We start from the raw sequence: 56,071 nt of genomic DNA, 5'->3' as shown, positions 1-56,071 counted from the left end.
TAAATGTCAATCAAATTATAAATTATTTTGTTTTAGGATAAAATGCAGATTTTGAAAATTATTTTATTTTAGGATAAAATTGGCTTATCCACGAGTGGTACCCGTCATCCCACTCAAATTAAACGGGACCCTGACAGTAGGGTAAATTACTGTCAACTTTGTGGATCCTGGCTTATCCACGAGTGGTACCTGTCATCCCACTCAAATTAAACAGGGCCCAGACAGTAGGGTAAATTTTCTGCCAAACAGTGAATGCAAATTCACTGCACTGGAGACGCCCTCTATGGGGTGGTGGAGTGCCCACTTAATTGTGGGATGTCTCCCCAGTGTATAATATGATATGATATGATATTTAGGATAAAATGTATTGAAAATTTTCAACCATTTATATCTATAAAAAATATTTAATTAATAAAATTTCCTTTTCATTTTACCTTTTTCCTTTTTCTTTACCTACCTCTTTCTTTTTTCTCTTCTTCTTTCCCAATTCTTTCCTTTTCTTCTATTTTATATTTTAGATTAATATAACACGTTTAAAAAGTTAAATAAAAAAACGGGTAGGTTAGGTTCGTTTGGTGCAAAATTTTTTGGAAGAATGAATGAAAGTCTTACTTATATTTGTATGGGATAAATCATTAATAAAATAATACTATATCATACTGATCTGGCAAATTGTTTTAATTTAATTATATCTTTATTTAAAATTCTATGAACATTGAATCTCATTAGGACTTACACTAAACAATTTAAACTTAAAATCAGCCACCACCCACCCTTAAAGTAATTATTATACTGGAGTTCTCGGGTATAGGCTCTTTTTCTGCCCCACTTTTTTTAATCAGCCTATAGAGGTTTAAGTAACATTTTTCGAAATGTTGCGCCTACAAATACGTGCGGCTAGCCCACAAATGTGTGGAGGGCTTCTCATATTTTTACTTTTACACCCAATTAGTTCCAATTAGATGGAAATGAGGAAAGCCTAGCGTAGCTCTGTTGAACCTTCAACGCTAGAGGATTAAATCGCTTTATATCACGTATCCCGTATCTATTTTAATATTAATATATTTATATTTACATGAGTATAACAATAAATAATATTAAACATATCTTCTTATTAGTCCTTAACCACACTCAATAGCGTCAGACATTACTTTTCCAAAGGGTGGATATTATTCCTTTCAGGCGTGTAACCAAGTAGGAAAAGGTGAAATTTCATCCTCGTAGTTCTCATAAATATTATTTTAAGCTTATAAAATCCCCACCCCCATACTCCTCTCCCACCCCTCTCTCCCCAGAAAATGTAAACAATATACCATTATAAGAAAGAATTTAAAAGAAAAATTAGTAAGAGAAACCGACTACAATTCAAAATTTTTAAAAAAAGGATCTAAATATTCAAAAAATGTGAAAACTAAAAATTATTTTTGTAAAAATGTAATATAGCCATAGAAAATTTTAAAAAAATAGGATTTAAATATAAGTGAAAACTAAAAATATTTTTGCAAAAATCTTATATAGCCATAGCAATATGTGAACCTAAAAATTTCCAATAAAATTTATGGGGATGAAATTTATTTTTATTAAATAAAATATAAATACATCCAAAGTGTTTCCTCATACCCTAACAAAATTATGGACACGTCTTGAATCGACTGCACTAGTCGTGCCCTTAAAGGGTTTTAATGTAAGCACCACTATTATACGATATTGGCTCCTCTACATAGTACAGTTATTAATCTTGCTTTTTCCTTTACCATTTTCTTTCCTTATTCTTTTTTCTTCCAACTTTGTGGCACCAATAATTAAATATCTTGCAGAAGATGTCTGAACTGATCAAGATACAAAAATTTTAAAAGGCTAAATGTAAATGTTTATAAATAATCTCATATAAATATAACTAACATCAAATTAAACCTACCTGAAATATCAAATATTCTTCTCATGCAGCTTTCAATTTCTTGTATCTCATTTACTTTCCATCTAAAAATGAATGCCTATATTCTAGATATAAACCAGAAAACTCTGAATCGTACACGATTCTGTCGTGTACTTATCTTTTATTATTATTTTAGAAAATCGACTCTGTTTTAACTTCTTAATGATTGAACAAATATTGATTTATCAGTCATAAATAATAAAGAAAGAAAAGAATTATGTATAAATCAACAAAATAAACGTTCCAAAGTTCATGAAACACTTTTAAATCTACTAACCATGGAAACTAATGTTAAACATCTATATATACTAAAAATGCACAAATGTTTATTCATCTTTATACGTTCAATCATTTTTTTATGTTTTTTTCTTATATTTTAAATTATATCTGTTTTAGCTTTGCCAATATCTGGTGATATTCCCATTATTGCTGGAAAGTTGCTCCTAATATTGACTTTTCTCTAGTTTCCATGTATTTTTTAAAAAAATATTTTTATTTTGTTTTTATTTTTGGTTTCTGAGTGTGTGATACTGATAACCTTTCATAATGATTGTCCAAATATATATTTATCTCTCTTTAATAATAAACAAAGAAAAAAAATGTCATTTTACCTTATGGAGCAAGCCAAATTGGTTTCTCAAAAAATATTGGTATTTATTTGAGATATATTTAGTATTTTGAATGGTAATAAATATTAGAATAGTTTTTATTCCTCATTGTTAAACTAAATATTTTAGCCTGAAAAATATCGCCCTACGCCCTGAGATTTTACTAGTGGATGTCTAAACTTATTTGTATTAAGCCTAAAAGATTAGTAAAAATATCATCAAAAAAAATAATATAGAACTATAAGTATAAATATTTCTTAAAGACTACAACTTAAAATAATACCTTATTTGCTATATATCTTATATAAATAAAAACCTTTCCACAAATTTAAAAACAAGGCATATTTTTTAGAATTTTAAAGCTTCGAGACTTTTTTTGATTTTTATGAGAAGGGATAAGTGAATATTCTAATTAAAATACCTTTAAAAAAAATAAAAAATTCAAGAGATTAGCTACAAAGGAGGTGGCTAGAGCCAAATCTATGGCATACGATGACATGTACGAAGATCTACATACCAAAGAAGGGCAAAATAAAATATACAGATTAGCCAAACAGCGAGAAAAGAACTCTAGGGATATAAACGGAGCTCCGAAAGTAATCAAAAATAAAGATGGAAAATTGATAATAAAGGAAAAAGAAATAATGAGTAGATGGAGAGAATATTTTCAAGAGCTTCTCAACTTTAATCCGCACATACTGAATCTAGACGAACACTCACCTTGTCAAAACCTTGTACAACCTATAACACAACAAGAAATAATCACATGCCTCAAGCATATGAAAAACAACAAAGCTAGAGGTCCAGACGATATTCCAATAGAAAGCCTTAAAGCATTAGGAGATGATGGAATACATCTCCTCACAAATCTATACAATAAGATACTTGGAAATGAAGAGGTTCCCCAAAAATGGAGGCAGAGCTATCTATCCTATCTTCAAAAATAAAGGGGATCCACATAATTGTCAAAAATAAAGGGGATCCACATAATTGTCAAAATTACTGGGGCATAAAACTAATGTCACACTGTCTAAAACTATACGAAAAAATAATAGAAAAAAGATTAAGAGATATAATCGAAATAGGAGAGACTCAGTTTGGCTTTATTCCTGGAAGATCAACAACCGATGCTATCCACGCAATTAGGCAAATGAGTGAAAAATACAGGGAAAAGAACAAAAAGCTACACATGGTCTTTCTCGATCTAGAAAAGGCCTTTGATAGAATCCCAAGAAAACCTATCTGGTGGGCGCTACGCCACAAAAAAGTTCCCGAAAAATATATAAGAATAATAGAGGATATGTATATGGGACATACAACATTGGTCCGTAGCACAACAGGTACTTCAGCAGGCTTCACAATAGCCGAAGGAGTTCATCAAGGGTCGGCTCTCAGCCCACTTCTCTTCATTACAGTAATAGATGTATTAGAACAGTCTATACCTCAAACAGTCCCGTGGAATATGATATTTGCAGATGATATTGTGATACTTGCCGAATCCAAGGATGAAATGAAAGAAAGGTTAGTGAATTGGATAAATATCCTAGAAACTCACGGATTAAAAGTAAATAGAGAAAAGACGGAGTATATGGTGATAGGAGGAGATGAAACGGAGAGTATTGATATAAATGATTGGCAGATATCCGCAATTGAAAGCTGCAAATATTTGGGCTCCACTATACAAACAAACGGCACAATAGAAAAAGAGATAAAGAATAAGATTAATCAAGGGTGGTTAAAGTGGAGATCTTTATCTGGAGTGCTATTTGACAAAAGAATCCCACACAAATTAAAGGGAAAAATTTACAGTTCCATAGTACAACCAACTATTCTATATAGTTCGGAAACATGGTCAACCAAAGAATCAGACGAGAGAAGTCTACAAACCATGGAGATGAGAATGCTGAAGATGATTGCTGGGGTAACAAGAAAGGATAAAGTGCGCAGTACAAGAATACTAAGTAGTTTAAAGGTAGTGCCCATTAATACTAAGTTAATGGTAAACAGACTTAGGTGGTATGGGCACACAATGAGAAGGCCTATGAACTACATAGGAAATAAAGTTAAGAGTTTGGAAGTGATGGGCAAACGTAAAAGAGGAAGGCCAAAACTTCAATGGGGCCATAAAGTTAGAGCCAATATAAAGAAGTATAAATTAGATAAAAGAGATTTTATTAATAACATAAAGTGGAGATAGATGTTGAAAGAGCTTACCACCAGAAAAGGTGAAAGCTAAAGAGAAAAAAAAAAAATCTTATATTATATAAAATAATGCCAAAAAAATCAATAAAAATTTTGAATCGGTTATAAAAACAGTGGTTAGGTGTATCCCTAATCACAAACCAAAAATAAAATATATAATAACAGCTGTGTAAATATAGCCACATGGTGAAAGTATGCAAATCTGTAAATTAACAATTTTATTTTATTGTAGGAAATTCTATTAGAAACTCTTTTTATCATTTTTATTTATATATGTTGCATTCCATATCAAATCAAAAGATTCAACCCGATCAATAATTATTATATTGAAAATTCTCTTATAAAAACCGAAAATAGCTAGAAAATTATAATTACACTTTTTTATCTTTTAAATTTTTTATACATATAGACCTTATACTTTCTAATATTTGTACAAAATCCTTGGGCCAAGAATTATTACTCATATTAAAGGGTTATTCTAGAGCTATTTAATAAAATTTAATAATGTTTTGATTAATTACTTTTGAGATATTTAAAATTAATTATTGTGTATCTTGAAATTGTCGCGTTTCGAAAGATGGCTTTATCTAAGCTGAATTAAAATTTTATATTTTAGCATCATACAAATTTTTTAAAATTTAAATATAATATAAATAGTGTGGCTATAATCGTTAATAAATATTTATATAGCAATTTTTTCAAAATAAAACTTAAAGTTTAGACATAAAAAAATAGGTCGGTGGACATACTCTCCGGGTCAGACCTAATATATTTTAAAAATTGTTTGTAGAATGATCAAAAACTTAGTTTTGTTCAGTGTAATATAAAACTATAAATAATATAATAGATTCGGGCTGGGGACAAAGAATTTTTATTTCGGTTCCGGCTTTTTGGGATAAATAAATAAAAATTCAGGGCTGCATATATTTTTTTTTGTAAATCTTTCGGGGAAGGTTAGAAAAATTAGGCCCTTTGTATCTCACTAGTAGACATTGTGTCAAATTTAAAACAAAAGTAGAGCTATTTTATTTTAGAAAAAAAATAATTGAAATATATTTATAACTTATTTATATCACATGAATACAGGCGCGTACGCAGCGGGGGGGGAGGCAGGGGGATAAATCCCCCCCCCCCCCAAAGCCAAAAAATGCAGATGCCGGATTATATTTTTCAAAAATATTATTGTTAATATTAATTTATATTTGTTAATATTTATTCTTATCTCAATATATATATATATATTTTATTTATCACATTCATCTACTAAGTTATTTTATCAATCAATTTCGAATTCAAGTTTTCCTTGGCGTAATTTACCTATTATTTTCAAATTTTAGTGGCGAAATATTTATCTAAATTTCTAATAAAATAATAATTATCTCTGAAACTCCTTGTCCAACAGGGAGAAAAAAATTGCAAGCTTGTCCAACGAGATCGAGTCTCCGCCACAGTAACAGCTATTTTGGAGTTAGAAGAGCTAATTATTAATGCTATTACTGAAATATCACAATGGCTTGAAAGAAATATTTCCTCAGAAGCAAGAAAATTATTGGATTCAATACTTATTCCAAATTTTTTTTCTCATTAGAATGTATTATTTAATTATACAACTATTTTATGTAATACTTTTAAAAACATAACATTGACTTGATTAAGAAGATGAGAATAGCGGAGAGCATTTTATTAGAACTCAAGGAAATAGAGCTAGTGTTGTTGAAGAATTTCATATTTTATATGTTATTGTTGAGTCAAAAGCAGAGCTATACGTGTTAAATATTTGTCCCCCTCGACTTGCAGCAAGCAAGCTCATCATCAAAACATTAATATAGGATCAGTAGAAGAGTATTATAAAACAAATGTCCCCTCTCCCAACCTTTTTCATATGGTGATAGAAAAAAATATAAATATTTGTTATATTTTTATCATGAAGATGTTAAAATATCTTATGATGCCTTATTAGCTGAATAACTATGATTAAAAGATTAACTATGGTTGATACAGTCCCAAAAAATGCTATGGATGCTTTTTATTTCAAACACATTTTAGATTATACTCCCAATTATTAAAATGGTTATATATATATTAGCAGCTCTTTAGTAAACTAATGAGAGAACATTCACTTTTTTAAGAAGAATAACAGAGCCTTGCAGACAGAGGTACCATTTGCAGGACCAGGCCAAGATTTTATTTTAAAATTTTTTCCGGCCCGGGTATTTTTTAAAAAAAAATTTCCCGGCCCGGCTGGCTTAGCCCGAATTTTTTAAAATAAATTATATTTATTTTTGATATTTATAGCTAATAATGGCGATTTCAAATATTTGGTTTTAAAATATACAACTCGGCTCGGATATTTTTTCTTAAAAATTTTCAGGCCCAGCCCGGATGTTTTTAAAAAAAAAATTACGAGCCCGGCCCGAGTATATTTAAAAAAATTAAAATACGGTCCGGCTCAAGGGCCGGGCCTGCAAGTCTGTGAAAAACATACCTATGAAATACAACATCTGAAAGTAGATTGAATGATTTGGATCTTTTGAATATTCATAGACATTTAACGCCAAGCAAGGATTGATAATTGAAAAATTAGCTCAAAACATACAAAATACAATTATTCCTAAGAAACTTTTGTGTATTAATTTATATTTACAACATTTAAATTTTTTATACTTTATATATTTTAAAAGCTCAAAAAATTCAAATTTCAATTTTGGGTCATTTAGGTGATTCATATCGTGGGTTATATTCACTTTATATTTTATGATTCACATTTAAATGCCGGTTTATATATATAATTTTTTTAATTCACATTAGTTTAAAATTGTGTATTAGAAAAGTTATTAATCCTAATAAATTTATGCTTAGTATTTTTAATTAAAAATATTATTTCTTAAAAAAATTTATTATCCCCCCCAGACCAAATTCCTGCGTACGCGCCTGCATGAATATCACATGAATATCAATGGGAAATTTATATGATAAACATATTAAATAAATAATGTCATACATTAAATAATCGAATGAATTAGAAAAAAAAATTGACTTTCATTTTTCCTTCCATTAGAATATGAATATTTTTTGTTCCCGGGAATTCGTTTGACTATTAAAAATCTGTTTTCAAGATTGGTTTCCATTTTTAAATATTCTAAGCTACTGACAAATATATAATTAATCCTTGGAATATTAATTCTCGCATTCATTATTTTGCGTTTTTAAAATATTAAGAATAAGACATTGTAACAAAAATAAAGTTGCATCTATGATATTAAAAATTGAACTCAGTGGCGCAGCCAGGATTTATCCATAAGATGGTGGTGGGGGGGGGGGGGGGGGGTTAAAATTCCCTGGCATTTGGCCGGGTCCTAAAGAATATTATATAAAATTAATTTTTCGATAGTTATCTTTATATCGTCTTTGTTAAATTTGGCTGAACAATTGCAATAATTCTAAAATTGGCCAATAAACACTTAAGTAGCCAGCACAAATTAAAAAATATTAATTACAAAATTTTGGCCAAATTTATGATTAATAGGCGACTGAAAGCATTATTTTGAAAATTTTTAGCAATGTTTAGTGTTCAATTGTAAATTTATTCAACATTCGGTATAGAAATGGAAAAAAATTGCCCTCCAAACCTCCCATTTTTTATAACTAAATATATCTTATTCTATGTTAAAAATATTTATTTAATTAAATTTTTACATATAACAAAATTTTACAGAAAATTTCATTCTAGTTTTATTTAATAATTCTTTAATATTAATATAAATAACATCCTTTAATTTAACTATGTATTTATTTTAATGATAATATACAATAAAATAAATTTCAAATTGTAAAATTTTATAAATTATAATAATAAAAATTCATTGTAAATAACTGTATTTAAAAAATATATATTTATTATAGAATATAAGTAATAGAGATCTGCAAAAGTAGGCCCGGCCCGAACCCGGCCCATCCTGAACGGGCTTCGGGCTGGGTCTAATAATTTTTAAGAAAATTCGGGCCGGGCCGGGTCGGACCTTAAATTTTTTTTAAAATATATCTAAATTTATCAATTTTATGTTGAATTCTATATAACATATATCGTTTATTTTGAGTAATTATAAGAATTAATTTCTATATTTAAATAAATTCGGGCCGGGCCGGAAAAATAAAATTTTTTTAAAAAAATTTCGGGTTATGGCTGGACCGGGAAAAACTTTATAAAAAAATTTCAAGCCGGGTCGGGCTTGAAAAATTAGGCCCGATGCAGATCACTAATTTTTGTTGCACATAACGGTATTTAAAAATATATAATTTAACAATTTTAATTAATACAAATTATTATATTATCTAAATATAAATAAATCTTATTGCAAATTCAATACATTTATTAAAAATCGTATAATATAAAAAATATATAAATATTATGAGTAAGAATATTATAATTAAGTTTCGCATATAAAATTTTATGAGTAAACATATTATATTCATATTGCAATTTTATTATTTGAATTTATAAAGAGAGATATACTTTTCTCTGAGATTTGGCTAATTATCTAGAATCAAACTTTTATAGCGAATAATCTCCTTATAAATTATAATAGGGCTAATCCATTAAAACGGTTTTCACCGGTGCTATTTCTTAAATATGTTTTTAACCTTTTCAAAATTGAAAAAAACCTTTCATTATTGTATGTACTAATCGGCAATGTAGCTAAAATAACATAACAATGTTTTAATATTAGCCAGGGAATCTCAAGTGCAATTACATGGAAAAGATCTGCAAAGTATTTTTTGGTTTCAAAGAGCACTTTATTCTGTCAAGATTTTTATACTAAAATTCGAACATCACAAAGTAACTTATCATACGATCCTGATAAGTCATCCGAGTAAAACTGAGATTTTATTAATATCCTCTTGCCATTCAAATGTAAGCAACAATATAGACTCAATCGATAAAAGAAAATAAAAGTTTGCTGTTTATCTTTACCAAATTAAACAATTTTTCTTTTAATTAAAAATTATACAAAATAAATTATAATTTTTATAAATTTGTTTAATAACTGTTTTTCCAAAAATATCTTTCGAGATATGCAGATCATATTTTTTCTCCATCATCGGCTCTACTATGCTAGGAAATATTTACAATATATCTTTATATCCCCCCCCCTCCATGTTATTTAATATTTTAGTTCGAATAATTTGTAAATTAAACCATATGATCATTTAATTCTTATGTTTTTTAAAATATATTTCATTTTGATATCGTACATATTATTTTATTTGCTTTTATAAATAAAATTATTCGCAATATATGAAAAAAATTGTTTTCGGAAATCATGAGGAGGTTCAACCCCAAACTCCCCTCTCCCTACACCACTGCAGTGAACTCAATAACCTCTTCACTCCACATAGAGTTTGGGATTTTAGTTATATATATCGCCAACTTTTTTTAAAATAAATTACTATATATTTGGTACAGTATAGGATTTAAACCATACTACTTCTATTTAAAGTGTAATAACTCTTGGCCGTAGGACGTTGCAGGATTGCTCTAGCCGCTAACTTCTTAGTAATTCCCCTTACATTATCGCAAGGAGTGCAAAAAATATCATTCTGCCTTGATCTGAAAATTATTATAATTATTATAGAGGTTTATAAAGTTTTTTATTATTTTTGTACAAATATTAAGAAGTATGTCAATCTGTAAAAAATTTAAAATAAAAATGAGCAATTTTTATTTTATAGCCTTTTCGGTAATTGGTAATAGACCTATTTAATAATATTTATATTATGATTTTATCATAATTACTTTTTGAGATATTTTAAATTAAATATAGTGTATTTTGGAATTTTGATTATGTACTTAAATACAAATTTTTTAAAAAATCGAAGGGGGTCGGGTTAAAAATCGACTTTTTTGGTTGATTTAATATGGAATGCAACATATACATAATTAATTTAACTCATTCAGTCTATTAATTTTCGAAATACACTCATTATCCACGATAATCCGAATGAGGTTGTCGAAAATTATGAATCGGAGAAATTTTTAAAAATTAAAGAGACACAAGGAAAAGCATCTTAAAGGGTAAACGATTTTAGAAAAGTATTTGAACCATATTTACAGCATTTGTTGATTTTAAATGTAGAGATTAAAATATATAATTATTTCATAATTATCTATATAAGATATCATAATTTATTGAATTATTCAATAATAAAATTATTGTGATGAAGCATAAAATTTCAGGTCTCTAAAATTTGTGAATAATTTGAATCTAAAATATATTAATTAACCTGCTAATTTAAAATTTATGCTCAATATTAGCCATAAATTTATTATCTATAAAAATAATTAGAAGATTTAATATTAAATAAAATAATTACGAAAATTTCCGTATAGAATGTTGAAAATAAAAAGGTTTAAATATTATTAAAAATTTCAATTTAATGACTTTTAACATTATCGGCCACTCATAAATGTCAATATTACTAATTAATAGAAATTATAAAATTCATGTCATTCATAACTGTCCGAATTACTAAAATTTTAATAATTTGTAAGAATATATTATCGTCAATCATAAATGTTAGTATTAATATAAAGAGTCAATTTAAACGTAACCTAAAATATCACAGAACACCGGACCTGATTTTTAAAGTCATATTATTTTTAAGACCATTCCAGGCCGGGATTAGAGCCTGTATGTCTCTGATAATTATATAGAAAGAAATAATTAAAAGACAGCATATTTTTTAATATGCAAATTTTAAAATTGAATAAAGATAGTGTAAATTATTTAATAATATCAAATAAAAAGAAAAGACAATTTATTGTATAAATCACTTTAATAATACAATCCATAAAAATAATTATATAAATATATAGAAGTTGTATGTATAATTAAATTATATATGTACATTAATATTTTTCCCTGCATCAAAGAAGATTCTAGATAGATAGGATTAGCAAATCATTTGAAAATTTGAGCAAGCTCCCTGAAAGCTCTAGTTATATGTTTTTCTTGTGTCGCACTGGTATTAAATAAATTTTATTTTATTTATAAAAAATGTCAAACTAAAAATTCAGAAAATTGATGAAAAATAAGTTATTTTTTGGCTTTAAATTATGTACATTTTTTTACTCAATAATAAAATCGAGGTGAACAAAAATGACTCTTAAGTAGCTATAGGGGAATAAATAAAATGTGTAATGTTCGTTTTAAACGCTATATTATAATTATTAAATAAATTCTCATAAAGTAGGAGTTCATTATACGATTATATAGAGGTTGATATTATAGATGATTATTAGCATAAAGATGGTAAAAATATGGTGGTCATTATAGTTTCATTGTAACCTTTATTTAAATAAATTTTACTTTTATCTGCATAAAAAATTTCAAGAAAACTTCCATCTACATTTATTAAAATTTAATATTTAAATAAAATTATCTATCAAACACTATCACTAAAATTCTAAAAATATTAATTAGCAATTAATGATAAACTTAAGAATGCTCAAGCGAAATTCGTTAAGGCATTGTTCGGACAGGAGAGATGATTCGGGAGAAAGGGAAGCTGATAGTTGAGAAGAATTAAGCAAGTTCTGCCGTTGTTGTTGTATATCGTGAAGGGTGCTGTCAATCCAATATGTAACGTTCTTTCGATTTTGATAAATTTTTATTTTATATCATAATTATAATAAATAAATAAATGATGTCATTCATGAGTAATTATAAAATTGAATTACGTGAAAAAATTTTATAATCAAAACATTATAAGTGGTTTAGGATTATATTGTAATTATAGGGTATTATTATTTAAAGTTATAACTATTAATATTCAAGTTTATATATAAATAAGTCACTTTTGGCAAAAAAATCATAGACTCAAAAAAATTAATATTTTTTGAAATTAAAGATTTGCAAAGTATAAATAATAAACCCTTTTATTGTAGACCATTAATTCGTAAATAACATCAGCAACTTCTGGGTACAATTGAGAAGATAAATTAAAGACTATCGCTTTGATTAGGGAATCGATTATAGTTTGACCTTTTTCATTGAGTAAGGTATCCAAAAATCGTTTCTTTTCATGTTGATTGTCGGAGTTGTCCTGTGTATTCAAATATAACTCTTGTACCTATTATCAGGGCACTTATTTTAAACCCCGAAATAGACAAGTGCTCATCTTAATAAGATTATAAACCCTATATAAATTATAATTAATAATCCCAGTAAGAAACATTAAGCTTGCACATATTAATGCCACAATAATAATACCAATATTTTTTTGGTTTACAATACCAATACAATCTAACATAAAATCAGATATTGCATTGGTCCTTAAAACCAATACCACCCAAGTGTCAATACCAATGGCTGATTAATTAATCCAATAGTAATAATATATTAGTTTAAAAGCAATACCTATATTATATAAAAATTATAAAATATAGATATATTTATTTTTAGATTTATTGTAAATTTTTGGCTCTATTTCGTGGATAACGCTAAAAATAGTTCCTAATGTTTAATTTACCAAGTGATATATTTTTGTTTTTAATTTACTAAAAAATATATTAAAGCAAATAATATCTCGATATCTTATCTATATTTATTATATAAGTTGAGCATCTGTGATAGCAATATTTTAATTCCTATAAAAATACATTCATATCAATTATTTATTTAGAATATCGTGATTGAATTCAAATATGAGAATCAAAATTTGAATGATGCTGACTCTGATAATGTTTCTAATGAACATTGGCAATCATTCATCTTATATCTTTTTTAAAAATGAGGATGATCATTTTAAAACAAAATCAAGAATTTTTATAATAATGATTTTTATTCTTTTCAAGTACAGGGGTAATCATTAAAACTAATACTAATATGAACCAATAAAATATATTTTTTTAAATGTTTCTTCTTTGTAGTAGATTTAACGCTTACCCGGGTAAGCCAGTTTGCCTCTGTCCCCCTTTCTCCATTTGAACAGTCCTGGACATTGCTAGTTTATTTATGTCATCCATTATCACTTTCATCTAGATCGTCTTAAGTTATCTTTGAGGCCTTTATTATTCCTTGTGCTTCTTTACTCAATAATATTTTGTGTTTAGTTCAACATGCGCAAACTACCACAGTTAATTTTTTCTCATGCTCTATTCGTTTCTATTTCAATCATCACTCTCAGTCCTTGCTTGTTTTTTTCTCCTTCATCTCCTTTTTTCCTTAGAGGGGGTCCATATATATAAAAGCTGGGGGCTTCGCCCCCCAGACCCCCTTTAACGAGCCTTCGGCCCTTTTGCCCGATAATATATAATAAATATATTTTTTAAATGCATCAATAATATGTTATTATAATTTAGTAGATTATTCTCAATGACTTTATAATAATACTATCCAGAATAATTTCAATAGTAATATAATTGATATAAAATCACTTTTAAGTCTTTTGACCGCATAATCTAAAAAAAAATTTGCTCTGGGAGGGGTCCAAACCCAAAAACCACCCCCGCAGCTACGCCACTGGCTGTGCCTCTCCCAAAATTTCATAGATTGCCTAAATTCGTAGGCCAGTCAACTCCCACCAAGTCTTCAAACCCCTTAAAAATTTCTATTACCACTCCTTGTTAAGTTCACTGCTTTTTATTTTTTATCTTCAACTCTTCTTAATTTATTCTTTGTCTAACCTGCCAGGACCATCTATCTTTGCACTGTTAACTCCATAAGTCCATTCATTCTCTTTATTCAATAAATTATTTTTATGCTTCAGGATATTCATAATTAATATCAATCATCGTTTTTCCTTCTATATTTTTCAGACTACCTCTGTCTTTTTTAGCCACCTGCTTTGCAATCAGGAAGATATTTCTTCTTTCCATACACTATAATACTTTTATAAACCCTTGCTTTTTATCATCTTGAGCCTTTGCTAATTTCTTGGTATTTAACTTATCCTTGAATATCTCTCCATCATCCTCTTTACTATCATGCCATCTTTTGTAACATCTCCGTTTCTCGTTCACAGCTTTACCTGCCTCTGAATTCCACCATCATGCTTTCTAGTGCCTAGAAGGTTCTCGTAGCTACCAAATTTGTGGAGCCTCATACTCATTTATCATCAATTTCCTATTAAATTTATATCTAGCACTCTCTTCCTTCAAATCTAGCCTAAGAACTTTCTACTAATGATCCTTATGCTTTTAAAGATAAGGTCGCTTATAACTAAACGCTGCTGCCCAATAAACTCCCCTGCCAATCCCGGTAAATTTCATATTTTTCACAATACACCTATTACATTTCCTTCTTAACACCACTGAAATTTTTGCACTACCCGATACTACCCGATTTGTAAATTACCATCTTCTCTGCTTATTTATTAAACAGTGTATTACAAACAATTTATTCCTATATCATCAAAATCTATAATTCTCTTCCTTAAATATAAGAGCATTTTATTGGTATTGTAAGCCACCTACAATATGGACGATTTAGAATAAAAAATGGGGCGTATTATACAACTTTAATAAACCAGCCATCGTATCATCATGCTTATTTAAACCCACCAATAACCAAATTTTGAAAAATAAAAATATATAGAAACTTGAGAATCAGATGAACAAACGCTAATGAAATCGCACAGAAAAAGCATAGAAGCTGAATGAGCCTCTCTGTGATCCAAATAACAAGAGGATATGAAAATTTTGAATACGTGAGGAAAATATTGATTCTTGAGGAAAGGTAAGGTCAGGTATTTAACAAATCTGTTATATGAGTATTTTTTAAAAAAATACATAATTGAATAAAATTATAGAAAATTTTTTTCGAGGAAAGGTTTATAACAAAATTTTATATTTTGTGCAGCATGGTAAAATATGTAATAAAGGTACACCATACATGATGATCATCTCAGTAAGGGGCCCATTTTAGGATAGTTATTAAAAAGAAAATCCTAGATAAAATGATAATTTAAAAATTTCTTTAAATAATTCAAAAAAACTTGAGATATTTGTTTTTCCTAGCCCTAGTTTTCGAAACAAGGTCAAGTAAATATTTCATTTAAAACAATATATACTTTTGACATAGCCTAAAGTAATCTTCGATATTATCCGGAATCTGTTTCAATGCCGATAATATAGTTTCGGGCTGTTCTAGTTTGTTCCAATATTCCATATATTCTTGAGGCAATTGCAAGATTTTTTGAGAAGGAGAGTTATGGGTATTTGAGACGTCCGTCATGAATACTTTGTCACAAATATATGTTATGGTGTGGAGGGTGAAATTCTGGGGAGAAAAATGTTATAATAATATTGATAGGAATAAATAAATTTGAATCTAAAATGATGCCTTTGTTTATAATAAATCAACAATGAAACTTTGATCAGCTTAATAAAATTTAGCAAGATAATTTTAGTGTGAGCCTAGATCTAGGTTAGGTTGATTGAGCGAGAATGGTGAAGATCCTTATTAAAATCAGTAAAAAAAAACAATCCCAGGGGTTGTCATGTCAGAATTTACAGTTATAAAGCTTATACTAAAATTATATATTTTTTTAAATTTCTTCATGGATATAACCTCAAACATTTGAATAAGTCCAGATTTGTAATTTGTATCAGGATAAAATTCTTCCACGATAACGCTTCCCAAATAAAGGTATGAGGAGTGATGTTTGGTTTGGTACAGATTTAAGATCTATATTTTTTTTAAATAAGGAATATATAAAATAAAATATTGTTTAAAAAATGTTATTGTTACAAATTATATAAGAATTGTTATAATTCGAGTAATATATGGATAATGTTCCGAGTCTGCCAAAATCATATTGGAACAGGTTGGCATTTTCTTTTGGGCAGAATTCTTAAATTTCCAATTAAAATAATCATTTACCCCTCCCCTCTCCACATCTTAATAAAAAATTTTAAACAGGCTATAAATCAAATCAAATACATTTATAAAGTTGAGGTGAGGGCTATTAAATTTTAAAAAAAATCAACTGGTTTGTCACGTATAATGTTTTAAATTAACATATATTGTAAAGAATATTAAATTATGTTACTAGCCATTGGCAAAGGAGATAGTGAGTATTATCCTATATAGTGATTAAGTCTCACATTACCTCTATAAAAGTATTTTAAAATAGGGTTTACCGTTCCAACGAGTTGAGGCAGTATAAAGGAACTTCCTTCCCTTCCAACAGCCCTAAATATGTGTTTTATTGTTCGGCAAATTTTTTCGGTTTTGTGCTCGCAATTTTGAAAAGCTAAGAAGAGTTGATTTAGAACTGGCCAGATCTGGATAAAGCAAAAATTAGATACACAATATATTTCTTTTTCTCTTTTTAAATTTAATTTTTTTTTTTAAAAATAAATTTTCACCCTAACAAATAATTATTCAATTAAATAAATTTTAAATGAAATAAGAAAATTTGGCCTATCCTAAATTTTTATCTTTCACAAACGATTTGATACAATCAAGTTCGTGTAGAAGTTGTAACAAAATTTAAAATAATTCCATTATTTTTTTTAAATAATAAGATACTTTGCCTATCATTGGAGTTAGAATGCTAGGTATGGTGGAAGATTTGTAAATTGTAAACGGCCTTTTCAGAAAATTAATTAGAAAATTATTTTTATTTGTGTCTATAAATATAGAATAATACAATGTTTTTGAATCATTTAAAAATTATTATAATATTAGTGAGGTTTCAATAGGGCTAAGACGTGCTCTCATTAGCATGCCTAGCAGCAATTTGTATTAATTTAAGAAAAATGGTAATGATAAATTGAATGGTGTTAGAGGAAAGGTGTGCATTATACTTGAAAAGCGATGATATTTGATCTAGCCAGGGTGAAGGGTCGCAATCACTATCCATGCTTTTAGAGTTGATTTCCTATTATATTTTAATTAATTTATATTATCATTAGATCAATATTTTAGTTAGTATGTAATAAAAACTAAACTGGAAATTAGTGTTGTTAGCTCGATTTTGCTGATTTTAAATTATTATTTACTTTAAAATAATCTTACGCAAGTATCGATATTTTGTTAATCGATTCCCAAACCTTTCTGCCATCTAGGAGCAAAATCTCAAGGTTTGCGTAATATTTATGTCTAAAATATTGGGTTAGCGTTTTGAAATATCGAGCCGTTTAACATTCTAGTAATAATTCCAATACTGGTGGCCAATATGGGCCTTTTGAAGAAGATATTATCAGATGGGGTATAAATACATTTCCATTTTTTATGTTTGTTTTATATTATTCAAAAAAATATTTAATTTTATTTTTTTTAAAATGACTATTAATTTTTAAAATTTAATTATTTTTAAGAATTCATTTAGAAAATAGCATTTTATTTGGTAAATAAATATCAATAAATATATGTACATTATATTCATTAATCACAAATAAATATATGTATATTATATTAATCATGCATATATATTTCTAATCAGGTTTATATAGCTTTTTTCTAAAGAGAATAGAAATAGGTATTATTTATAAATGATATTATATAGGGACCAATTAAAGAAGACAACATACTTGTTTAATTCAATTTATGATATTAATAATAGCTCAATTGATAAAATAAGAGGAGTGTTTGCAATGAGTAACAAAAAAATTAAACCAAGTTTGTCTCATGCCAAATCTTAAAAAATATAGCGGATAATATTTAAAATAAAATGTTTATTAAAAAAGTCATTTACTAACATGGAGTAAGCCTTGTATCAATTTTTCGCAAATCACGCTCAGACACTGCGTTATTGAAGTTTGATCTTTTAGGTATGGCAATATGATGCATATTGCTTTAATAAAGAATGTACAGATATAAATAATGATATTTGAAAAATCAAATTATATTAAGAAAACTTAAGGTGATCAATTAAGGGTTATTTTTAGGCTACTCTAAAAAGGTACCTCGATGTTCAAAGAAGATTGACAAAAATAATCATCCTTAAAAGAGAAAGCCCCTTAGTAGTAAAAATCTTGGTCCGGTCCTAATGGAATCAGTGGACTTAAACCGGAACGGTTGACGAGTAGTTTGTACTAGTTTGGAGCACTCGGGACCACTCAACCTTAGACCTGATGCTATTCAGGTCAATGCTAGACTGCCCTTTCGTTGGCAAGAAGATTAAAGATGACGTTATCACCGTTAATCAATCCATCATAAAAAAGATCATTTATAAAAACCTTTAATTAATTCCTGCCTACAAGCGTGGTTTAGAGAAACGTTTCTAAGCTTGGCAGCTTCATCGTCAATCGAATTTTTAAGGACAAGGTTACTACTCGAGGTGGCATCCAGGGTTCCATTTTGACTTTCCGAAAGGATTAGAAGATTGGGCAAATATTTGGTAATGAGGAGAGATTGGGAACCGGTGTTTTTAGAGGCATGGCCACATATATTGGTCACGGCTCGTAAGCAAGATAATTTCAGGGCATCTTTGGTAGGGGAAACAATCAGTATGGCAAACAGGAAGTTCAGGGAAGAGTCTAGGATTTTAACAAATAAATTTTAATATATGTAAATTGGCAGGAATTAATATTTCAACTTCTTTTTTCAGAAATGGTGGTTGTTTTACTTTTAAAACAAAAAAGATATTTCAAATTTTACTTAAAACTTTGGTAATTACCACTAAAGAGTTGAATATCGTTTATTTATAAACCTAAATAATCGGGACTGTAAGCCAACCATTCGGACATGTCGGAAATTAATTCAACACACGTATTTACGAATGCCGGAGGGTAAATTAAGGCGTAGAGTTTAGGTAAAATGTCGTCTTTTAGGATATCGCAAATTTGTTTAAGTAAATTCTGTATCGAAGTGGACATGCTAATAATTGAAAGGTCTGATTCGCTACTAATTGTATCGATGTTATTTGGAATATGATTCTTTTTCTTCAATCTTAAATGGAAGAGTTACGATTATTTGCGGATTCAGAATTAATATATATACTTCATAACTGCCTGCTGAGTAGCAATTTAAATATAGACCCAGCCCATGCGGCCTTTTTAAAAAGTTAATAAAGAAGAAATCTAAAACTTAAAAAAAAATATTTTTCCTAGCATTAAATTAGAATATCAATTTAAAAATTTGATAATTTTATTCTATTTATTACAAAATATATAAAGAAAATGATTAATTTAAGTTTTTTTATATTTTCTTAAAACTAATTTAATAATTGTTAAATTCAATCAGGCAAAAAGGAAGAATAGGAAGTGTGGAATTTAAAAAGTATACATCTTTTTTAAGTTAAGTGCATCGTTTTTATAAAATGTACAAATCTTTTTGTATAAAATATTTTTCACCGGCTTAATGACCGGTATTTTATTATTCTAGACATTATTGAGGAGGTAGTTAGGAAGATTTCTAAATTATCATTGTGAGGGTATTTATTTTATTATTAAGAATTTGATTTCGAAAGATGTTATTAATTGATAAAATTTATTATTTTTTCATTAAATTTTAAGGTCTATATAAGTTAACACTTAAGAATGTAATTTTCACTTTTTTCATAATCAACTTTTACTAAATAAATTTTAAGGTTTAGTAATGAATTTTAAATTAAAATTACATAAAATTTTGATTATATGTTACAAAAATTATTAAATTAATTGATAGTTATAAAATAAAAAATTTTATAAAAGGAAAGGAATAATACACCAACAATTTTGGGGTACCAACCGGGCCTATATTTTATGATGTTGTCACAGCCGGCCCGGAGCCGGACTGATGCCTGTCACAGTAGATATTGTCGATAAATCGGTTACAAATTGGATCAATCTAAAGCCACCTACCAAGAAAATCAACTGAATTGAAGCGTGCTGGGGCATATTCAGGGATTCACTAAGGAGGGGGGAGATAATTTTAAAAAAATTTAAGAATTATTCTAGGAATAATTTAAGAATATCTTAATTTTCAGAAATTTATTAGGACTAATGACTATAAAATATTGTCAATTTCTAATACACAAATTCAAATATAAATTTATTACAAAATATTAAATGTATACAATAGGTGTATTAATCTTATAAAATAAATGTCTCGAAATAGAACGTTGTAAAAAAATAATTTTAAGGATTTAATATGTGATATGTAAATTAAAATTATATTTTTGAAAAAAAAAATTATTGGAAATATAGATTAAATCACAAAAATATTACTAATTATTGCATGTTTAAACTTACAAATACTCATGGAGAAAATATGGTTTATTAAAAATGGGAAAAATATAATTAATAAGAAACATATTATAAATTTATAATATAAAATTCAATTTAATTTAGGATTGAACTAATTTTTTTAATTATTTCAACAGTTCTTGGTGTCAACTCTTTATGTTTAATATTTTTCCATAGGTAGTACCAATCATTAGTATTGTTAAACGTCTCAATAAAAAGGCCTAACTAAATATTTCACCCAGAAAAATATTACGCGCTGAAGATTTTGCTCATAGAAGGCAAAAAGGTTCAGACATCTATTAGCGAAATCTCGAGGCTAAGACATTTTTTTCCTGACGAAAATATTTAGTCAGCAGTTATTAAAAACCTTTTCAACGAGCAATTTAACAATACTACTTCTCGGGTATGTTTTTATTCTGGTTAAAGAAAATGTTATTTCATTGGTAGAAGTACTAATGGACAGAGATGCCAAAATTATAAATTTTTTTATATATTAGGAAATAGTCTTATGTTTGAAATTATGCAAAGCATCTATAGATTTTTTGGAACATTAACAACCATTCTGCACTTAGCTAGAAATTCATCATTAGATACTTTAACATGCTCAAACATCTGTCAAATATTAATTTTTTCTATCAAGATTTGAAATGATTCTGAAGGATTCCGGTAATATTTACAGATTTGTATTTGCTGACTGATAAAGAATCTTTCATTAGTTTGAGTCATAAAATTTTCCAATAATATTATTTGATTGATTCTATATTAATATTGGAACGATGGGCTTGCCTTACTGCGAGTCGGGGCAGACAAATATTAAATTCATAGAGTTCTGATTTTGATTCAACAGCGAAATATAATTTATTTAATTCATCATCATTTGTCATAATTTCCTTAAGTTCCAATATTATTCTAATGATCTCAATCAAATTTTTTGGAATATTTTACTTCAGTTTTGCAGTGAAATGGACACAAATGATTTGGTGGAAAATTTTTAAATGGCTGATAAATATAACGCTAAGTAAAATTTGAATCGATAATAATTCATAGAATTAATTAGTAGTGTATTTATTTCTGTTGTGAATGTGATAAATAAAAGTAATTTTTTTGAAAAAATATTTTAATCAGCCTCTGAATGTTTTGGCTTTGGGGAGGGGGTGAGATTTGTCTCTTGCTCCCTCCCGCTGCATACCTGACTGGAAGCGTAAATTGATATTCATTGTCATTCCTTGACATTGAGCCATTCTCTAGGCTAAACCTTCCAAGCTGAGGTTGCTGTTTTTGGCTAACATGGTTTAACTATTTTTGTAGTCGATTCAATCTTAAAAGGAGCGATTTCATAACACTACCCCCGCCCCTTACACATTAAAAAAAACACATAAAAATAATTTTAAATATGACTTTATGTTTAAAATATACATTTGCTAACCAGATGGTTTTTAAAATCACGCTCATAAAATTGATTAAAGTGAAATTAAAATAGGCATATGAAATTACTGATAAAAAAAAGACTTAAATAACAGCTAAATTTTTTACTTTGATAATAATTCTTTCATCAGTGCTGATATCAAGAAAAATGCGGCTTCCAAAGTGGGCCAATTATTGACGGAGGCTATGTGGTTAGTAAAAGCGTGATTAAAATTTTGAAGTGGCGATAATTGTTCTCTAATGTAAGTAACCATCTTGATCGCGATAATTATAGATGAAATTTAAAAATATTTATTTTTTCGAAAGTAATATTAACAATTTAAAAATTGACAATTTTTTTATTATGGAATCAACAATTAGAATTTTGACTTAATTCTTAGTTAGTATATTTCTATTTATAAATGAAATTTTTGAAATCCAAAATAGCAAAAGGTACATTATCTTTTTTTAAAATAATTAAATGGGGGAAAAAAACTTGATTAATTATGGAGATTGGGTCAGAGGCAAACGCTAAATCCTGTATCAATTCGTATATCCTAATCCTGTACTCGCCTATATCGTCATGATGATCGGGTATACCATCCTTTTTAATCATGTAAATAAATATTAATATATTTTGTCTTTCGTCTTTCTTTAGGAAAAAAATGAAAGAAAAAAATATTGTTTCCAATTCCATAATTGAACAATGGCACTGATATTCTAAAAAATTTATTTAATGAATAGAAGAAGCAGATGCCAGAAACCTTCATGGGGCTGAACCTAAAATGTAATTTGATATTCAATTTGATTCTTATTTTATGAATTTCGTATTCTTTCAGTATTTAACATTTTACTTGCGTAAATTTTTATATTTTACCATATCTTCAAATCACTTTTTTAAATTGTTGTATTAACATAATTTTTCATTTTGAAAATATTTTGAAGGAATTTCTTCGAATCGAATCAAATTCTGTCTTTATTATTCGTAAGAATACGAACAAGGAATTATACGAATCGAATATGAATAATGTATATATTTGATTCGTATTTTTGAAGGTGTACATGGGAGAGGTCAAAAAAAAAGTAAAATACCATATTATAATTTATTTTACTGAATTAAAAAAAAATTTGATAGACCGGGATTGAATTATACTTTCTTTAGACTATGTTGTTAAATATATATTTAAAAAAATAATCTCAGAAATTACGCGAATCTAACGGGAAAAAAAATACAAGCCATTTTTTAATGTTAAAATATTGGCCTAAATGAATTTTTCTAATTCAAGAATATTTTGAGATTCTTAAAAGTTTTACGAATTGTGAAACTTTAATGATTTTATCATTAAAATTTGGTAATTTGTAAAATTTTTGCGAGAAAAATGTCAAATGAAAATGATCTCATGGTAAATATCAGACAATAGATATTTCTGAATTGTAATATCTACTTAAAGTTTAGAGCAGCAAGTATGATGAAATGGAAAGAAATGGATAGGTTGTATGATCTTAATTAGGCTATGTCCTAAATATAAAAATTACTTCTGAAAAACTTTAAGAATTAAATAACTTTAGTGAGTTTTGAGAGATTGAAACATGTCCCGAATCTTTCATTAAATTTTATTATTAAATCCTCCATTTTAAATGTTCAAAATGTTTGATGCGAATGATTTTTTATGATTGAACGTAGAAAAAGCAAAGATTTTTGGAAGGCAGGTATATGATAATTAGAACTATATATTTTCATTCTAAAAATACTATCCCTTCTTATCCCGATAAATTTAGTCAGACGTTCCATATGCATGTGAAAACATTCAATTATATTCTTACAAATATTAAAGAAAATGTAGTCACCCTAAAAACTCTATAAGCATAAAGAATGGGCAACCCTTCTGTATGAATTTTATATAAAAGATCTTAATATATTTTTAGATATACAACATGGATGAGTTTTAGAAAAATAGCTTTATTTACAAAGGTTGGCAAAATATCTAGCTATAGCCTGATAAAATTTATAATCATATCAGAGATTTGATTAGTTAAATATTAAAATATAAATTTTATTGAAATTAATATTAAAAAACAAACAATATTACAATAAAAATTAAAATAGTCCCATTGATAAAAATGATAGAAGCTACTGGCTCCACATAACCCCATGTTAGTAGGTCCTTAGTGGACGTAGAGGGACTCAAAATCTCTGAACCTTTGGAAAACCCCTAAAAATTCTTGAATTTTTTTAGGTTTTGCTCATAAAAATTACCCAAATTTAAAAATCTAGCTATGCCACTGTCCCTAATGTAGGAGTAAATATATTTTTTTTAATTATTTTTTACGTAGTCGCTATCAAGGGTGATTTTATTGAAGAGATTTTGCAAGAGTTTATTAACGTATGGTTTGAAGAGGGCCAATTTTGCTTCGTCCTTTGTAACACTGGTGTTGTTGTACAGGCATTCGGCAAAATTGTACCAAAAATTAAATGTTATTTCTGATACCTTATGTATATTAAAAAAATATACAATATAAAATTATAGCCTACCTTGCTAGCGGGAAGGGAAGATAGACGAGAATTATAACAAAAAAACCTAAAAATTAAAGTTTTTCAAAAAAAAATATGCAAAATATGGCGCGATTTGGAAACGTTATATAAAGAATCGTGTTCTGCCAAGTAGAGAAAATCAAACGACTTTTCTGTTTTTATATTCCGTATGGAGCGAAACTAAGGCCTCGTGTATAGCTCAAGCGATGCGTATTTATAAAATATATGTTAAATTATATAGCTATGCTATAGTTTCGCGATATTTTGCTATTCTAATTTTGCGACGTGGCACGTCGATGTTCGTTTCATCCCAACTTTTTCTAATATGTAATAAATATCTAAGATATCATTATAAAAAATTATTAGGCCTTTCCGGACTTTTTTTATTAAGAATGAGTTCCTCTTTTGGACGTTATATCTTAGGTAAGATGTGCCTGTATTAAAAAGTTGTTTTCATACGAATAAATTTCAAACCAAGAAGTTAATTTTATTGAACAAAAATGATATCTTATTTATCATGGTTCATTAGAGTTGAAAAATCGTTATTTTTAAAAAAATCCATTTTTTTAATTTAAATTGCGATTTTTTTGAAAAATTATTTCAAATTTTAGTTAAACTATTGACCAAGATTGTAAAATATCTTTTTATAAATTTCAGTCTAATATTATCTGGCAAGTAAAGGACTAATGCTCAAGGGATTGTTTGCTAAAATTAATTAATTTTAAAATTTCTGATTTAAATAAAAATGCAAAATAAAATTTAATTTCTTCAAACTAAAATTAGCCATTGCTATTTCTCAATCGGTTAAGAATTTGCCCAATTTAAAACTCCTTAGAAGAATTTGCAATAGTTTTTCACCATCTTATATGTAATAAAAAAAATAATAAGTAGTAATCAGATTTCTTCCTTTGCTAAACGATATAATCAAGCTTTAACTTCTGCATACTTTTTATCCTACCTTTTAAACCAGAAATATCGTTAAATTTAACAACCAATGAAATGGAAACAGCAATGAAATACGGGTGGCTACTCTATCACACTGACATTTTATCTATCATGGTATAGTTTCAAGCAAGATCAGAGACATTTACTAAAATTATGTTTTGGGATAATCCAGTAAATAAAGTAGACCCAACTGAATGGTGGGTGGCCCAAGGAAATTGAGGAGGTTGTAAATATTCAAAAATAATAAAACTATTTACTGCATCTTCATCATCCGCTTCAGTCGAGAGAGTATTCTCCTCGATTGGAGTTGCTCACTCAAAGCTTAGGAATCGGTTTGGAACAGAAAAGGTAGGAAAATTAGTTTTTTTATTTAAGAAATTAAATTCTAGTAACAATGTGGTGTCGACGATTGTGATTTTTAATATAAGTTTTTTCTTAATTTTATAAATTTTCACTATTGCGATAGGATCACCAGTTATTTTTCTACTATGTCAAAAATTGAAATAGATGAAGTCTAACAAGTGGCGATTACTAGTGCAATTTGGTTATTTAATTTAGATTTTGCTTATCTTAGTCTTATCTTTCACCATTTTACATTTTGATTTATCAATCATTTTAAAAAAAAGGGGTGATTTAAATCGCAATTTAAAACAAATTGATTTAAATCTGCCAACCCTATGGTTCAACTATATATATACATTTGAAAAACATACTACATTAATACAAAATAATACTTAAAGGGTATAGAATAATATTATCAATTTATATAAATTAATCATTAAACATATTATTAACAATAACCAATGAAATAAATAATAATTTTATCCATCAGGCTTCCTAACTTTTTACGATAAATATGGGATATTGAGGTTTATCAATATCTCAACACCTTAAAGACGCAGATAGCACAAAGACGCTAGATACTACGTGAATTGCAAAATGTATTTTAATATTAATAAAATTAGCTAGGTGGTATTCCTTAATTTGAATTGGATTACATGTTATATGAAATAATTTTCTTTAGAAATAAACAACAATATATAGTTAATAAATAATTACTTCGTTGTCAGAATGAGTGACGCAGTTTAGTAACAGATCTACAATTTCTAAAATGCCAAATCCCTATTAATTTTATTATTTAAATAATATTTACATATTAAAATAAAATGGTAATTATTTCTAAGATCGTTATTGAATTATTGATAAAACATTATCTTAATAATACTGGATAACAATAATATAGGTAGTATTGCAAAAATCAGTTCGTAGTCGTCTCGAGTTAAGGAATTTACAACACTAATCATAACAGAGTTGATTACCTCAAAAAAATCAAACGATAATTCAAAAAATAGATATTTAACAATGTAATAAAAAATGACATAAGAAAATACCCATTTCAATCTTTAGTTAACCCTACCACTTTAATTATATTTCACTCACGATATACTCATATTTTATCCTCAATTATAATTACCTAGTTGATAAATAGGTTGGAAAATTCCAGATCCCAGAAGGGATGGAATGATGTAACAACCATTCCGCTTCTCTTTGGGATAGTCCGAAAGTTCCGAACTCATGTTGATATTCCATATTAATTATTTTTAAAAAGCATGTAAATATAATATTTTAACACAAAGATGGTAAGAGATGTGAATATAGCCTAAAGCCAGGGAACATTGGTAGGCTTTTGGGCTTTGGTACAATATTTTTAATACAAATATAGTTTGCTAATATTTGTTATGCTTTTTTTTAAATGGGAAAAATAAAATAATATTTTATTTAAAAAATTGTCGTATGCTTTCTGTGGTATGGTAGTCAACCCTATATAAAGATTAGATAATATAAACTACTTATAACTCAGATTTTCATCTTTCTCCTCAAGGTTATGAAAAATTAACAATATATTTTCTAATTAAAACCTATTTATTTTTTAACAATATCATGGTCATTGATCATTTTTCTTTATTATACTTTAAATATTTTTTATAAAACAAGTGGGATAACAACATGGACCACAGATAATGGTATCTTAAAATTGATTTGAGCCATTATATAATATCAAAATAAAGAAAAAATAGAATATTCGCGCTAACTTTCTGATGTAAAAAAATAATAAAAATTGTACTTATAAATTTTATCTCAAATCGAATTTCTTTAGGCAAAAAAAAATAAATAAGGATTACATAAATTTTAACGTTGGCAAATATTTTTAAATTAACCGATCCTATTATATCCAAAAAAGGCGTACAAATTTATGAAGCTATGTAAATATTGGGTTATATAAAAAAAATTTAAATGAAATGGCAATTTTTTTAATATTAAATTGTAGGTTTATTTCAAATTACTTGCTATAAAATTGGTAAATGGTATATTAGAAATATATTATGTTTTAAAAATTCGAAGGGCTTCAATACTTTCAAAATTTTTTTAATAAAAATGATTATGTTAAATTTTTAAAAATTTTTCAGAAATATATTTGCGACATTTTTAATGATTTTTAAAAAATCCTATTTATTTATTTTCTTTTAAAGTTTCCGAATTTGTAATTTTTTAGAAAAAATCAAATTTTGGACAAGTATGCCGGGAAAAATATTAAATTATAGGATCGGTTAGTAATGAAATAATTATCAGTAGGTGATATGATGTATCTGGTAGACATCTAAAGGGAAACGATGTATTGGTTCACCTCTAATAAAAAATAATGGCATAAATATTTAAACCTCTTTAGGATTGGATATGATGGATGTTAAGCACAGGTTACCCAGCTCCGTGAATAAAGAACAATAATTTATGGCTCTTGATTTGGTACGGTAAGTTTTTTTTAAATAGTGTAAAAGTATTTTAAGTAAAACAATGGAGAATCAATCGTGTTTTTTTTGAGAATTGAACAAGTGAGTTTCTTAGCACGATGTTTGAGTTTTGGAAATAATTCAGACAGGAGTTTCATTTATAAAGATTGGGTGTAAGAGAGAAGGTATCTAGGTATTTAAGGACAGAAGGTTAAATGGTTGCTTTTTAACGCTCTTGGCCAGAGAATTATCTAACGCATAAACCACTAGTGAAAAACTTTAATAAGATTCATGCAATCGGCAAATTAGAGGGCTTTTTTTATAACAAGGGTAATGTATGACATAGGTTTTCAACAGTAAATATAAGTTCAAGTGTGTGATAATTTAATATAAACTTATCGCCATTAATATCGTCATCATGTTGAAAGCACTGAAAGTAGGCACTGGATAAAGGTAAAATTCTGATGATTATGTATTGGCTTACCTCAGGGTACATAGATGGTTCCTATTGAAAAAAGGGATATATAATAATTTTATTAGGTTGTTTACTTAAGTCCCAGCAAAATTTTCATTTGCACATTTTTTTATGGACAAAGCATTAAATAGTGAAATGTTGGTTTGAACTGAACTCAACCCTAGTCAAAAAACTTAGCAGATTAACAAGTCCTAACCCTAATCTATCACTTCTATTGCTTAGTCAAAATAATTTTCAAATCAGGGTTGTGATCCTGTTAAAATTTTAAACCGAGTTTTAAATTTGGGTATCATTCTAAAAAAGATCAGCTCTTTTTCAAATTAAAAAGTGTTGTTGCTTGAGTTAATGGCAAAAATTTATAAAATTAAAACCGAGTAAAAATTTGATGTTAAAATTATTGTTGCAAAAAAAATGTGCATTTAAAATAGCTCGAGATGATATATTTACTTCAATGGCAATTATTGTAGCGACTAAAACATCTGCCGCTTTTTCATGAACTTTAATGTCTGTATCGTTTAATGATTCTAAACTCTATTGCATTAAAAGTATATACATATATTAATTAAATATTTTAAAAATTATATAATATACCAATTTGTCTAAGCAAGCCATAAATGCTTTAGATTGTGTCAAATTGATATCTATGTCAATCATATGAGCTTCAATCCATCTCTCAAGGCATTTAAACACTTTGGTAAATAATTCAGAATCAGTTTGAGGCTGTAAGCAAATTCTGATGGTTATTTCATCCTATGTTCATGCATAAATAAAATCATCATAATATAATTAAATATATCAATTTAATTATATTTTAGATCTTTGAAGATATATCTAAAATCCTTCCATTTATACTGATTTTGAGGTGATTCAGTAATGGATATCAACTTGTACCTTCATCACGTGACTGCTTATGAAAAATTATTAGGAGTACAAGAAAACCAATCTTTACATAATATTTAAATAAGAACTAGAGTCCTACAACAGATTAATGTTAGATATCCTTTATATCTATTTCTTTTTTTTTACCTGATTGAATGGGATTAGATAATTAATTACAAAAAAGTAAGAAAAGTTTCCAAAAAAAAATCAGGTGGGGAACATTATTTTTTATTTGGAAATTTAAATTGTATATGAATAATTCTATCATTCATCAAATAATTTAGAGCTGATATACGTCCCTATTTAGGTTAACTGTCCTGCTAAAAAAAACAAGTCTAAATGTCCCATTAAGTATTTAAAATCCCAAAATGTTAAATGACATCAATTTTAAGAAATTATAAGTTTATTTTTATATATTAAATATTAAATAAATATTCACATTTTATCCAACTTCTGATATATATAATTTTCTGTTAAGAAGTTCAATTTTTTTTTATTACAGATAGATGTTATCAAAATGAATAAATCTTGTAAAGAGCGAATCTACAAGATAGTCATCTGCAAATTTTCTCTTGAGATTTTTCTATTATATTATCCACCAAATTTTATATATGGTAAAATGAATTAGTTGGAGCATATCTTGCTTGGAATGATCAGCCATTTGGATAAAATTAGTGCTGTTAAACGACTTGATTTTTAAAAACAGCTAGCTCAATGTTTTCGTAAAAAAATATTTCGTAAGACTGAAAATTTTGCTCATAAATGGCAGAAAGATTTGAACATCTATTAGCAAAAACTCGAGCCTTGCATAATATTTTGTGGCTAAATATTGGGTTAGTCATATTTAAAAATCGAGCCGTTTAACAACAATAATATAATGTTAAAAAAAACTTGAATTAAGTATTGGTAATCAACTTTTCATTGAGAGACAAAGTTGAAGTATATAAAAAAAAATATCATGGTATTATTTTTCAGAAATGATTTATTCTATCAAAATAATGGTATTTTTCAATTGTGAATGAAAATGATAATAATGGCCATGTGAAGGATCTTACAAATGTGACATTAAGGACAGTAAAAAGTGGAAAAAAGGGATTAGAGGAGAAACTGACTTACTTGGGTAAACCTGGAAAACTACCAATAAATGATAAAGAATATCCTATAATATATATAATTAATATTTTCTTAAGTTGTTAATATTTTTTATAAGTTGTTTGCAATTAGCATAATATTGTATTTTTTGAATAAATTACATATACTGTTCATCATTTATCTAGAGGTAATTTAATACATTTTATTTTAAATTTGTAATAAAAATTAAATATTCAAATCAAATCTAATATTTGATAAATTGAAATACACCATGAGGTAATTTAATATATTTTATTTTAAATTTGTAATAAAAATTAAATATTCAAATCAAATATTTGATAAATTGATATACATAATTATTTGTTATTATAATAGCCTCCAGGTTGAATGTCATATAGTCTAACACTACCTAGTTGATATATTCCTTAATAATAGCTGACTAAGGTGAAAGGGTGGCTGTCTTTCCAGTGACCCAAAACAATCTTATGAAAGTTTCAAAGATATCCAGGGTCATATTTTTTTGTTTATTAGTTATTTTCTCATTCAATAAATTCATTTAGATATCATTATATACCCATGTGAAAATTGAAACATGCAATTATTTTGTCATGAATCTACAGGGAACTAATACTTCTTAAACTAAAATTTTACATAAATATAGTTAATAAAATGAGTTGATAGAATAAATATTATTTTTGGTGTTGTTATTGTTGGAAAAATGTAAATATATTTTAATAGGTAATAAATATAAAAAAATAATATTTATTAAAGAATAATCATAAGTCAATGATCCAAAAGACAGTTTAAAAGGCATTATGTTAAACTAAGAGTAAGATATTTCTTAATCCATTTAAAAAACAGGTCTAGATCTTTAAAAAAAATTTCTTTAACTTTTAGTAGCCCCATTGATGGGCAGGTCTCTATTTAAGCGATATTACATATTATATTAAACTTAATATATTAAGTTATGACTATAATAATTGTCAAAATAATTATTAAATAAATTTAACTAACCAATTTATTCAAAACTGCTTTTGAATAAGCCGATAATTTTTGAGTTATTACAGTTTTCTTATTTGATCCTAACTTCAAGCTCCTACTTTGAAGCTAAATTTAAATTTATTTATATATTAATATAATAGAATTGGTACTTCTTCAACCAAATCAGTTAAAATTTCCAATAACACTTTGTCCCATTTATTATCATTAAGTCTTGATATATGTGTTGGATAGTTTAAAAATTAAATTATTTTACTTCAAAAATAGTGTTGAAAGTGACTCATCAATATTTGGTGCTCTCAATATAAAATCTGCTATAGCAAGGCTCAACTATTTATAAATTTACTTATAATATATATGTATATATAATTAAACTTGATTAATCACTATATTATTTTGATTATGATATTCATAAATATATTGATATAATGAATCTTGTAGTGGCTTTACAAAACAAATAAAGTTTTATATAAAATTAATTAAACTTTATATAATTCTAATGGTAGCTCATTAAAATTGTTTTGTATCTTTTGTTTTAGTGTTTGCGCAGCAAAATAACTTGCCTCAAAAGAATGTTTCAATAACAACAATTTTGTGGCAATATCCCAACCATTAGACTTTTAAAAAATATATTAAAAGTATAAATAAAACATTTACTGAATGTTGCAAGTTTGATAAATATTGAGAAGCCTTTTCTTTGTCTTGCTTTCCGTGATAGAGGGTATTTATAGCATTAAGTATATTTTGTATGTCAAGTTCCATAATTTGCACTAAATTGAATAGATAAAATAATCGACTAAATTATATTTTTATATTAGGCAGTGTAAACAGTTGTGTATTTACAATTTTAATTTAGAACTGTTCGAAAGGAGAAAGCATTAGACTGTGAGACATTAGCGCTTTGAAACACTAACATTAAATAAAAATTCTACTTTAGATATATTTTTAGTAAATTATTAATATAATACAAATATATTAATTGAATATATTTTTTCTTCTTCGTCTATAACGAAAAAGTTACTTCTGTAACAATCTTTATCGAGATATTTATCTCATAAGAAGATATTTACTATTTTTATATAGTAATATCTTTTATTATATTAAAAAAAAATAGATTATGTATATAAAATAATTGGTAAATTATAAAAGAATAAAAAAAAATGATTTGTAAGAAGATTTCAAAATTTTTATTTTTGTTCCTTTTTTAATTCTATCAAATATGCAAATTATTATATAAGGGAATAAATCAAATATTAGACATTTTACTCTAATATTGAAATTTTTTCATTTCAAAATCTTATCCTTTTAATAGTGTTGTTACACGGCTCGATTTTTATAAACCGGTAACCAAATATTTTAGCCAAGAAATATTACAAATGCCTGAAGAATATTCTCATATATTACAGAAATATTTGGATATCTATTAACGATATTTTGAAGCTTGCATTAAATTTTATACTTAAAATATTGGGTTAGCAATTTTTAAAAATCGAGCCGTTTAAGAACACAGGCTTTTAAGCCTATCCTCTTTTGAATGATATGAGAGAATATTGTAGGTAATTTATAAGAAAGTTGATGGTTTGGGTATGATGGATACGACGCATTAAATAAGATCCTACTGATTATTTCCTAAGAACACTGAATTCCATAATTATGTTTTAGACCAATGGGATTTTTTGAAATATTTTATAATCTTTATATTTATCTTATTTTGATATTTCTTTTATTTTTTAAGGCGTTAAACCTTTCTTTTATTTTCATCCATGTATCAACTTAAATGATTTATTTTCTTTGATTTTAGTAACAACTTAAATGATCTATTTTCTTTTATTTATTAAAACATTTAAAAAGATATTAAAATTACCTTTGTTTATAGAGAATATAAATCTTTTTTTATCGGTTAACTTAAATGAAATTTTATGTGATATACAAAAATAAACAGACGCGATTACTTGATCGTTAGAAATGTAACATTTAAAATTATTATTTGTTTGAATTATTTATTTTCAACATATATGATTCGCCATAACTAGATAATTTTGATGCTCATATAATAAATAGATAATATTACAATATGCGAAACTATCCAATATCTACAAATACCGAAAATTCTAACAAGATTTTATATAAAAATATGTTAATTTTTAAATAATCAGACAGAATCCCAATCGTTTTGACAGGAGTTACAAGGGCTTCGTTTCAGTCCGACATTCGGCAGAATTGGGTTAGGGAATTCTGAACGACGATGAAATAAAAGGTGATAAATCAAAATAATTCCTATAATTTATATATATTCATATTACCACGAAATAAGATTAATAATATTTATTGCTAAAGGCAGTACCGACCGAATCTATATTTTACAATTTCTGCCCTGATAGACATTGCTAAATATATATTTTTCAATAAGACCCACTTATTATTTATTATATACTAAACGGATCTCGTGGTCTCAAGTTCGATATCAATATATCATCCTCCAAGAACAAAACCACCAAGTTTATCATAAAAAATTCATGATCCGTGCTAGATTCAAATCCAGAACCAATGGATTGGAAAACGGTGGTCTGTAGGCCACAGGGGCTTTCCGAAAATTAAAATTTTTCATGGTCAAATTTAGCAGTCTCTATTAATGTGAAAAATAAACAAAATACATTCGCGGCGAATTATACAAAATATGCAATAATATTATGTATTTTTATATATCCCCACGGGTATTGGCGCTGCATCCTCTATCATTAACCAAATAAATTAATAGAAAAAGTTATTGAAACATGGAACTGTCTATTAAATGCTAATGACCATAGTTCTAGACAGAATTTTGTTCCTCATAAACTTTATTTGAAATCTATAAGATACTTATATTCTAGGCCTTGGAAATATTACATTTTTTATATAAAAATATTGATTTCTTTTATGTAATGATTTTCTAAATATTTTGAACTATAGTCATTATTAGGTATTAATTTTTCATTTGCTTAAATAATATTTCCGCGGACACGTAAATTTCCGAATGCGGTATATCTTGCCCCCTCCTGGCTACGCCTATGCTAATCAATTTTGGGTAAAGCATAAAGAAACGTATAATATCTTATTCAAGCTATTAAATCCAACATCTTGGGCAACGAAGATATGATACCCCTTGGGGGAAAAGAATTAATTGCCATCATGACTTATAAAATTAATGTGAATGATTTCGGTTGATTCATGCAAGGTCTTTAGTATGTTGTTAAAAGGCTAAGCCGAGTCTATTTAGCTACGACTCGAACCAAGTTTCTTGTCAAAAACGATTATGAGTCGAGTCGAATAGCTCGCTTATACGGCTCAATTATTTTAGTTTTGTATGTAAATTATAATTTTTGATATATATTTTTCTTTACATGTATAAATTGGCTCCAAAAATGGATACAAACCAAACCTTAACCAAACCGTTAACTGCTAAAAACCGGTATTTTTTATCGAACCTAAACCTCTAAAAAAATTCTATCCGAACCTGAACCGAACCGCTAAAATGCCTCTGAACCGGTTAGAGTCTCATAATTTTATGCTTATAAAATAATGTGTAAGTTATTACTATTAGTATATTGGAAAAATTTAAATTATTTTAAAATTATTATCAATCATATTTAATCGATAAACATCAGTCATAATTTTTATAAACTTTAGTATATTGCCATTTTACAACATTTTTTAAATATTTTAAGCTTATAAATTATAATGCATAGAAAAAAATTAAATCTAATATATAAATTATTTACATATAGTATTATAAATGACACATTAAATCTGATATCATACTGGCAATGCCAGCTACCCAAATATGTGAGGAAAGATGTTTTTCAATAATTAAATTTAAATTATCTCCCTATATATATAATTTGAGTGAGAGGAATTTTGAAAATATATTAATAAAAAAATTTTAAGTAATTTTTCATATTAAAATTCATTGATATATTTATAAATTACACATTATTTTATAATGTGCAATTAATAAAAATGAAGGTTTTTATTTTAATTATGAAATAAAAAATAAAATTTTCCTTATACATAATCCTAATGTAGGTTTGAATTAAAAAGTGTTTAAACCGGTTTTTGAGGTTCGAACCGAACCGTTATTTTTATTTTTTGCGAACCGAACCTGAACCTTGAACCGCTATTTTTATCCGAACCTGAAACTGAACCGATATTCGTTTCGGTTTGGATCCCTCGCTCCACATAATTATTTTACTATTCTTTTATTAAAATTATTTATATATATTATTTTTATTTTATTTTTATACTAATCTTAATATTTTTTATTTATATTTAAATATATGAAATTAATTATACCTGATTATGGTAAGAAAATTGATATATTTATTTGATTTTTTTTTAACAATATATATTTTATTTCTTACATTTTTTAGTGATTTTGTCCCCAAAAATTTTAAGCAAAAAAATTGTTGGAGTTTAAAAAGATTTTTAACATATTTTGATCAGAATTTTATTTTTTGAGGAATTTTTTGTGATTTTTATACAATCTTTAGGGCGAAATCTTTGATATTTTTTGTAAAATTATCCCTTTTTCATGTATATTAAATGTGTATTTTTCTATAAAATTTTTTAAAATTTATATTTATATATTATACTTTTTTTATGAATTTTTTTAAGGATAATATTTTAAAGTGACAATTGTTATATTCGTTATTTCTTAAATTTTTTGACGCAAACAGGTATAAATATTTATTATAAACATCAAAAAAATTCAAAAACTTTAAATATCACGATTATAACAATTGTCACTTTTATGGTATATCTTCTTTGAAATTTTAATTTAATCTGTTAAAAATACATATTTTTACAAGTTGCCTGATAAAAAAATCATGTCTATCTAAAAATACCGATTATGACATTTGTCATTTTTCCAAGGAATATCTTTGTTGAATTTATAATTTGTTTATAAAAAGTGAGATTATTTTATTGTTAGCTTTTAACAAAATTAGCAAAAATTTTTGCATCTTATTCTTTATAATAAACAAAAAATACTTTTCACCTATTATTTTTTTTCAGATAAAACTTAATAATGTGCTCAAATATTTTAGAGTAATAATATTTAAAAATTGACCTCCCATTTCCTCTCTCCATCCTATTTTCCCTCAATTAACAAAGATAAACACAGCGTCTACATAGGTGGGGGGAGGGCATTGCTTCCAAATTTTTTGAAGAGAGGGAATAGGCAAATTTATTGGGGGGTTATCAATTACATTTCTAGAAATAGGGCAAAATATATTGTTGTTATGTTTTTTTAAATACTTTTAATATAAACCTAATATAATATTATCAGCAAACTCATATTCATGTTAAATGCATTCATCGTAAATGATGGGCAGGGTTTTAATTTAATTCATATTCTAAAAATAACTCCTTTACATTCACAATTCTATGATAGTTTGTAGTAAGAGTAGTGATAATATGTGTTATTCTAAATATATGAAGAGATTACATTATAATTTAAAATTTGTAAACAAAGATTTATCAAAATAATCTTATTATTTATAAGTTTGATAGAAATTGAAAAATTTCTCAGATATAAAACTTAGATATCTAGATTTAAAATGGGTAGTGAGCAAATTTAAATTTATTTGATTAGTTAATAATTATATACATATAATTATAAATTAAATGCATTACTTCAAATCATAAAATCAATTAATGCCATTAGGATATTTAAACAAATAAATAATATTCCACTCCACGTATGATGAATTCAACAATAAAAAATATAAATGTAAAATCAATATTCCCTTTTCCCCAGTTTTGCATTTAAAGTTAAGAAACGGAGAGAGCTTCCAAAATTTTGGTGGCTAGAGGGTAAGCCGGATGAAAAGATTTCCTCTTTTCTTTAATAATACTCATGGAGTAGTCATTAAAACATGATTGGTGCAAATCTCTAATCATTTCTATAGCCTTTTTGGCAGAGGTTTTGTCATCATCACTAGCTGCTTTATTACTCTTATTTGTAGCACAAATTTCGGAAAGTAATTGAATGGAAATTTTAGGCTTAAGCCATATGCGCCAATATTCTGCGGGACCCGAAAAATTGAGTTTAAGATATGGAGACGATAATAATGAATTGATAATAACGGTAAATTCTTCGCCCTTTCTAGAATCAAAAAATGAAAAGATATGATGTGACAAAGGAATTAGATAATCGAATACACATTTATAATAAGCGAGGGATGAATGCTGCCCGAAACATGTTGAGATCGTATCAATTTTTTTAGCTAAAAACGGGTAAATTGATACAGGGTTTGTTGTAAAATTAGTATTATCACCTATCAGAATCAAAATTTCGCAAGTAAACCATTCGTAAGCGCTTAAAATATCTGGTTTAATTTCTATTTTTACTTCAAAAGTATTCGAAAGATTATCCTCTTGAACCAAACTGGGTCCATTTTCGCCCCAAACCAAAAGACGCTCGTATACATTATCGATTTCGTTATCTAATTTAATGAATTCCACTCCTCTTTTAACTTTATATTCCTTATTTTTATTTTGATAATGGGTAGGCAGGAATATGGAACCAAAGACTGATTGAAAATGTGCAGAATCAGATATCATTTTTCTTTTGCCGTCATCACTCAGGGGCCTAATCAAGCACATTTGATATAAGGCATTGCGTATCGTAGGTAATAAGGTGTGAGTGATAAATAACTTTAAAACTAGGCTGTAAAATGGATTCGCTTTAGATTCGGATTCTTTGGTATGCGCTAATTTGAAATTTAAAAAAATATATAATATAAGGAAGAATTATAGATTATACTTTCAATGACTCTTTCTTTTTTTCTTTCAAAAAAAACTCTTAAAAACACTGACGTCACTTTAAAGGAGAAAAAGAGAGCTCAACATGCCCAAAATATTTTTTATTCAATTAGATAAAAATGTAAACATGCCTAAAAAAATGTTACTGCACGCTTAATCTTAATAAAAGCTAAGGCCCGGTCCTATCGGATTTACCAAGATTGAACAAGACCGATGAATGCTTGCTCAAAAAATGTTTCCGCAATGGGCCTTTTTTTAAATATTGAATTCAATTTTTAGCTTATAAGCTATGTAAAAGAAAAATGTATTGACATTTAAAATATCTTAAACAAATTATAGAATATATCAATGTTACACTAACATGACTGTTTATTTTATTTAAAAAAAAATCATATTTTACCATAATATTCGACTTCTATATCGATATCGCTTTCTTCAAAACTACTGTGTTGAGCATTAGAAATAGTAGGATACTGCGTAGATACAAAGGTATTCAATCCAAAATCAAAATTCCCAAAAAGAGTATTTAAAACGTTTCGTTTGAAGGTTTTCGCAAAATCGATAAATTCTTTCATATATGGAGAAGGAGGGGAGAGTAGAAAAGTAGAGTTCTGAAAGATATTAATTAAATTTGTACATATTATTTTTTTTAATATGTAACGGATAAATAATAAAAAGATCCATATGTCTTACATTGAATAAGTTTAAAGTATTAAAAAAGATGATTATATATAAGATAATTAATGAAAATTTTATAGCCTAAATTTAAATCCTTAAAATATATTTAATCATAACATCTATATTTATCCAAGAAAGTATCAAATATTTTACTTAAAAATATCAGATAATCTATAATAACGGTTGAACACTTTCTAAAACAAACTTATTTCTTTTTTACAATTTCATCGCCCCCCCCCTCCGATTTTACAATAAACAATATAAATGCTCTCAATTTTTTAAAAAAAAAACTGTAGTAACTAATAAATTTAGGGATTTAGTGCGAAGCAAATCTAAAACCCAAAGAAACCTGTTCATAAATCGGTTCGGTTTTGATCTAAAACCTAACTGACATTTGAATTACACTAAATAGATATACTTGCGAATCCGAAGGTGTAGTACTGACAAAATCCTCTCTGTGCATGGTGAGCAATATATCTTCCAGCGTTGTTTCAACCGCGCTAAAATACGGTTTTAGTACTGAATTGATTAGAAGATCGGGTAACTCTTTCACGATTATCCTGAGGCAGTCGAGGTATATGGAAGAAGTTTCTATCGAAGCCTCGTCGCTTATATATATAAAATTGAAAGTTTAACTATATCTCAAATTGAGTTTTAATCGGCCATGTAAATATAATGCAAGGATGTGAACTCTTCGACAAAATAGGGTCCGGGTTCAGAGAAATTTTAAAAAGGGTTAGGACTCAGGGTTTGGAGAGCATAAAGAAATATTGACTCAATATTATTAATAAAATAACATGATTTTTTTTATATTCTACTCCATATAGGCATAATTTACTAGCAAAAACTTAAAATAACTCTTATCTTTACAATCATTTTTATTTTTTATAATATTTAATCCAAAAGGTACTCAAAAAATAAAATTAAACATGCCAAATTACTGACAATTTTTATATTTAAATATTTACATAATGTCATAATAGGCGTTTTTTTAAATTATTGTATAGGTATATATTTTGTTTTTTATGTAAATTGATTATATGTATTTATATCATGCGCAATAATACGGTTTGTTAACCTTAGCGCATTGATAGTTTTTGGATTGTAAGACTAACATGAGTCATGTTATTCGGATTTGTAAGAATTATTTTTTATTTATCGTATTTTCATCTATAAAATAATTTTTCGTATTTTCATCTATAAAATAGGAGGAGTTAGTTTTTTTTTATTTTGAATTAATAACGTTAAATTATTCATGACGGTCTCGGATTTATTCTCAACGGCACAACTGCAATACATAATTGCTTATACTTTAATTAAATATAATTTAAAAAATGAATATCTAGAAATATTGAATTTTATTTTCCTTGCTTGATTCTATGTTTTTATCCATAATATTATACGTTCTAAAATTGAATTTTATTTTCCTGCTTGATTTTATGTTTTATCCATAATATTATACGTTCTAAAATTGATATAAAAATAAGATATGCAACCTATTTCTATTATATTATTAGCATATTAAAAATTACCATTTATAATAAAATTTTAACTATAAAAAGGATGCAAAAAAACTAAAAACTTTTTTAAAAAAGGACGAAAATTGAGATTCAATTAAAAAATCTCTTTTTATTTATTTTTCACGATTTTTTTATAGAATTTATTATTTTAAAAATATTTTAATATTTTTTTTTGATAACTTGTGAAGCTCTCAACTTTTAAAAAGGGTTGAGGTTTGGGTTTTAGTTTAGCAAAAACATGAGGGTTTGGGTTTAGAGTTCGCATCCCTGATATATTGTACCCACCAATTTAAAAATATCGACGGGCTTTCTTATATTATAAAAAGAGATGCCAAATCTTATATAAAAAATGTTTGGCACATTCCTAATTTAAAAGTTATCAAAAAGTGATTCATACTATTTAAAGAAAATATAATTATATTTAAAACACAAATTCTTGACATAACTGATTTAAGATAAAAAAAATTTTTGAATAGTTTATATACTTGATATCTTTCATGAGAGGAACCAATCGAGTTTCTGCAAAATATCTCAAGTGATACAGCAGAACCCCTATATTGGCGTTGTTCTTTTGAATATTGTTAGGTTGAGTCGTTACCTGTTCAAATAATTTGTTTGATAATGCATTAAAATATTAATAAAAGTAGGTTTCCGTAAAATTTTGAAACGGGTTTTCGACGCCATCTAAAACATGCGTAAAAATCAAAATTTTTATTTAAATATTAGTAACATGTTTTAAAATAATAATGTTTTTTTTTAAATTATAAGTTAAAATGTGAATTTTCAGCCCCAAAAAATATATTTATTTTTTAAGAAATATTTAAGCAAGATTTTTAGAAAAGTAATTTAGAATAAAATAGATGACTGAAAAAAAAACAGATCAAAATATCGACAGATTTATTTGTAGTATCAATTCAAAAATTTGTGGGGTGTTAATATGCCCCAATATATCAGTCAGGGGTAAACAAATTTTATTAGCAAAGTATGATTGATTTAAAAATAAAATTATATAAATTTTCAAATTTCTTCACTTTGTAAGCGGCCGAGCTATTATCAATCATTTGTTCGCATTTAACCAATACAAGTCTAATTATAAATAGTTATATATTATACATAACCATGATTATATTAAGAAAATATTATTAAAAACCCTAAAAATCTTCAAAACAAAAATTATAATTTTTTGTATTTTAAAACAGGTTCCTACTCGAATAAAAACATCTTCAGGAGATTGCCTATGTTTAGAATTAATTTGACGGATCACTAATTTTTTAAAAATAATTTTAATCAAGCTAAATTATTAGTGGGTCAAATGTCGGCTTCGGTTCAATGATAATGGTCTCCCAGTCCCAGCCCATAAGAGCGTAGAGTTATCCGACTCATGCAGGATTTCAGGCCAACTGGAAAAGAAGTTTTGAAGCTGAATTAGCCTCAGGTTTCGATGTTATATGCGAATATAGAATGGAATTATAACTTTAAAAAAATACAAATTCTCAAGGTTTTATAAAAAGGAACTCTCTTAATTATGGAAGTGAGTTGGAGGGGGAGGATATTTTTGACTTTTAAACAAAATCAATATTTTTTTTAAACCCAGGCCTTTAATTGTTTTTAAAAAATATATATGAAAAACCTCAATGCTTTATTGATATTCTTAGCTACGTTCAAGCTCAAATTCTGATCGAATCTGACAATGGTGAGTTCGTTTGTCATAACCTTGATTAGATTTTCTACGTCGGATACATTGGGGAAGCAGTGAGTGGCGGAAGAAAATAAGACATTTATTGGGTCAAAGAGGCGAGATAAACACCTGAAACATTATATAAAACAACTCATTTATTTACAATGCTTCAAAAGGATGTATAATTTGAAGATTATTATTAATTTTTGGCTCCAGTTAGTGTTGTTAAACGGCTAATCCAATATTTCAGCCAAAAAATTGTACGAAAACTTGGAAGTTTTGCTCGTAGATGACAGAAAGGTTTGGACATCAATTAACAAAATCGAGGCTTGCATAATATAATTGGTGAAATCGAACTGTTTAACAACACTAGTTCCAGTCATAAGAAGTTAGTTAAATTATTTTCGAACTTAAAATATAAATAAATAATAATAGAGTAGGGTGTTATCAAAAAAACTACCAAATGAATTAAAGCCCTCCGAGTATAAACTGAATTAAGAATTAAATTTCAAAGCCACTCTCCAAAAAATGGTTGAAAGCTCCAAGCTTTTTTTTTAGTAGAGGTACTTAATTATTACTAAAAAAAATTTTATAATGTATTTTTTGTGTGTGGGTAAAAGTTACCCACGGTTAAAAGAATATTGAACACATTTGCAATGTAATACTTTGTAAAAAAAAACCTTTGGGGTACACTTTCTTAGCCTAATCAAATTATATAAAGTCTCTAAACAAATTTAGAAAATTCATGATAAAGTACTCGTTTGTAAACAAAATTTTCTACTGAAGTAGTATCCAATTTTATAAATGACTAATATTTAAAAATTTTTTTGCTAATATTCCTTTCAGGTGATGTTGAACATTAAGAGGTAGAATTTCATCAGGTGTTGTTTCTTGGAGACCATTAAAATTGCAATTTATATTAAAAAATGGTTTATCTAAGAATAAAACCATGCAATAAAAAAGATGATAATATAATTTATAAAAATATGAAAAAATTAAAGGTGACTGAGCATTTTTGACACAAGCAACATGGCGGCTGAGCATTTAAGAAGCGTGATAATTTTTTTAAATGTTAATACTTCCAGATTATGAAAATTCATAAAATTCTGCACTTATATACAACTAACAATATTATCTATAAATTATAAAAAAAAATAATGATATCTAAATTTTTTTTTTTGAAAATTTAAGCATGAAATAAAATATGGGTGACCGAGAATTAGATGCTGAACAGTATATTTTTAGACTTTCGAAATATAAATCTTGCAGCGGAGATAGAATATAGTAGAGAGAATAAAATTATTAGATATCGGTTCGGTGCTTTGAGCAATCGGCTCCAATACTTCAGCTATGACGTTTAACAAAATACAAACGAAGGTATCCGTGTTAAGCAAAACTAGCCGAATAACATTGGATTACCTTTCGATATACAAGTAAAATGATTAGTATCTATTTAAAAAGTGAATCATGTCTTGCTTACTCCAAAATTACAATCGAAAATAAATGTATAAAAAAAACTTAATAAATTTTAATTATTTGTTTTAAAGTCTTGTAGACTCATAAAATCAATTTCTTTTTTAAAATCCAAGCCTAGCCAATTCGGAATTTTAAATTAGGCTTGTACATGTGTCTGCGGGCTTCTACTTTATAAATTAAAATTATATTAATTGTACTTGGATAAATATCCTTTAGAAAAAGCTTCTGACAGGACTTCTTGAAACAAATTAACGATCTTCAGGCGTAAACCATTGTTATTAGCGTTGCATGCTGTGCTATACTTGTTATTACCATTCAAAATTTTTGTAGTCTCGTTATTTCTAGAATTACTATGGTTATAAGTTGTGAGGTACGTGACATCGTCCAATATATCCGGCATATCTTGCTCGGAATCATCCGAATAATTTTGAGAGGAATCACCTTTACATAGATTCGTGATTGGACTTAAATGGGATATTATAGTATATTTTGTTATATCAAATTATTTTTGAGAAACAATTACAGAAAATCTTAGATAATTAAAATATCAATCAACTTTTTTCCTTCTATTATATTAATTTTATTATCTTATTAGATAAAGAACAAAAGGTTGAAACTTTGAATATTCTTTTACTTCAATTTATAAGTTTTTAAACTTTATAATAAAGATATAAACTTGGAATTGAGAATTCTATTCCTAGTGTCGGTCACATATCTAAGCAGTTTAGGATACTCCCATTCGCAAATCTGCTTGAAAAGGGCGAAGGTTTGATGGCTTGGACCAATTTTTCTGCTACCGAAATTGGCGGCCTTCGATTCAATTTCTTCCTTCATTATAGCTTCTAACTTGGTTAGGAATGCTTCTATTAGTTCGTGTTCGTTCACACGCCTTTTCTAGGAAATGTAAATGACAAAATTTTAAAATAAATAATTAATGTATAATATTTCCCAAAATCTAAAGTTAATTTTAACACAAAATATATTATATAAGAAAAGCTAAAAAAAACATGAAACAAAATAAAAGTTTTTGTTAAAAATGAACATTAAAAAGTATTAATAAATAAAGCCATTTTTTATATTATTTTAAAAATAAATATTTTACCCAAGTAAGCAAACCATTAGTTTACATATAAATTTGACCAAAATAATGTAATCTTAGATAAAATAGTGATATGTAGGATAGATATATATTAAAATTTTTTTAAAAAAAAATCAATCCATAAACCTCGTAAAAGTTCTTGAGGTAATAGAGTGTTTCCATGTGTTGTTCGTTATTCTTGGCGCGACTTTTATCCACAAGAACTGATTTTTTCTTAGACAAAACAATTTGCAAATGCGAGGCTTTAAGCAAGGTTTTGTAGAGGATTTCGTTCAAGAGCCTATCCCATCTTAACCAGAATAAGCCCTTAATCTCAGATTGGGATTCTGTTTTACTAAAGTTACCATCTTTGATTTTGCATATTATTTTATATTATTTTGAAATAGAATTCTTTAAAAATTTATATGTTTTAGAAAAATATTTAAAATTTTTTTAGTGGAAGCAAAATTATGATAAATGATTGGTATGGTGCTAAGTGCACTTAAAAATTAATTTGAGGAAGCCTTAATAGACCCACAGCAATAGAGGTCTGTAATGGGTGGAATTTTAACCTATCCATATTATGAGCTTAGAGGCAAGAGTGTCAAAAATTTTAACAATTTGGTGGGTGGAGGGGTAAAACAAAATTTTTAGATTAATGAATATGCAGGTATGTTATTCTTAAAAATCCTGGGCAGGTAGTTCAAAATTTTGTTTATGGGTTAAAAATCTTCCCATTGGACCCATACAATCTAGTCTTCTCAGCATTCTCTAATAAATAATAAAAAGGACAAAATGTTTTATCATCTAACTTTCATTAAATTTTTTGTAATCATTAATGTTATTTTCAGATTGATTCCCTTTCATTCCAAAACATTCTGACAATGCCACCTTAAAATCACCACAAAATATTTTATCCATAATATCTTGTTCTATTAAGGAATGAAACTGTCCCAGCTGGTGATATACTTGTAAAGCAGTACTAGTTTGAACTTGATTCTATGAATTATTTTGAGAAAAAAATTAGCTTCATTTGTGGCTAAAAACTTGATTATCCAGTCCATGCATCAATAAGTCATAAGCCTTTAATATAATTTCTTTCTTATATTTTTCAACTTCAAAAACTTGCAAATTTATATCATCTATCCCAACTAAGTTAGGCGTATTATTAAGCAATAAATCTTTATTATTGTGATTAATTTAATAATTATATAAAAATACCTAGCTCTTTAATGTTATATGCAGCCTTTATAATTTCTTTGGTGTTTTCATTCATTATTTGCTGTAACTTTTTATACAGACTACTATATCTTGAATAAGAACGTAAAAGATCACATGTTGCCTGTATAATCAATATAAATCGCAAATACAACATTTTTGGTTTACTTGGATGTTTGTCAATTGCTTTGTATACAACTGGATGCTTTTATATGGTTCATATATTTTACTTTTAACCCTATAACATTTTAATTATATTATTAAGCTATGATCAAAAACTTATCATTTAGTTCTTTTAATGCATAAACTCTTTGTTTGATTTTTTCAAAATCCTTTTCTATATCATTAATTTTTAAGGCTTGAGATAACAAAACATGATAATGATCCCCTATCTATTAAAGAATTTTAAACAAGAATCTAAAATATTAACCTTTTCATGCAACTTCTTATCAAGTTGATTAATTATTATAGACAAATTTTCAATCTGTTCATTAAAATCACCATTTTTCATAAATATATTAATGTATTTCTGTATGTTAAAATTAGGATCCAAGAGATCCTTATAATCTATAATATAAATTAATAACTCTATAAAAAATATTTACTTTCAAAAATATCAGCCTGCATTTAGTTTTTGAACATGTGTTAATAAGTTAATCCACTATATAAATTTAATTTTACAAATATATTATTTATATTCTATCAAAGGTTAGTTTATGAATCTTATATTAACTATTCATAAAAAAGTTATTATAATTCATGGGGTAAATCATCACTATTTTGGGTTAAGGCTTTCGAGCGCCGGTCATGTTTTCCTTTAAAACAATTAACTGGTAGCCTCAATGCCTAATATATTGAGAAGGAAGGGTTAGGAAAATTTTGCCTTACATATATTTCAGAAGGCAAGTGACAAGCTTCCGGGTAGGTAGAAATTTGTTAAATTAAGTTTCCCTTATAATTTTAAACTAGTTTCTTTTTTATCCCTCTTTTGTTTAGCCCAAGTTTAGCTTTAAATATATATAAATTAAAAATAGTTTTTTTTGCCCAACTTTTTTCGTCTCAGATACAAAAAAAATAATAAAGTTTTTTTTGAAGTCCCTCTTTTGTTTGATTTAATTACACTTATGGTTTTTGTATTTTCTTTTAATCAGGAGTTTTTCATACTTTTGGTTTGGATTACTTAGTAAGGATTCCACTATTATAAATTGCATAGTTAGGTCCCGGATATCATCCTAAATTAGGAGGTATTAGAGTTCCGAAAAGTAGCGGGTGTTGGTTTTATCCCCAATTATGTAAGATAAAACTAACATAACTACTCATCGCAACGTTTTTTTTTCACTTTGCGTCAATTTTATTTTAATTTATAATTGCGCTTTTAATTTTCCCTATAAAAGGGATTGATTTTTATGTTTATCTTAATCTTACATTTTTAGTTTACAAAATTTATTAATTAATTTATAGCGTTTTATATAAATCATTATTTTTACGGTTAAGATGTCGAGTTTTAATCTATTTATAGTTGTAATTAATTGTATTTTATATAAGTCAATTTTAGATTATATTTGTGGTTTAGTGAAATTTATATCGAGTTAATCATGACCCTTACCAGATATTAAGGGTTAGAAGATCCTTCAGATACTCTTCCCGTGAATGATACTACAACCAATATACCGATATCTAAATCCCCGTTATTTCAGAATTAAAATTATTTTTGGGGTAAAAAGTGAATCTAAGAAGGAATGTTGTTCCCTTTCTTTTCCTCATATAGATGCTGGAGAACCCTATATTTATGTTTTATTACGATGTCTAATAGTTCTTGATATCACTTATTATTTAATTTTGTACCCTTCATGGCATTGTATTACAAATTAATCTTGTATTTGAACTTCTATTTTATTTTACTTTAAATTAACTTTTATATTTTCATAATTTGTTTTTTCTATCGGCGTAACTTAAATCATCTTTATTTTAATGATATACGGTGTATTTAAAATTTTCTATTCAAAAGTTACTTTTAATTTATGTTGATTAATTTAATTTTTACTTTTGTCATAAATACTTAATTTTTTTGAAATTAAAGATATATTATTAAATTTAAAATAAATACGACTGGACAATATTATTTCTTTACTCATTTAAATTATACTGATGATATTTATGGAACTATTACCCCAATAAATAGCATGTGGCCAAATTATCATTTAAATGTTAATTATTCTATAATTTTATATCAATAAGACATTTATAAGATTATATATATTAAATTACATTTAAAATTACAAATATATACATATATATATATTTTATTGCATATTCTACATTATGTTATGTTATATTTTATTTGTAAAGTAAACATGTCGCATTATTGATATATAATCAAATTTTTTTAACGATATTAAACTTTGCATGCTTTCTTCACAATATAAGCGTAGAAGATACAATGTATACAAGGAGGATAGACGATGGGATATATACGTGGATTTCCACGACGAGCAAAAGATGCGATTTTAAAGGTGATTACATAGTAGCGTAGTTATATGGGACACATAGGCCAGGGGGTAGGCAAGGGGAATCCCCCCCCCTTCAGAAATATATCACTTTTCGTGAATATCATTTTAAGCTAATAGAAAATATCCCCCCAAAAATGTATGCATATATCTTAAACAATAATTTGAAAGAAAGAATGTAAAAGTTGATATTTTTTTATAAAACTATTCATCATAATTTATACATTTTTGGAAAAAAGCATTTGTATATATAAAGTGAACCAAAAATGTTTTTTAATAAATGGAATGTAAGCCAAAGATAAGTTTTAAGACAAAAGTGTAATGTATTTTAATTATTAATAATAATAGATCAATAAAATCACTAAATAATATAATATATCAAATATAATTTTTTATAAAGTGAGTAATTTTAATTTATTTATCTTAATAAAAGTAAAATATAATTATAAACTATTGATAAAATTAAATCATAAATTAAATAAAAAAATTAAAGCACAATACAAACAGTGGAATATTATATGCCGTAGATTTACAGTATATCTAATTTTATCAATTATCATATGACAATCAAGTAATTTTTACCAATATAGCTAATTATATATTTTACAGAAAACTATAAAATATTGATAAGGACATCAGAAAATATCCTTTAAAGACATTGTGGGATGAATAATATGAAGATTAATTTTTAATATCAATTTTTATTTAAAATAAATAGATGGAGTGTTGCTATATTTATTATCAAGAGCATTGATTAGTAAAATTTGCTAAAATATTAACTGTAATATATTCTCTAACTGTCAAATATTTCTGTAAAAATGGAACTTTACCTAGTATTTTGTAACCAATTCTATATAATAGAGGAATATCAACTATGTCTACTTACTTTTTATAAATAAATTTCTTATACTTGTTTGGAATAGATTATTACCATTTGATATTAATGTATATACAAGTAATTTATTATATTTTATATCTAATAAAAATATATTTCATATTTGTTCCAGGCTTATTTTTTTAATTAAAAATTACCTCCTATATTGTAAAAATATTTTATGACTATATATAGACTAAGGTAACCCAGCCGAAGGCCGGGCAAAAGCAAGCCGAAGCCCTTACAAAATAGGGTTTGGGGGGAAGCCCCAGAAAATTTTTAATTCTTCCTCCCCCCCCTTAGGAAAATCTTGGTTACGCCTAAAATGCAGCGTCTACATGACAGGATTTTCAATGGATGCAAACCCCCTTCAAAAACCTTTGCCTACCCCCTAAAAATTTTGCCGACTTCGGCGGCGGTGTTTGTCTATTATTATTTTCACCTTTTTAATTTATTGATACTCTTTTCAGATAATTTATCTAGGATAACTTAAATTAATCTATCTCTACTACCAACTGTCGATATTTTGTGAATATACAGAATTTATCTAGGATAACTTAAATTAATCTATCTCTACTACCAACTGTCGATATTTTGTGAATATATAGAATTTTTTTTTTTGATAATAAATTCAATTAAAACCTCCATTATTTACAATGAATTAATTAATATGGCATTATGAGCTTGCTGAAATATCTAAACCTAGTAAGTTTTATTTGGAAAACAATGTGTATGATTGTTTGCAATATATAGATTTGGTCGATTGTATTATAATAATTCTATAATAAAAGTATTAATTTTTACAGCAATAAATTTTCTCCTATTTCATCTAAAAGTTTAATAGATAACCCCCCAAAAAATTTATCCTACCCCCATTAAAGAGCCTATCCCCAAAAATAGGATGCAAACTGTTCCTACCCCTCCCTCTCATGTAGACGCTGCTAAAATGGGACAATAACAAAATCGACACCGTCCTCGCAAATACATCTACACTAAATATTTATATCATATATTATATATTAATTTTAATATTATGCGATATATTCTACTGGTAATATAATATTATAAATAAATAAATAAAAATACAAACTAATGACAGTTCAGGCATTAAAGACTCAAATCCCCCTATACTACTAGTGTTAATGTTTATATTAATAATGTGTAAAATGATTTTAAAGACAGTGTAAAATATGACGCCAAGAGATCTGCCTCATTTCAGCATGTCAGGCGATGAATCCTTAAGATCGAAGCATTGTGCACGGATATTAAGTTCGATGACCCCAGATGGCTTATAAAATTTCTTAGATGACATCCTCTCACACAGATGTGAAGAGCCAAGATTGCCGAATTTTATAAGGCAGCTCCAGTTAAGTAGGAAATGCAATCTAGACCACAGGGTCATTAAGAAATAAAAAATTGCCACATTATTAAGATGAAGCTTAAGAATAATATTACAGTTGATGAGTCCTTGGAGTTAGCAAACTCGGTCTAACAGGTGTTAATTGAGGTAAAAATAATATCTATAATAGAGGAGACACCCATAGGCGATCAGTCACAATGTGAGAGTGAGGCAATGTAGAAAATATGAATATCAAGAAATCTTAATATGGAAATAAATAACACACCGTTGATACTCTGAAGTTAATTAACTACGGCAATCGTTAAAACAACTATATTCCCAAATTTCAAAACAAAAAAAATTAAAACTATTAAAAAGAACGAGATTTGAGAAGGCATTCAAACCATTCAATAAAGAGTACCCAAGATTCAGTCAAAGATATAATAGTAATATCTATACTAATAATTTTAGATACAACAGCGATAGACATAATAATTCGATATAACATTAGATTCAACAACGGCATGCCATATAGTCAAACTTTCAAAGTTTCAGGGAGCAGGATAGACCACACATCGATCAACACCAGAATAATAGAATATAGTATAGTCATATTACTAGTAACAGGATGATCCCAAACGGCAGGAATCAAGCTCGTAATTCAATCAGTATATAAATAAATATGTAGACAAAATAAAAATAAAAACCGAGATAAAAGAATACAATATATTAAGGGTAGATGCAAATACTGTTGATATTGAGGTTATATTAAATAGAGCGTAGGACTTTGAAATGGAAATCATCATTCCAACGACCATTTAAGACTATATACGAACAATATATACAATAATACCATGATGAACAGCAAAGGAGCTGGGATAACCTAAACAAATAAAATAGACTTAAGATTAACGACCTAATCATTGGATCACAAATAAATGTATGCTATGAAAAAGAAATTAAAGCACTCGATGCAATTGTGGTAGAAAGTGATAAAAATCCTATGTGAAAAAGTTTAGCTATATGCTCTTAAGAATATCAAAAGAGTTTGTTATTCTAAACTTAGAAGAATATTATGATGGCAAAATATTAAAATTAGAGTTGACCTTGAAAAAAAAATGGAGAATAAACCAGCTATAAAAATAGATACTACATTTGAAAAATGACGCTGCGCCTAAGATAATACCCTCTAGAATAGTATCATATTCCAGGGTGGATATGTTAACCAAAAAGATAAATGAGTGGTTATAACAAAATCATCGAGCCGGTATTGGAAGTCAGATTGGCAAGCTTATTGATCAAATATTTTAGGTTTAGGCGTGCTTAGGTTTTTGCTATATTCTAGGTACACCACTAATACAATTGAAATTGATACTTAAAATATTAAGTGCTCTTGTCAATATTCAATATATGTTAAATAAATAAATCATTATTTAGAAATATAAATTAATTTTATTCTAATTCTTTTTTATACTTTATATTATGAAATTTTGGTTTTCCAAAACAAAACAAAATCGTTATCCTTCTAAATCCATCCATAAACCAAACATTACTGCTAAAAAAGATAACGATAAAAATGTAACAATGGCGCATGTAATCAGTGTGATTAGAGACCCAAAAGAGAAAGAAGTTAAACAAATAATAATTGAAGAAAATATAAAACCGCGTAAATTATCATCGATTGATAAATCAAATTTAGCAAAATATTTGGATGAAAAATTACGCAACACGTATAATTCAGATGTCAATGTTGAAACCTGGGGTCAAAATTGGGACCATTTGAGTCAATATCCTACTCAATTGTTGGGTACGATGAACAAATTATTTATGCGGAAGTACAAACGACCCTACGATAAAAGTCGGTACCCCTGGGATCAAGAACTAATTGACCCATATTTTAATGATTACGGACAACTGTTTAAATATTTATGTCAAATCGATCCCACTATTCTAAACAACATGGATTCTGCTGAGAATAAAGATAAAGTGCTGGATTCCATCGGGAAAAATTGTGATCTCAAAAAAGAAAGCCCCTATGCGACATGTCGCGACTATTTGGGCATAGCACCGGGTAGTAAAAAAATGTGTGCTCCTGTATTTTTTATACCTAATCATAATCTTAAACGCTGTCATCAAATTAAGAGTGAGTGTTCTGTCTCTTATCCAAAAACTTCCTATTATTTATAAATTTAAAACATCCGTTTTTTGTAATGTTAATTTCATTTTAATGAATATTATTATAAACGAATCATTTTAAGAAAGAATTCTTATAATTAAATATTGTTATATGCATAATTGATTCATATAATCAATTATATGTCATAAGATTTATTCTATGTCAATCATAATTTAATTGTGATAATTTTCATACAAATAATTATGATCGATAGCTAAATAAAGTACTTTATAGTGAATACTTTTTTATGTTTTATTGTAAGGCTTGTTATTGTTAACGAAATTTTAATTTATAATTTCGAATGAATGATAATAATAGTATGTTTGTACTGAGCGAATATATACATAATCATTCGATTTAAAATAATATCATTTTTTTTAAATTGTTTTGAAAAATTTTATACTTGCACGTTTACGCTGAATTTATAGTTAACGTGTAATGTTTATTGCGGTATTTAACGCTATCGTAATCATTGCTGATTTTTCATATCGTCGATAATTTTTGAAATATACATTGCCACATATGTTTTCCAAATTTTATCATATCGTTATCCCTATCATCATATCGCTCCAAAATAATAAATAAACCTCAAATTGATAAATAAACCCAGTATTGGCTTTTTTTTTTAAATAACTCTTTAATTAACGCACTGCTTGAACATAACGCGTTTACAATAAATTATCCAGAGTGCATAAAATTTTAAACGATAATATTTTTTTTATCACAAAATTAAGGTGATTAAATTTTAAAAAAATCTTAATTTGTTAAAAAATAATTCCAAATATTATGGAAGCATTGGGGCACTTGAAGGCGAGTGCTTGTTATGTTAAATGACTAACAACTTTATATTGGTAGGCATATCAGATACTCAATTTAAAAATAATATTCAAAACTTTATGTACGTAAAAACTTATAACAATCTTTATATCATCAAAGGGATGCAAAAAATCTAATATTAAATTATTAGATTTCTTTTCAGAAATTATTTAGAAAGATTGGCCTATATATTTTTTATAGATAATATAAATAAATTATAATTAAAAATTTAAATTCGTCAAATTTGTCTAGTTTATTTTTGTAATGAAATAAAATTGGACAAATTAATTCGAATATAAAAAACTTAAAATAAAATATTATCCAAATGCTAAAATAGATATCGATATTCAATGCCTCTAAAATATGTGATTCTTTTTATAAAAGTGTATCCAGAAACTACATTTTTATATTTAGATAACGCATCACAAATATGAAGAAAATATTAATCATATTTAATTTATTAATTTTCAATTTAATTACTATAATTCATTATCTATTTTGAAAAAAATGTATATGTATAATATTATTATATTACATTTTTAACACAATATATATAGCAGAGGCCTGCAGAGGTACCATTTGCACGGCCCGACCCGGATTTAAAAATTTTAGGCCCGGCCCGGATATTAAAAAAAAAATTTTGGGGTACCCGGCCTGGATTTTTTAATAAAATTTTCGTAATTTTTTAAAATAATATTCGACGTGTTATACAAAAAATTCATCTATTTGGTATTTTATCATATTTTCGGCCAAAATTATCATTTAATAAGCAAGTATATTAGCTAATGTTGTTAAACGGCTCGTTTTGAGCCGATTTTTAAAAACGGCTAATTCAATATTTTAGCCAGAAAAATTAACTAAGCCTCGAAATTTAGATATTAAATGTCTAGACCTTTGCTCCTTTTATGAGCAAAATTTTCATTGCATATTTTTCTGGATAAAAAACTTAGTTAGCCGTTTTTAAAAATCGGCTCAAAACTAGCGGTTTAACAACACTACTAAAATTTTTTTATTTTTTATTCTAAACAGATATTTAGTATATTACAAATTGATACTATAAAAAAATTTGTGTAAATAATATTTTGAGAATATACTATATTAATTGTATATTAATAAAAAATATAACATATATTATATAATAATGTATTTAATCCTTTGCGTATTTATTCAATGGCAGGAGAACTATAATTATATTATGTAATAGATACTATGAGTGTTAGCTAGTGTTAACTTTCACCAAACATTATATTAATCATACCTATATATAATCATATCTAATTGACGAATATAATAATTCATGTTGTATAAATTTTTTTAAAAAATAAAGCTCGGCCCAGGTATTTAAAAAAAAAAAATTTCAGGCCCAGCCCGACCCGGGTTTTTTTAAAAAAAAAATTTCAGGCCCGGCCCGGGTATATACTAATTTTAACATCCTTAATTTGAATACAAAAAGTAAAATATAACGAAATAAAAATTATTATATATTTTATAAAGAGGTCATGCGATATTCTAATATTATATCATTGCTATTCTAATTAATATTTAAATTTATTTTAGTTATTATCTTAATTCATATTTAAAATATTATTTCTTTTCCACATTTCTAACAGCAATAGTGTTATTTAGTCGAGTTCATTAGACTGCAGAGTCGGTAGTCAACTAACTTAGTTCACAGCTCAAGTCGTGAACACTAATTATGAACTCGAGAAATTAAAAAATAATCATAAGTTTGTTTTTTTTAGAAATAAATAAATATAGAAATTTTGATGAAGAAAACCCGTTTTTATGGTAAAAACTTTGACTTTATGTTTAATTCAGAATAAAATCAAACATTTTGCTTTGCCCAAATATTGTTTATTTTTCCTTTACCCAAA

At 26.8% G+C, this 56,071-nt stretch overlaps 2 protein-coding genes across 2 annotated transcripts; both read right to left on the bottom strand.

The window, feature by feature from the left end:
• Positions 1–11,547: 11,547 nt before the first annotated feature.
• Positions 11,548–32,816, bottom strand: LOC135923332 (transportin-3-like). Its single transcript, XM_065458018.1, has 26 exons — positions 32,694–32,816; positions 32,522–32,653; positions 32,412–32,480; positions 32,293–32,366; positions 32,189–32,249; positions 32,052–32,144; positions 29,658–29,816; positions 29,514–29,597; positions 28,987–29,096; positions 28,523–28,598; positions 26,862–26,924; positions 24,655–24,813; positions 22,821–22,928; positions 22,454–22,599; positions 19,405–19,643; positions 18,932–19,231; positions 18,452–18,546; positions 17,558–17,631; positions 17,280–17,340; positions 16,889–17,032; positions 16,317–16,433; positions 15,817–16,025; positions 15,346–15,505; positions 12,679–12,849; positions 12,243–12,394; positions 11,548–11,766 (listed from the first exon to the last, which is right to left on the bottom strand). Exons 1-26 carry the CDS (start codon positions 32,796–32,798, stop codon positions 11,706–11,708), a joined length of 3,222 nt encoding a protein of 1,073 aa, XP_065314090.1. The 5' UTR covers positions 32,799–32,816; the 3' UTR covers positions 11,548–11,705.
• A 4,897-nt stretch (positions 32,817–37,713) lies between these two features.
• LOC135923505 (conserved oligomeric Golgi complex subunit 5-like) lies at positions 37,714–47,152 on the bottom strand. The gene is made up of 16 exons (XM_065458299.1): positions 47,091–47,152; positions 46,916–47,052; positions 46,765–46,877; positions 46,654–46,723; positions 46,489–46,609; positions 46,315–46,448; positions 46,080–46,266; positions 45,415–45,635; positions 44,866–45,083; positions 44,387–44,653; positions 42,666–42,842; positions 42,067–42,121; positions 41,521–41,633; positions 39,934–40,123; positions 39,238–39,448; positions 37,714–38,785 (listed from the first exon to the last, which is right to left on the bottom strand). Exons 1-16 carry the CDS (start codon positions 47,110–47,112, stop codon positions 37,845–37,847), a joined length of 3,177 nt encoding a protein of 1,058 aa, XP_065314371.1. The 5' UTR covers positions 47,113–47,152; the 3' UTR covers positions 37,714–37,844.
• Between the last annotated feature and the right edge of the window lie 8,919 nt (positions 47,153–56,071).

Source organism: Gordionus sp. m RMFG-2023, chromosome 2 (assembly GCF_954871325.1).
Source record: "Gordionus sp. m RMFG-2023 chromosome 2, tfGorSpeb1-WG-v2, whole genome shotgun sequence".
Taxonomy (NCBI): Eukaryota; Metazoa; Nematomorpha; class Gordioida; order Chordodea; family Parachordodidae; genus Gordionus; species Gordionus sp. m RMFG-2023.
The sequence above is the reverse complement of the archived record's forward strand: the minus strand, read 5'-3'. Positions and strand labels throughout refer to the sequence as shown.

What these genes read in the sequence shown, in the direction of transcription:
- LOC135923332 (XM_065458018.1), bottom strand. Translation starts at nt 32,798, where the DNA reads ATGGAACTTGACATACAAAATATACTTAATGCTATAAATACCCTCTAT. An exon ending in TAACTGATTTGGTTGAAGAA is followed by an intron (nt 32,145 to 32,188) that starts GTACCAATTCTA and finishes ATTTAAATTTAG; the next exon opens with CTTCAAAGTAGGAGCTTGAA. An exon ending in AAGCAGTTTTGAATAAATTG is followed by an intron (nt 29,817 to 32,051) that starts GTTAGTTAAATT and finishes GCATGAACATAG; the next exon opens with GATGAAATAACCATCAGAAT.
- LOC135923505 (XM_065458299.1), bottom strand. Translation starts at nt 47,112, where the DNA reads ATGCAGGCTGATATTTTTGAAA. An exon ending in TTAAAAGAACTAAATGATAA is followed by an intron (nt 46,724 to 46,764) that starts GTTTTTGATCAT and finishes AAAATGTTATAG; the next exon opens with GGTTAAAAGTAAAATATATG. An exon ending in TCTAAAGGATATTTATCCAA is followed by an intron (nt 42,843 to 44,386) that starts GTACAATTAATA and finishes ATAATGTTTCAG; the next exon opens with GTGTTTATCTCGCCTCTTTG.